This window comes from Chenopodium album, chromosome 13, assembly GCF_948465745.1.
Source record: "Chenopodium album chromosome 13, dcCheAlbu1.1, whole genome shotgun sequence".
NCBI classification, from domain to species: Eukaryota; Viridiplantae; Streptophyta; class Magnoliopsida; order Caryophyllales; family Amaranthaceae; genus Chenopodium; species Chenopodium album.
In genome coordinates, this window is record NC_137846.1 from 49,756,712 (window position 1) to 49,828,800 (window position 72,089).

Genomic DNA, 72,089 nt, shown 5'->3' on the forward strand with positions numbered 1-72,089 from the left:
AAAAAAAAAAAAAAAAAAACTCACTTCCATGGTTTGGTGAATTCAACCTCTCAGATGTACCCTTTGTTTCCAGGAGCGTTCAATCGGGTAGATAGAGCATGAATTCCCAGAGGGTTATGTCCATATGTAGAACACGTATGGGTTTCAGAAAAATGAGAAAAAATTCAATCAGGAAGTAGGATCGAGCAAACAATACGAAAAAACCGGTCGAAATTAGAACGCATATTTCTGGCTCGGTATTGGGGGAAATTGGCGCCAGCAAACAGAGACCGGCGCCAACTTTTAACTGTAGCGCCAGACGCCAGTTGGCGCTACGGCTAAAAGTTTGGCGCCAAGCTCTGGCCCCTGACGCTACTTCTCACATGCCTCAGCAGCTTTCTGTGCTCAATAAAATCATCCAGTTTCACGCGGTGTTATTTCAGTCCTAGTTGTGAAAGATATTTCTCAAATTTCCTACGTGTAAAATCCTATGTTTTTGACTCATTACGGATGGTCTTTCCAATGAGAACCTTTTTATGCATATGACACAATGTTAATCAAAATTACGCACATGAAATACTTAGAACTTTTTGAGTCTCATCCACTCATTCTAAATCATTGCCGAAACAAATTCAGGAATTAAAATAGAAATCCTCCCCAGTGGAGTCGCCAAAAACTGTAGGGAATAGTTTCAAGCCTTTAAAATCCCACTAGCTTGAACCCCACTGTGATCATACACTAAAGTACGGTGGCGTCCAAAAGGGAAGAAGGTAGAGCAAAAGAGTCGCCAACAAGTTTTTAAGGAACTTGTAAACCGTTCACGAGGTGAAGGTTACACCCTAAACCTGTTTATTCTGCTCGTATTCATGTGCGCTTTCTGATTAACATGCAATCAATAGGATTAACCCTAAACCTGTTTAATCTATGTTATCACTTGAATTTATAATCACAATTAACCTAACAAGATTATTAATTATCTTATTAAGCGTGATTGCAAATACCAATTCCCTTTAACATTCAATAAAAGGTGATCAAGCAATAACAATATAAAATAATGTATATCAAGCAACATAAATAATCAACATCATTAACAATAATAATCAATCATAATAAAATAATCATAAAATTATAATTATTATCATAATCATATTCATGTTAAAGCATAGCAAGATCCTAGGCATGATACTAACAAGATTAATAACAAACCCTAGCATGTCACTAAGCAATAAAAATCAAACCTTTAGCCCTAACATGATACTAACATGAATAAATATTAGGAAGAGCATAGGAAGCATCATACTTTTAATCATACTTGATATTAAATTTACCCTAGACATGATACTAGGAATCAAAATAACAATCTAAGCATGATTTCTACATCATAATCAATTAAACCATTAAAGTACTTACTTGGATGCCTCGTACCTCTTTCTAATAACAAAATACACACGTTAGTAACTTCAAGGAAAATAATAATCAAAACAATTAAATTAAATAATTGAAAGAAAGGTTTGGGACCAAACCCTCAGAAATTAAAACCTTTCACGTCTAGGACGAAGGCAACTTCGAATATGGCTAAGTGTATCAAGATCTTGTGAATGCGGAATTTTGTATTAAAAAGCAAGAAAGAATATTTATTCTAAAGAATGAATGAAAGAGATGAATGCTTTGATTGTAGATGAATATTGATAATTGGTGAATGAAAACGGAGTTTTTGATACGATATTTATAGAGAAAATCATCCAAGAAAGATAATTTAACAAAACAGAGTCTGAAGATCGCAAAAACACCTTGGCGCCAGCCCTGGCTAGTTGGCGCCAGGACCAGTGGCTAACGCCAGGCGCCAATGTCTAGCGCCTGGCGCCAATCCTGGTTCCAGGAGCCAAGGCTTGGGGTCGGACGCCAAACTGAATTTAAACGCGTTTTCGAAAATCTGATAAATTTCCCGTACTGGAAGATAAAATAATATAATTCCCAACGAAAATGCTATTTGATCTGATTAAAACTCTGAAGAGTCCTAATTGAATTAAGAATAATAAGACCTTCTAGAATGTTCTAGAAGACTAAAACCATTCCTAATTACATTAGGAATGATAAATTATATTAGGCCCTCCCCTAGATCATAGGGCCGTACTTAAAGCTCAAACCGGGCCCCAGTTTAGTAAATTGGCCATAACTTCCTCAATATTCATCAGAATTGGGCTTATAATATATCGTTGGAAAGGTCTTTGCAAGCCCCATCCAACTACACCATTATTAGACCCATATCATGGACCAACCAAACTGGATTGGCTGTTTTCTTAAAATCAAGTTTTCAAAAACAGGGAGAAGAGAAAAGAAATAAAACTTTCCACAACACTAGACCTTTCCACACTTCGTTTCATTCGATTATGATTCGACGTGAAAGGCACTCATCACCGGGTTTGGTTTTGGGGAGACACAAATGGGTGTCTACACTGATTAAAAAACCTTGCATCAAGAATACCAAGGCCTCCACTTTCTTTAGCAGCGGTAAGGTGCTTCCAGTTTTTCCAGTACACCCCCTTGCAGTCCTTATTACCGAGCCACCAGAACTTTGCAATGATACTATTTATTCTTTTAAGAATTCCCACCGGGCATTTGAACACTGAGAGAATGTAGGTCCCCAGGCTAGAAAGAACGGATTTGATGAGTGTAAGTCTTCTAGCCTGAGAAAGGAAAAGAGAGTTCCAAGCATTTAATCTTATCTTCACTCTATCTACCATGAAACTAAATATTTCCTTTTTTGTGGTGCCAAAATCAGAAGGGATCCCCAAATAAATCCCAAAATTACAGCTTCTGTCAATTCCCAGGATGTCACTAAATAACTTCACATCCTCCTCCTTCGAGCTGGGACTGGCCAAGAGAACAGATTTGCTCTGACTAATAACCTGACCCGAGGCCTTACAGTAAATGTCAAGGACCTTCTTGAGAGCCCTCACATTGCTCTCCGCGCCTTTTAGAAAAAAAACCGAATCATCTGCAAAAAAACAAATGGCTTATCTTTGGAGCTCTGTGTGCCACACTAAGACCAAAAAAGTTCCCTGCAGTCTCTTCTCTCTTGATTAACCCAGACAAACCTTCCATACAAAGGATGAAAAGGTAAGGAGACAAGGGATCACCTTGCCTTAAGCCGCATTATGGTTTAAAAGGTTTTTGTACAAAGCCATTAATAATTACGGAGAAAGAGACAGATCTCACACAATTCATAATTGTTTTAACCATTAAGCCAGGAAGCTCAAACTTGTGCAACACAGCCTCAAGAAAGTCCCATTGAATCCTATCGTAAGCTTTGCTCGTATCTGTTTTAATTGCAATTTTTCCTTTGATCCCTTTTTTCGATTTTCTGATGTTCTCGAGTAATTCATGGGCTATCAAAATATTATCCAAAATAACCCTTCCCGGGATGAAAGCATTTTGAAAATAGCTGACCAGACCATTGATTACCCTCCTTAGTCTATTGGTTATGCATTTGGAGATGATCTTATAAATTACATTACATAGCCCAATAGGTCTTAGTTTATCCATGGAATCAGGATTGTCACATTTTGGAATGAGAGCGATATTTGTAAAATTGAATTCCCTCAGAATGTTACCTGAAGATAATGCAGATTGGACCGCTCCGACAACATCATCCTGAATCCAGCTCCAATTTTTCTGATAAAAGCCCGCTGGAACACCATCCGGGCCCGGAGCTTTCCATGGCTACATTGCGAACAAAGCATTCTTAATTTCCCGTCTCGTATATGGTCTTGACAGCATGTCTTTCTGATCTTCATAGAGAGTAGCAGAAATGCCCCTAACCCCTTGATCAATTTCACCGTCTCTCGAGGGTGAGGCCTGCTCGGCCCTTTCACCATAGAGGCTTTTAAAATAGGCCTCTGCCACCCCTGCAATTCGCCCCTCTTCAGTGAACCAATCGCCATTTCCATCTTTAATTGCTTCCAAATTGTTCCTGGCTTTCCTTCCCTTGACAAAATTGAAAAAATATCTGGAACAAGTGTCTCCAGCGTAATTCCAATTGATTTTTGCCCGTTGCCTCCAATATGTCGCCATGTTTTTCGAGTACTCACTTAGATTTTTACTAATTCTCGCGAAATCCTCCGAGTTTCCTTCATTTTCCAGGGCTAGCTGGGCCTCAAGAATATCCCTTTCAAATTTATCCCACTCGGCATTCCATTCACACCGCTTGTCAAGAGCCCAACGTTTGATACCCAGTCTGGTATGTTGGATTTTCCTTGCTAGCTTGAACATTGGAGAGCCCCTTTGATTGTTGTTCCAGTGTTCACGCGCTACTTCCAAGCAGTTAGGGTAGTTGAGGCTCCATTTTTCGAGTTTGTAAACACTTCTTTTCTTTTTTGTGGAGTGTTGGGTTTGGAATATGATAGGGGCATGGTCCGAAATTTGAATTGGTTGGTGTTTAATTATTGATTGAGGGAAGAGATTTAACCATGCCATATTTGCATAGCCCTTGTCAAGTCTCTCAAGTACTAACTCATCTCCTTCCCTTCCATTTGACCAAGTGAATCTAGGTCCTTGGAAAGTCAAATCGTGGAAATCATTTTTTTCCTTCCACTCATTGAAGAAATTGGCGCCACTAATATGGTTAGAGTTCCGTCCTGTTTTATCCCGGTGGGAGTCGACTTGGTTAAAGTCACCCATAATCGCGGTTGGTAAGTTGAGAGCGGGGTTTGTCCATTGATTAAGGCAATCCCAAACCCCACTCCGTTGAGAAGTACAAGGTTCCCTGTAAACCAAAATCAATCTCCATGTTCCATTATAATCATCATTAACGTTTACAACAAGGAAATTGAGACAACTAAAGACAACATCAAAGAGGGATTTATTACAGCCAAAGACCACCACTTAGGCCCCTAGAGTCGACACCTTTAAAGAAGTTAAAACCTAAATTTCTTAAGCGATTGAAAACTAGGGTCGAACTACATTTAGTTTCATCTAGAAAGATAAAGTCCGGAACAAAAGACCCAACAAGCCTTTTAAGTTTGGGAATTGTCGGTGTTGTTGGGCTTTTAATACCCCGACAATTCCATATGAGTCCAATCACTGATGGAGAGGCGGTTGAATTGGGTCAACCACCGCAAGCCCATCCCCTGCGTACGTAAGAGAAATACAAGTATCAAATTCAAAAGAGAGATTAGGCCCAAACCCATTCTTAGAAGTTGATGGCCCATCGTTGGAGGAAACCCCAAAGTCAAGGCCCTTCCCTTTCTTCTTTTTCCTGGTCAAGAACGAGTCAGCATCATCCTCAGTATCGGCTATAAATTGAATGGATGCAAGATCCAGATCTGAAACAGCTTTCCGTTTGAGAGCGCAGTGTGCTGGCTTGAATCGCCTCTTCTCCTTTCCTTTCTTGAAACGCTTGTTTCTCATCTTCTTCCCTCTCCTATCTCTTCCTTCCCATCTTGTGAAGACCAAAGCACTGTCAGACATGGTTTCAATCGGTTCTGGGGAATCCGGTCCCCTACTGGCGATAATTTCGAATTCCATTTTTTCCACTCTTGGTCTCATATGCAGTTGGTGTTCAGGCTGGGCTTCAACGCTGTTTTCATCAAGTTGGTTTTGTTCATCGACCTCGATTTCGAATTCCCCTGCCCATGGATCTAGAAGATCCTCCGGGATCCCTCCCGGAGGGAAAGCGTCTTCTTCGTCATCGCCTTGAAAATCCATGGGTTCGTAAACCGGAGATTCCGGTTCTCTGATTTCAACTGCCCTTGGATTCTTCCGGGCATCGAATTCCACGAAAAAACGTTGATTGTAGCCGGAGTCGTCTACCCTCCTACTCGCGATTTCATCATTCGTTTCCACCCTAGATTGTATCGCCGATCCCACAAGAACATCGTACCTTATTCTTTCGATTTCCGGACCGTATCTGGGCACCAGATCCGCCGATTCCGCTTCTGCTCCTTGCTGTGGTGCCGCAAATCGGTCTTGAACCTCCGCCGCTGCAGCTTGGTAAGGGTTACTCCCAAGCACACCCTCTGTTCCTCGACCACCCAACTCGATCGAAGTGCCATTAAGATTTCCGCCTTCCTGTTCCACCTCCATAGCAGCTGGGGGGTGTTGGGGTATATTTTGCGGTGGCTGTGGTGGCTGGCCACCAGCTTCCTCCTGGATGTTCACCTGGCCCACCACCGGGCCTCTGAAGGGAGCCCCCATAGTGTTGAATTGTTGTCCTGGTTGGATAGTCCTCCCTCCATTTTGGATGCCAAGGTCGAAATCGACCATGATGTCCGACGCCCTGAAATTAGGCGACGGGGGGCTCTCTGGAGCCTCAACCAGCCTTACCCTGGTCGTGATCGTGCGCTCCGACGCAGGAGTAGCTCTTAGATCCAAAGTAAACATAGAGAAGCCATCCTCTGTTTCCATGGTTCGAATTCCCCTAGAGAGGTATTCCATCATTCTGTGATCTATATCAATTTTGATCAAATCTTCGTGCCTCGTGCACCTAGTGTACTTATGACCAATCCTGCCGCATCTAGTGCAGTACTTGAACAAATTCTCGTATTTCAACTGTATCCAAATTATGGCATCATCATCAAGCTTTAGGATGAACCCCGGAATGAGAGGTTCTCCTACATTGAGCAGGACACTAATCCTGAGGTAATCATTTCTCGGCACGAAATTTGGTTCCATGTCAACTTCGAAGGGTAGGCCGAGCATTTCACCAATAGTTTCAGCCATGTGAGAATTGAGGTACTCACATGGAAGTCCACAAATCCTGACCCAAAACTTTGCTCTTCTGAAACGAACCGTTTGTGGCACTTGGTTAGGCCACCATGGTGAAAATACCATCAGGGCTCCGTCGAAGCAAGCCTTTGTCATGTCAAGCATTTCCCTCCTATCCTCCTCATTTGAGCACTTGAAGACAAAGAGGTCGTTCATTTTGAAAACATCAATGCGCCCTCTCTTCCTCCATCTCGAGTTGATACAGCTTCTAATGGCTTGAACATTGAGACTTCGGTAATCCACCAAATATCCATACACACATTGTTGCCAAAAGGCTCGACTCCCCTGAACTCTGTAAGCTTCAATTTCGGCCAGGGGAGCAGCCCTATTAATGTTATTGTTAGTGTTTGCTTGGTTATTCATGGTTTAGTGACGAAAGACTGCAGATTAGGAAAGAAAAGAGGCAGGAAGGAAGAGAAGGATGAAGGTGTGGTTGTGGAGAGGTTGAGGAGGGAAGTTGTATTTATACAAGCCACCATGACAAGGAGGCGTTTCAGATTCTTGTCTTGGTGGAAGCGACCAAAGCATGCAAATTAGCTTTGGGGGAAACAAGGATTAGAGCCGTAATTTAATTTTCCCCGTAACCCGAAACGGTAAAACCGTTAGAAAGAACTTGAAAAAACACACATCGTTAATAACAGAAACAAGGGGGGTGACTAAGAATAAATTAACGGAGGATAACCGTGTTAAACGGAGGATAACCTAAATTAACTCTGTTAAAGAGGAAATGATTACACTGAGCAAAAGATATTGGCCTTTAAATGAGGCACCAAAGGGATACGCTAGATGGCAGCACAAGGTTAAGGCTAGCAAAAGGCAATCCGTAGGTACAACTTACCGCTAAAAACCACTTGATTGTGATTAACCAAAAGTTATTGGAGGCTACCACCGCAAGAGCAAAAAGGAAAAAAAAAAAAAGACTAACTAACTAACTCTATTGCTAGAGAGGGAAACTCTCTTCTAGAGAGAGAATGAATCTATCTAGTGCATGTGAGTGAAAAGAAGAATGTTCATCGCCATTATTGAAGCACCAACCATCCAACAAGATTTCTTCCTCAAGATTCTCCTTTTTTACTTGCAATATCTTAATCTTCTCTTCCATCAGCTTTTTCTCATATTCCATTTCAGCTATGGTAGTATCTTTCTCAAGTACCTGGTAACGAAGGTCCTCAATGTCATTGGTCCCAGCAACCCACTTGAAAAACTCGCATCCTCTCTCCTATAAATATTTCAAACTTGAATCAACAATTAAATTATACTGTAACAGAAACCCTAACTTTTAAAATTACAAAAAAAAATTAGGGGAAATCAAACCACATACAGGCCATAAAGGGCAGCCATGAAATCGCATCCCAACATTAGGCCCATTCCTAACAGTTCGAACAACAACATCTGTCCCACAATTACACTTCACCCTTTGATTCAAACCCCCCCTTGAATTGGATGAAGAACCAGATCCAAAAGACGCAGCATTCCCCCCAGGCATAATGTTGTTAGCACCCAGCAATTTAAAAGGAACTAGTGTTCCACTTCACAAAAAATAAGAGAGCAGAATTTTATTTGGAGAAAGAACAGAGAATAACGAGGAACAGAGGAGAATTTAAGAAAAAACGGGGGTGAAAATAATAAAAGGTTTTTTTTAAAATAAAAAAAATAACGATCATATGCCACGTAGGACATATAACCTGCTACATTCGGTAAACTTACCTGTTAGGACCAACAAAAGAAAAAAGTGTAAAAGGTGGGATTATTAAATAATAATCGAAAGGTGGGATTATTAATAGCGAACCGGGAAAAAGGTGGGATTATTAGAATCAATTTTTCCTATTTTGTATTCCAATCCATATTTCCATGTACATCGGGTTAGTTTATATTTTTTTTTATTATTTTTTGTAATATTATTATGATTACTATTATTATTTTGTATTATTATTTTTATTGTTAATTTGTTTGGATAATTTTTTTTTGGATGGAAACACTTGTATTGATTATTTTAATTAATTGGTTACCCTAATTTTAATTAAACGGTTACGGATCGGTTTTTCGGATTTTCGGGTTTTCGGGTAGATTTGAAAAGGCTACCCCTTTCTTCTTTAAAAAAATATACTACCTCCAACCTCTGTTTCGCATTATCTGCAACATATTACAAAAACGGATGCTAAACTTTAAGTGCAACAAACCAAAAATTTTCCTCTTGTAAATTTTTTTGTATGATATTATTATATTACCCTTTCTTAAAGTTTCAAATCAAAATTAAAAGACTAAATGAGACTTGATTAAATTACATGCACGATCATATATATATTCTCATAAGAAATTCAAGTTTTACGGCCTGAATTATAATATGGTCACTATATTTTCTTAAAATAATACTACTATCTACTTCGTAGCACTTAAGTGCTCTTTCAATAATAATAATACTAATAATAATAAAACACTAATAATTGATTTTCCTTTGGAAAAAGGTAGGATACGTTGAAGAACTTATGATCATGACTTAATTTGTTTTTCAAAAAATAAAGTAAGAAATAAAATTAAACATAGCCAAAAGAAGCAATGTAGTCCCCTGTAACATTTGCCACTTGGGTGTATATATTGTAAAGAGATTATAATTTTTAAGTAAATACATTGACAGACAAAAAAGGCCTTGCACAATATTGGCTCGACCACCCACACACAATATTGATATCAGTTAGATTATCCCCTTCAATATATGCGAGAGATATTATAGTCTTAAACTTATAGAATATCATTGCAAAATAAGGCATTCGAAATACAAGTAAATGTCTTATGTAGATTAAGTATTTGCAATAAAATTAATACTTGTTTTTAATGTAGTACTTGTATCATCAATAAGTAAAAATTATACTCGGAACTTCATAACAACTCGATATTTATAAGGAAAATCAATTCTAAAAAGTACCCAAGATGAGTAGTGTGAAAAGTGTGATTGTGAGGGCACTGAGGTTCGAACACTCGACCTTATTGCCATGTTGAGTTGGTGTCATGAGTGATGAGTCTTCCTCCTGTATCTTCATTTGGATCTTTTCACTCACTGTTACGCTGCTCCTCTCTCTCTCTTCTCCATTGAAGCATATTCCCAGTTATCCCTCCAAGCGGCTTCTGATATTTCTCTCCTCCATTGATTCATCTCAACTAAGATTCATTTTTAATCATCAATTTTCAATTGCAAAATCTAGGGTTTATCGTTGATTTATTTGTCAGTATAGTCAATTTGGGGTTTTATTATGTTGGATTATTGAATTATTGATTGTGATTGCTGAAATTATGAAAGTTTAGAAAGGGTCATTTTGTTGATATTCTTATGCTAGAAGTTTTTTATGTGATTTTTGGAGCTTAATTTGACAATTGAGTTCAATTTGGTTGCCATTTTGTAGCAGCCTTTTGTTTATGACCATTCAATGTTTGATTAGTAGCATGAAATTGACCTATGATTTGAAGAGTTTAACTCAATGTGTGTAGTTTAGTCGATTAGTTTGTGAATGTATTGAGTTTTGATTAGTTGGCTGTTAATTTTGGCTTCATGGGTGTATCTAGATGAAGAAATTGATTGAAATTTGTAATTTGTAATCGGTTTATTTGTTATTGTACTCACAAGAGTCACAGCCCCATTGCTAATTTCTAAATGCTAACAAAGAAACTTGTGATTTCCTTTGTAGTTCATCAATGGCAATTTCCTCCCCTCATTGTATACGAAATTCCATTGTTCCTCGCGTTGCATTACCCAGGGGTTTGAATTATAGATGTGTGAGTTTAAAGAAGACGCGGTTCCAAGTTTTGGCATGCTCTTCTGTGGCAGACAAAGGTCTTTCCTTTGACAAGAGAGTGAGTTCTCATTTCCAGCTTCTTGCTTGTTTTGGTACTGGTTTGCACTTGCTTTGGCTGCTTACATAGCCTTGTGGTATGCTTTTATAAAAATATTGTGTTTTGCTTATAATAAAAAATATTTGTAAAATTTGGGTTTTAAAAAAAGATATGACTATTCACAGAGGGTAAGTTTGAGAAAACTTCTTTGTAGACGATGTTCTTTGTGCTCCTTTTGTATGGACCAAAAAAAATTCAAGTCCTGGAAGCTACAATACATACCAAACATGATAACTTGCCACGATGTCCGAGGACTAAAACATTTATGCAGCGTTTATTTTTCCTTTCATTTGTCTCATGACTCTCATTTGTTTCAAACCTTGAGGAAAAAAATTTATTCAACTTCCTTTAATTTAAGGAACACAAACTATTAAAGCTTTTTAAAAAATTATTTTAAAAAATTAGGAAAATATAGAATTGCACCATAAAACCCTAGCTACTATATTATAGAATTATTTACCCACTGCATTATAGAATTGCACCATTGAACCCTACTCCCTCCGTCTCATTCATAATAAAGTGTTCGCATATACTACTCCCGTTTCTTTTTAGTTAACACGTATTCCTTTTTAGGAAGTTTTTTTAGTTGACACGTTTTCTTTTAGGGTAACTTTTTTACCTTGCATTTACAAGCTACCCCACTTGCCTTTTCATTTTCTCACTCTCTTTCCTCTCCTTAATATATGTGCCTAAATCAAACGCATCAACTAAATAGAAATGGAGGAATGAAGTATTATTTTAGAGAATTAAAGAAAGTGAAGGAAGTGTAAAAAATGCCTTAGAAGTTTCTCCATAGAATACTCCATTTAGTCTCAATTGATGTATTAATTGGCGCTTTTTACACCATATGCCCCTGAGTTTTTTGTCTATCCATCATATAAACCTCTGAAATTTTCTTGTTAGATGTTGACTGTTGATTGTTAACTTCGTCGGTCATTAGATTTAATTATGACCCGAAATCACCCTAAATACATTTTCCCCACCCCTAAAATCATTCACATTCCTTTTTCCCACTCCCGAAACTACCTTAAATTTCCTTTTCTCATCCTCAAAATCAATCATACGGATATGGTTAATTGGTTATAGAGGTTTAGAGTGGTTTCGGGGGTTAGAGAAAAGAGATGAGTGATTTCGGGGATGGTGGGAGAGATCTAAGGTATGATTTTGATGCATAATTAACCAAATTTCACTCATCTTGTCATTAGAGGTGTATGATGAATTTTTGTCAAAACACGGGATATAAGATGTGTACATTTTTTTAATAAGTAATAGGTTTTTTTTTTTTTTTTTTTTTTTTGGTGTGTATGTTTTTTGAAAACTTGATTAATGATTGCAAAAAACCCTAAAAACCCTATGGTTACTCTCTTCACGTTAATTAACCACTAAGTGTAATGCGGTATCTTCTTCTGTGTGGTGTAACAAAGACCCTTAATTAAACAAAATTAAAAAAACATAAGATTTTTTTTTTTTTTAAAACCAAATACATACATAAGATTATACACATTATATTAGAAGTATAATTAATTAATTAGTCGATGATGAAAAATTATACCGGATGAAATTGCAGTGTTTCCACTCGATCTAGATGATGATGGCCTTCCTCTCCCACCCTTCTTCCACACCATAATTCTGCAATTGCCTGACTACTCTTTAGGAAAATTTTGGCCTGCTACTGCAAAACTTGACCTAAACGTGTTATACAAGTTGTACTGCTGTATTTTTCTTTTTTACACATACTTAGCCCTTTTATTTTCTAAATAAATGCTATTAGCCTACTTCCCTTTTTTATTTTTATTTTTATTTTTATGAGGTGCTCCATTAAATTTGACACACATGTAGTCATGCAGATAATTTTTTTTTTATTTATAATAATAGTTTAAATTATCAATGACTATAAATTACAACCATTAAATTTTAATAATCTATTAAATTATTAATTGAGACAATTTCAACAAATACCGCATTTTTTTTTATTTTTTATTTTTATTTTTTTTATGAATAATTCACAAACATTGGTTAAAGTAAGTTAAGTAAATACTGCAAAAAGTCCCAATAAAGCACTTGAAAAAAAATGGAAGGATTACTTGACCAATGTTATATGGTTACTCGCTCAATATTATAACTTAAAAGATTATTTAGCCAATGTTATATGTGTTACTTCGTCGGTATTATGAGGGTCATTTTGTTCTTTCGTAAGCGGTCACACAACATGGTCAGCCACACAAAAAAATTATGCTACTAATATAAATTATAACTAGGTGATCATTAGTTAATTTAAAACTTTCAATATATGAAAGTGATGCAACTAAAAAGAAATAAAACCCTTAATATACAGAGATATTATTTTATTTAGGAAAAATTAGAAAAAATAATCCCAACTTTCATCAATTTTGGTACAATAATCCCAACTTTGGATTATTATGGAATAATCCGAACTTTGGGGGGTCTTCATTTTCTTCATTCCTAATGTCCGGTTACCTGCTGACAAGGTTAAATTTTTTTTTTATATGTTTTTTAAAAGCCACGTGTCAGCACATGATTTTTCCAAAATTAAAAAAAATAAATAAAAACTTTGAAAATTAAAAAAAAACATATAACCCACCCCTTCCTCCTTAACCGCCACCTAAACCACCCCCTCCCACCAGCCCCCACCTCGAAAACACCCCACCCCAGGAAAACCTCCCCCACCCTGAAAACACCCCCACCCCAACCGAAACACCTCCCCCTCCCTTCCCCCACCCACGAAACCCCTCCCCTCCCCCCCTCCCTTCCCCCACCCCGTAAAAACTCCCCCCTCCCCTTCCCCCACCCTCGAAAACGCCGAAAACGGCAAGGGGGTTTAATTTCCGGCCGTTTTCGGGTGGGGGAAGGGGGGGAGTTTTTACGGGGTGGGGGAAGGGAGGGGAGGGGTTTCAATTCGTGGGTGGGGGAAGGGAGGGGGAGGTGTTTCAGCTGGGGTGGGGGTGTTTTCGGGGTGGGGGAGGTTTTCCGGTTGGGGTGGGGGGTGTTTTCGGGGGTGGGGGCGGAGGAAAGGGTGGTGGAGGGGTGGTTTAGGTGGGGGAACTGGTGGTTTGGGGGGGGGGGAATTTATTTTATTTTAGGAAAAATTAGAAAAAATAATCCCAACTTTCTTTAATTTTCGTAGAATAATCCCAACTTTCATTTATTCTGGAATAATCCGAACTTTGGGGGGTCTTCTTTTTCTTCAATCCCAAACACCGGTTACCGGTTGAATGGGTTTCCTGGTTTTTTTTTAAAATTTAAAGTGACACGTGTCACGCGTTAATTGGTTAAAAAATATAAAAACAAAAAAATTAAAAAAAAAATCAGCAAAACCCCAAATCCGGCCACCCTGCGTTGGTGATTCGAGCCATCTCCGGCGGCTGCTGCTACTCCCCTCCCCTACCCAAACCCCGACGCTGGTTTCCCCCCTCCCCTGCGCCGGTTTCCTTCCCCCCTCCCCTGCGCGGTGATGCGACCCAATCTCCTCCTCTTCATTTCCGCCGCCACCACCAATCGCAACTCCTTTTCCAGCCACCACAAGCACTCGAAACCTCCTTTAAATGTCTCCCCAACTCCCGAAAACCTCTAAACACCCTTCCCCCACCATCGAAAATCCTAGCCACTAGGGTTTTCGACGGTGAGGAAGTGGTTGTTGGGGGTTTTCGGGAGGGGTTTCGAATGGAAAAGGAGGAGATTGGGGGTGGAGGTGGGTCGAAACGCCGGCACAGAGGGTTTGGGGGGAAAGGGGCGCACATTTTGGGCAGGGGAAGGGAGGGGTTGGCGCGGCTGGCGGTGGCAGTTGGTGGTGGTGGTGGGGGTTACGGTGGCAGGCAGGGTATTAAGGGTTTTTTGGTTTTTTTTTTTTTAAAAAAAAATTTTTTTTAAAAAAATTAAATTATTTGTTTTTGGACCAATTGCAGTTTGACACGTGGCACATAACCTATTACAGCAGGTCATTGACTTTCGTTGACCGGTTTGAGATTGAAGAAAAAGAAGACCCCCCAAAGTTCGGATTATTCCAGAATAAATGAAAGTTGGGATTATTCTACGAAAATTGAAGAAAGTTGGGATTATTTTTTCTAATTTTTCCTTTATTTTATTTTTTAATTTCTGATTTTTAATTTATTTTTTTGGACCAATGATAAGCTGACACGTATCATGGTGACCTCTTATTAAAGGTTGTTAACTCTCGTTGACCGGTTTGGGACTGAAGAAAATGAAGACCTCCTAAAGTTCGGATTATTCCAGAATAATCCAAAATTGGGATTATTATACCAAAATTGATGAAAGTTGGGATTATTTTTTCTAATTTTTCCTTTTATTTATTAATTAATTAAAAAATTGGTTAAAAGTTGATGATAATATTTTTATTTTTTTTTTTGAAACAAAACTTGATGATAATATGATATCATTGCAACCCTCTGTATGCTTCGAAAAATGTTGCCTTTTGTTGAGTTAAAGCAATATGGATTAAGAGTGATTTGGGAGGGAGTAATAAATTTTTTATTTATAGACTTGCTGATTAAAATTAATTCCTTGTAAAAGTAGGCGATGGAATTAACTTCCCCTTCCAAATTCTTATTGTACTGAAGCACATGGCAATGAGTAAAAGGACCAAACAAATGAACAGTGCCAGAAATTGATTACACATACAGGACACAGACCTTAACTGACAATGTGATAATTTCTTAAATTCAAGAAAAGATTAACTTGATATGCAATCAAACTCAAGAAAAATATACCCTTATCTTGATTTGATGTTGCTAAAATGCAAATGAATCTGGTTCACAAACTTATAGTCCAAAAACTTTAAAGTCAACAACTGCGTACTACTACTAATTCTACAATTCCTTATTTCATTGTTGCCAAAAGAACATTCTTACTTAGAAAAAAATGGCTAATCTAAGTGAATCTGACACTGCAAACCCACAAAGTTACTGGAAAATGAGTAAGACTGATTTTTTCCCAGGAGAGTCCTTTAAAAACTGGGGTGCCTACAGATCTGCAGTCTCGCAGACGTGCCACCGGTTCACAGACCGTCTTATGAGTTGTTCAAATGATGCGAATGAGCTTGGTGATATTCGACAGCAGAGTAAGAACGATATGAAGCGTTGCCTGAATTGGTGGGATTTAATCTGGTTCGGGTTTGGATCAGTGATCGGTGCAGGAATATTTGTTCTTACAGGCAAAGAAGCCCATGATGATGCTGGACCAGCTATTGTCATGTCTTATTTGGTTTCAGGTTTCTCAGCAATGCTTTCTGTGTTCTGCTATACAGAATTCGCGGTAGAGATTCCCGTCGCAGGTGGTTCATTTGCTTATCTGAGAATAGAATTGGGAGATTTTGCTGCATTCGTAGCAGCAGGTAACATTCTGTTAGAAGGAATTGTTGGGAGTGCAGCAGTTGCAAGAGGTTGGACCTCTTATTTCACAACTTTGTTGAATCTTCAGCCGAATTCTTTAAGGATTCATACTGATCTTTCTCAAGGGTTCAACATGTTGGATCCTATTGCAGTTGGAGTTCTTATAATTTCGTCTACAATCGCTATCATCAGTACTCGGAAAACTTCCATCTTTAACTGGATTGCATCAGCAATAAACACTGCTGTGATATTCTTTGTGATCATTGCAGGACTTTTACACGGAAAAACATCAAATATGACCCCATTTCTTCCCTATGGAGTAAAAGGGATCTTTCAGGCAGCTGCAATCATCTACTTTGCTTATGGTGGATTCGATACAATAGCCAACCTGGCCGAGGAAACAAGAAACCCAGCAGTAGATATACCAATAGGATTACTCGGGTCTATGTCCTGTATCATAGTGATATACTGCTTGATGGCTCTTTCACTGAGCATGATGCAGCCTTACTCAAGTATAGACCCTGATGCAGCATACTCACTGGCGTTCCAGAGTGTGGGATTGAAGTGGGCAAAGCCGCTGGTAGCTCTTGGTGCACTAAAGGGAATGACAACAGTACTACTGGTGGGATCACTAGGCCAAGCCCGATACATGACTCATATAGCACGAGCACACATGATCCCACCAGTATTTGCTTTTGTACACCCGAAAACAGGCACTCCTATAAATGCCACACTCTTAACAACCATATTAAGTGCCAGCTTTGCATTCTTCTCAAGCTTAGACACATTGTCAAGCTTGTTATCTATCAGCACTTTGTTTATCTTCATGATGATGGCGGTAGCACTCCTCGTGAGAAGGTACTACGTGAAAGGTGTCACCAGTCACAAAAATCTGAGGACACTAATTGGTTTATTGCTGATCATCATTGCTGCTTCGATAGGCAGTGCAGCTTATTGGAGTTCAAATCCTAAAGGTTGGTTAGCGTATACTATAACAGTCCCGTGTTGGTTATTGGCAACCATGGGTATAGCACTCAAGCTGCCTCAACAGCGTACATCAAAGGTCTGGGGTGTTCCTTTGGTCCCGTGGCTTCCATCCTTATCTATCGCCATCAATGTGTTTCTGATGGGTTCATTAAGGGCTGAAGCTTTCATTAGATTTGGCATTTGTACTGCTGTAATGTTGATCTACTATGTACTCTTTGGTCTCCATACAACTTACGACTTGGCACATCAGGAACACTTGGAAATTCAGAAGGTTCCTGACAGCAGCACAGTTTGATTAGGATAGCCTAAAAATTGTGAGGCCAGTCGATGATTTAGAAGAATTATGTAAATAATCCTTCTATCTGATTATCACAAAGATTGGAGTAGTTTAAATTACACTGTTATTGTGAGTTTGATGCAGGGAATATATACAAATCTAATAATAAGATTTTAATATACAAATAATATTTGCAATATTCTTATAAGTTTTTATGCCTCTTTATTTTCATTCGACTCAAAATAGGAGGGATGAGACCTTAAGAATAGGTAGTATGGATTGTCATGTGCGTTCTCTCAAGTCAAAACTGTAAGAAAATCCTTGTAAAATAGGCATTTTTGGAGAGCATTGGGAGCGCCACATAAGAATAGACATATTTTCGACCAATTAAAAATTAGATTTCTATTTTATTTTAGAATTAAAAAAATCACTCGCCACCTAAACAAAAGTGACGAATGAAATTTTAAAATTTTGCCACGTAGGTAAAAACGACGAATAGTAATTTATTAGGATTTTAATTATTTAAGAACACTAAATTTTATCATTTTTATTTGTTACAAAACTAAAAATTATCTTTAGATATTAGGATTATATTATTTAAAAAACTAAAAATTATATTTTGATATATAAAAAAATATAAATTATGATTTTATGTTAATGGTTTTATATAAATATCTGATGATATGATACTTTCATACAAAATTTTAAAACTTATAATGCAAGAAAAAAATTAAGAGATCGCCAAAAAAAATTTATATACAAAATGTATATAAAAATTCGTGCATCGCACGCCGCATAAGCAAAAGTTTTATTTTGACCAATGAAAAATTAGATTTATATATTAATTTAGAATTTTAATTTTCAGTCGCCATTTAACAAAAAATTAACAAATGAAATTTGAGAATTGAAAACAAAAAATAGTAATTTAAGATTTAAATTATGAATAAAAAAAATCTTTTATAAGGTATATTATCGACCAATTAAAAATTAGATTTTTATTTTATTTTAAAATTAAAAAAATCACTCGCCACCTAAACAAAAGTGACGAATGAAATTTTAAATTTTTGCCACGTAGGTAAAAATGACGAATAGTAATTTATTAGGATTTTAATTATTTAAGAACACTAAATTTTATCATTTTTATTTGTTACAAAACTAAAAATTATCTTTAGATATTAGGATTTATATTATTTAAAAAACTAAAAATTATATTTTGATATTTAAAAAATATAAATTATCATTTGATGTTAATGGTTTTATGTAAATATCTGATGATATGATACTTTCTTACAAAATTTTAAAACTTATAATGCAAGAAAAAAAATTAAGAGATCATCAAAAAAATATTTATATACAAAATGTATATAAAAATTCGTGCATCGCACACCACATAAGCAAAAGTAATATTTCGACCAATGAAAAATTAGATTATATATTAATTTAGAATTTTAATTTTCAGTCGCCATTTAAGAAAAAATTAACAAATGAAATTTGAGAATTGAAAACAAAAAATAGTAATTTAATATTTAAATTATGAAAAAAAAAACAAAAAATATCTTTTACATTAGGATTTATATTATTTTAACAAATAATTAGAAATTAAAAAATATATTTTGATTTAATAATTTTATCTAACTATCCGATGAATAAGATAATATTTATTTAAATTTATATATTCAAGTTCTATATACATAAAGTTTGAATAAGAATATATAATTTAAAACTTAACAAAATATTTTACCTTAAATTAATGTTAAAATAATAAAATAGAAAATAAAAACAAAAAATATTAAGAAATTACAAAAGAAAATATACAAAATGAAATATTTAAAAACCGTGCATCGCACAGGCTTACATCTAGTACTAGTATTATTATAGGACATACTCTTAAACAAGAGCTGATTATGGGCCGAACTTAAAATCAAATATTGGACCGTTTGAGGAATGAGAGTCAAGGCCCTCAAGGGAAAATCAATGCTTGGACCACAATCATTTCGGGCTAAAATGATTAACTTTATCTTAAACACCAAGTAATGCGTTACAAATGACAAACAATTTGTTTTCCGAAATTGATTGTACCAAATATACAACAAATTAAATGATTTACAATGATTACAAACAAATCAAAATTCCCTACACGAATTCACAAATTAAAAATATACAAACATTGACATATTGACAAAATTACATATAGAAAGAAAAGACTAAAAGAGTGAACAAGTTTCAAGCTTTAGCGGTAGAATCAAAGGATGACAACTTGGTAGTCTCAGCTTGAGGAGCAGTCTAACCCTTAAAGAGCAAAAAAGCTAAGCTTCCAATGCAAAAGTAAATGAAACATCCATGACAATGTGTTACAAATGAACCAAAATCTGTCCCTACTATGCATTGCCACCCACTTCCATACACATTATCAAATTCCTGCATGTCAATTACATACTGTTGAAATATTTAGAGTATTGGTGACAAAATTCATGTTGTTTAATTAGATTGCTTAGGCAAAGGTGTTGCAATTAATTAATCAAATAATAAGAGCAAACCAAGGGAGTTGAGAACTCCATTAAAGCCGCCAGATCGAGCTATGGCAGCCTGATCGAGCGCGAGCGTTAGGGTGAATCTCACTGAATCGCCGCCCGATCGGGCCACCACCATTCGATCGGGCGCGTGTGCGAGGTGAAGAATTGACGATCAGCTGCCAGATCGAGCCACAACCGCTCAATCGGGCCCGCACGCACATGTTTGTTGCTATAATTCTTCCGCCCGATCTGGTGGTTGTTAGCCCGATCGGGCCCGAACGTTTTTTGGGTTTGATGTTGTTTGCGTTTGACGGTTATTCACGTGGGTATGCTCTTGTATATATAATTCATCCGTTCTGTTAATATTGCAACAATGGACTTTTTGCACTATTCAACACTCTTGTTTGACCATATATTATGATTTATACGTTAAGCAAAATATAGTCGTGTGAGATCTTGTTGGATTCATCTCATAAAATACTTTCACAATATCAACTTTTTATAATTTTTACTCTTACACAATTATAGATATTTAGCATATAAAAGGTGCATTGGGATGCGTAATTTTCTCCTTGTTGCAATATTAATAGAACGGAGGAAGTATTATCTAATATGTGATGAAAGTTGGGGGTAATGAAAAAGTACGAATAGTAACTTCTTTCATTTTTCTCTTGTTTTGCAAAGATTCTCTAATGATCATCATCACAAATCACATACACTTATCTACATTGTATTGTAATCATCCTACTTGTGATTGCAATTATTCTTCATCATTGTATCTCCTAAGTAAATTTCCGTGATACCCGGTTGTATTATAGGGTCGGAATTATACTTTTGGGAAAGTGATCCCGTTCACGCCTCGAAGATTTTACAAGTTTATTTTACTTGCTTTCTTTGTGACCCTTGTTAAACACAAAATCCCCAACAATCCAAAAGTATAATCTCTACAAAGATGGCAAATGTGAAGGAAATGATGACAAATTTCCAGAAGTAGAGGGTGTAGATCTTGGTATGGAGATGGAAACGAATATGGTGATATTTCTTGTGGGATTACAAGAAAAAAGGTTTGATGGAAGGTTTTCTCTAGTCATTTGTATGATCAAAGTCACTCCATTCAAGTAAGAGGTTTCTTATTTGTGATTAATATATATTTATATGTCTGATTATTTATCTCTATGGTTAATTCTTGACATGTTTAATTAATCTAAGTTTATTGATTGTGTCTTGGTTATTATTAGAGATATGCTGTCATGTAATTTTTATGCCATTAAAGATGATTGGTAAAAATCATGATGGTTGGTTAAAACCATGTAATTTAACATTGTTAATGGATGAACTAAGTATTATTATAGTTCATGAAATGGGTGTGAATTACTGTTTATTTTTACATTGATAATAAGATACTTAAGATGTTTTTCTGGGTATTGTTAATACATTTGCTATATAGACGGTTAATGCTTGTTGTGTATGGACGGTTTAATAGCCATGATTTTTTATACAAAGTATGTATTATTTCATCTTGTTACATGGGTTGTCAGTTGATAGTTTGTACTTTGTATGGCCTAAATGATGTCATTTCATGTATGGCAGTTATTTATAGCGGTTACTCATGTATGATGAATTATGTGTGGTCTAATAATGTGTTACTCCATGGTACTTATTCGTGAAAGGTTGAATGACCTTGTTTTGGTTTATTTGTGATTGTAAGTTTACATGCATGAATTAAATCAAGTAGTAATTTAATTATTGACAAAGGTATATGTCACTTTGTGATGTGATGGTATTGTATATCATGGCAAGTATAATCTTGTGATTAATATGTTATAATTATTAGGTTTATTAATGCCTTGTTGTCTTGATATAAAAGTAATAATGACTTATGTTAAATTGATGATTAATTTGATGCAAGTTTTTATTCTATGGTATAATAGAATAATGAAACTGCAATGATAAATTACGTTGTAGTTATAGTGAATTAATCATGAATATATAATTCCTTGGTTTAGATGGTTATGAGTTATATGTCAAGCTAAGAATGGTTGATTAATAATAATGAATATTTTATGGTGAAATAGAATAAAGGTATGCAATGAGTGTCATGGTCTATGACATGGATTTTGTATTGAAATTATTGTAATTGATCAATGTTTAATTTAATTATTGATGATATTTTATGCCTCTATGGTGATAGCAGTATAATGAAGTGTTTGTTGATATTATTTGTGAAATTTATTCAAGTTATATGGATAATTATAATCTCTTTGTGATTATGAGTTTATACTCTTGGTTACAAAAGGGTATATATGCATATATCAGACAAAAGCTATGTAAGTAGGCGAATATCGCTTATGTGATTGGTCAATTGAGTAGGTTCACTAGTAATTCTAGAATGCTATGTTGGCAAACGGTTATTATTTGTTGAAGTACTTGTTGAAAATCGTGGATTATGGCTTGTGGTTTAGTGGGTATCCTTCCGTTATTGAAGGATATTCGGATGCAAGTTGGATCTCAAATAGCGATTGTTCATTCACAAGTGGATGGGTATTCCCATATGGAGGAGGTGTCATGTAATGGGAATCAAAGAAGCAAATTAACTTGCATTGTGCGTTCTATAAGACATTGGAGGTCATTGCATTACATTCCACTGGTAAAGAAGCATAATGGTTAAGGGTTTTAATGCATGACGAGATTTCTTTGTTGCAAAAGCCAATATCACTAATAGTGATGAATTATTGGGATAACAATGTAAATTTGGCTAAGGCATATAGCCAAGTGTAAAATTATAAAATTATAGTTACATCCAAGGACTTAACAAGGATAGTGTTAAAAACTATTGTTTATTTTCGTACGAAGTTTAGTCTCGCCGATTGTTTAAAAGGCATGGGTTAGAGATGTTAATAAAAGGATGACAATCATTTTAGATTGGAGCCCCATTGTAATCACAATTAGGAAAATCTCAACTTAACGCCCAATAAGACGTTGGGTCTTAAGTTCAATGAGATCAATTCTCTTATTTGATGATTGGGAACTTGTTTATTATCCAAGGTTAAGTTTCAGTTTTACTGTGATGAAAAGAGGTTGTTTTAACTTAATAGAATTCCTGATACTACTTGGTCATAGGAGCATATTTGGAAAGTCTACCTATATGAGTACGAAGTTTAGCCGCTTCAAGAAGCTATTGGGGCATAGCTTTGATGTACTTATGAATGGATATGGACACATGGCTTATAGTGTCAAATTAATATGTATTTAAGTAATTAATCTTGTGTGTGTAACATCTTCAAGTATCCAATATGTGTCGCTTTTGGTTCAAACGTTTTACGATACCAAATGGATACAGATTCTTGAATTGTATGTTGCACTAAGTGGTAGTTCAAGTCTTTGTACACTTTCATTTATGCATGAGATTGTTTTGTGATGATGATGTTATTTTGCAATGAGTCAATTTTAATACTCTAAATAGGGCAGGATTGTTGAAATATTTAGAGTATTGGTGACAAAATTCATGTTGTTTAATTAGATTAATTAGGCAAAGGTGTTGCAATTAATTAATCAAATAATAAGAGCAAACCAAGGGAGTTGAAAACACCATTAAAGCCGCCAGATCGAGCTATGGCAGCCCGATCGATCGCGAAAGTGAGGGTGAATCTCACTGAATCGCCGCCCGATCGGGCCACCACCATTCGATCTGGCGCATGTGCAAGGTGAAGAATTGACGATCAGCCGCCAGATCGAGCCACCCGATCGGGCCCGCACGCACATGTTTGTTGCTGGAATTCTTCTGCCCGATCGGGTGGTTGTTAGCCCGATCGGGCCCAAACGTTTTCTGGGTTTGATGTTGTGTGCGTTTGACGGTTATTCACGTGGGTATGCTCTTGTATATATATATATTATCTAATATGTGATGAAAGTTGGGGGTAATGAAAAAGTACGAACAATAACCTCTTTCATTTTTCTCTTGTTTTGCAAAGATTCTCTAATGATCATCATCACAAATCACATACACTTATCTACATTGTATTGTAACGTGTGATTGCAATTGTTCTTCATCATTGTATCTCCTAAGTAAATTTCCGTGATACCAGGTTGTATTATAGGGTCGGAATTATACTTTTGGGAAAGTGATCCCGTTCACACCTCGAAGATTTTACCAGTTTATTTTATTTGCTTTCTTTGTGACCCTTGTTAAACACAAAATCCCCAACACATACATCCCACTTTAATTGGTCATTATGTTTTGGTTCCAACATTATATATAATTGTTTGTTCACTTTGGTAGTTTGGTGACCAATGTTTTGTTGACACGTGTAGTTGTTATCTTCTAATAATATTGTTACATTATCTAATTTATTATATTTTTTCATTATGCTAGTTAAATCAATTTAACGTAAAAAAAACCTTATGAAAAAAGAACGGATTTTTCACCAAATGCCCTTAAGTTATTTTTTTACTCACTATATATCCATGTCAGTTTTCAAATTCACCAGATTTCCCTGAGTTTTACAAAAAAATACAAAATGCCCAAATAACTAAAGGATGTTAACTGCGTTAGTCGTCACGGCTAAATTTGCCACGTGGTAGCCTATGATTGATTGCCATTTATATTATTTAAATTTTAAAATAATAACTTAATTAATTATCAAAAAAAAAAAAAAAAAAACTAACCCACCCACCACAACCACAACCCAGCCCCAGCCACCACCCGTCGGCGTCGGCGCCATCCTAAACCCGACGTAAACCACCGCCACCCTGAATCCGTCACCGCACCAGCCGTCACCAATGAACCACCATTCCACAATCCTAAAAACCCCTCATCTTTCCCTCGAAATCCTTGCTCCCCCCACCGCTGGTGTCGAAATTCCCATCCCCATGCCGACAAACCTAAACCGCACCTCCCCCAACCACCCCCGAACCATCACGCCAAACCCCAAAATGAAAAAAAACCCAAAATCGAAACCTTCGATGTTAATGTTTGGGGTTTCGATTTTGGGTAGGGGTGAAAGTAATGCGGATTAAAACCAAACCGAACCGAAAACAAAACCGAATTAGTAATTTCGTTTGGATTTTTTGTTTAATTTGGATTGAATCGGTTTGGAAAAATTAAAATATATGGATTACGGATTGGATTCGATTTGAGGTTTTAAAAAATCGTAAACCGAATTTCGACCCATTACTTTAAGCCCAATTTTCTTTTTCAAAGTATCCAACCACTTTCCCCTTTCATATATAAACAAAAAAAAAAACCCCTAATTCTCAATTTTCCTCTCTCAATATCTTAATCTCTAACAAAGAATGTAGTTAACAAGAAAAGGTTGGTAATTGTAGGAATTTTCTGGGTGAAGTTCGGGTTTCGGGTTTGAATGTTGTAAAAGAAGAGAACAAATTCCACTTTGGATTGGATTCTAATTTGAAAAACCGAAATAAATCGGTTTGGTTTGAATTGGATTGAATCTTAATTCGATTTGGATTCGGACTGAGATTTCCAAAACCGAATTAATCGAATTGGATTCGGTTTTGGCTATAATCCAAACCGCAAACCGAACTTTCACTCCTAATTTTGGGGTTTAAGAATTTCGGGGGTGGTGGTCTTTGGCTAAGGTGAGCGGCGGCGAGCCGGTGACGTGGGGGATGGAACCTGGCTGCCGGCAAAGGTTTTCGGCTCAGTTAAGTTAATTGACAAAGTTAGCCTAGCACTGGGTTTTTTCGAGTGTGGGTTAGGGTTTTAGGGTAGAGGGAAGGTGTTTTTGGGAAGGATAGGGGCGGCAATGGAATGAAATAAGGGGAGGGAGGGTGGCTACCGGTGTTGGTGCCTTCAGTGGGGATAGGGGGCAAGGGAATAGGCTGCCGTGAGGGTGGTGGTGTGGTGAGGAGAGTGTCTGGGTTTGGTTTTTTTTTAATTTATTTTTTTTTAACTTTTTTTGTTAAATAAAATTATTATAAAAACGAACCAATTAGAAGTCGCCACATGACATAATTAGCCTTAACTCCTTCAGTCATTAAGGGCATTTGGTGACAATTTTGTGAAACTCAAGTGTATTTGGTGAACTTGAAAATTATTATAGGTATATGGTGATTGAATAAAAAAATAACTCAAGAGCATTTGGTGAAAAATCCGAAGAAAAAAAAAACATAGTATATCACAATACAACTATTTAATTCTAATTCAAATTGTAAAAATTAAGTTGTCCAAAATCTCATTAATGTTAGAAATTTATATACTACAATAAGTTAATTGATAAAAACCAAATATATATGATCCGAATTTGAACCACTCACATAGTCATAGACTCATAGTATTGTAACTCATTGTGTGACCAGATCAAAATGTTTAAAATTCCACTCAAATCAATAAAGTTCTCCAAAGTCTCATCAATTGAAATTTTCTTTGTGGAAGAATGAACCTATAGTTGTTTTTTTTAAGGAACATATAACTGTTTTGTAAAAAACATATATCTATTTTACAAATAACATCATGTTTTTATGTTTTTTTTTTTTTTGTATATCTAAAGAACATCCATAACATTAATAAAGAACATGATAATATTACGTAATGAACATCATTTATATTCATCCACCATAATATAAAGACAAAATTTAAAGAACATTTCACAGTACAATTAACAATGAATATTATGTCACAAATAAAAATACATTATACTTACAATCATAGAACACGGAGATAAAAAATATTATTTAATAGTGTTCTTTATAAATAGTGTCATGTACTATACATTGTTATTAATAGCCTTTTTTTTTTTTTTCTAAATAAATGTCTTATATGTTCTTTTATCAGGTTCATTACATTTTAACAATATGTTCTTTTCACTTTATATATATGTTCTTTACAATTCTATACCATGTTCCTTTTACTTTATCTTATATGTTCTATGCATGGTACATCCGCCTCCATGAACCACTGATTGCTCATCAATTCGCAATAAACTAATTGACAATAAATTCAGATCCGAAGCTGAACCCTATATCTCATTGTCACTACTACACTTATAGCATCGCCACATTAATTACCTCTAATTAATGTTTGATATGGTATGAGACATTTGCCACCTCCAATCTTTAGGCTTATATCTATAACTTTGCATGAAGTATAATGATTGAGCAACATTTCCAATCATTATTCAAATTATTATGCATGTACCTTCAACTTTAAGGATATAGTAAAGTCATGGTTTTACCTTTTTGATGAAGCGAGCTATGTCAGTTGCCTCAGTGACATCATAGCAATCAAGGGCTTTTGCTGCCAATTTGAGGGCATCTTGTTGCATTGTTTGTAGCATATCTGTCTCTCCTACAACTGCCTTTCCTTCTAACATATTTACCTTGGTTAGGTTTATTAAGTTGTTAAAAATATGCCTTAGAAAGCTAGAAAAGTAGTTAGAAAAATAACAAGAGGACTCTTTTTGAAGACCTTTTTAATGTCTAAAATTGAGTACTTTTTGGGTGATGAAAGAGAGGATTAAATTGCTTCTAAGTGGGTCAACCGAAGGAGGGAGTAGGGTGTTTGGGACCCTTTTATCTTGTGGCCATTAAACACACAGAATTATGTACTTTGTGTAGGACAAATTTGTTTTGGGCCCTTTTTCTTTTTTATCATACAATCCAAAGTCATATATGGTTATGGATTAATGAGATACAATTTATCTAGGGTATATATGGCCTATTTCGATCAATGTGATTGCTCCCGGTATTTTCCTGATATTGGTTATGACGACTGTCTTTTAATTGACACGTTTATATAGATAAAGTATAAAGCACGTAGTTAATTGCTATGGTATGTAATCAATAGTAATAACTTAAAATTGAAGTACATAGTATGTAGAAATGCATGTGCGCGATACCAAATGAAGATTTATATAAACATATTTTAGCATGATTTAGGTTAAGAATTAGCTAGAAAAATGACCTTACTCATACAATTACATTAAGGGTCTGTTCTCTTACGTTGAAATTCACTTCAGTTTAGTTAAGCTCAGTTCAGTTCAGTTCAGTTCAGCTCAGCTCAGCTCAGCTCAGCTCAGCTCCTAATTTCCTTCTCTTATAAAATATTCATTTCATTTCAGTTTAGTTCAGCTCAGCTCAATTCAGTTCAGTTCAATTCAGTTCAGTTCAGCTGAGTTCAATCAATGAAAACAGACCCTAATAATATGTCATGGTTCATTATGAAGTTACTTGTCACTCAATCGATTAGTAGAAAATTATTAATAAATAAATAAATAAAAATAAAAAATAAATAAAAACTCCTAGAATAAAAATATTTTTTTCTTGAGATTAGAATAATTAGGATAAATTTTTTATTTCAGCAGGTTAAGATTATAATCCACATCAATTTTTTGTTTCTTAGGCATATTTGGAATGGATTTTTAGCCATGCACTTTTTAAATTATTTAGTGTATATTCTTGTTGGACTAGTTTCGATATAATTACTTTCAAAATGTTATATATTTACAATTTGTTAGAATAACTAAAGAACGAAGAAAGTATTTTTCATCTTAGCTAGGAGGAATTTATTACAATTTGTTAGAATTACTAAAGAACGAAGAAAGTGTGTTCTTCAATTCTTAGCTAGAAGGACACCACTAAACATAATAGTTAGTCTAGAATATTCAGATTCTATGTCAGGGAATGATTCAAAAGTCTCTTTACATGCACAAAAGAGTAGGATATTAGGTTTGTCTTTTAATTTGTAATGAAAACGAATGAGAGTTGGATTATTATTATTGTTCTTTGGATTTGAGTGTTGCTTTCTTGTGGTTGCCAATTTACATAATGATGTTTCTACAATTTTCATTTTCAAGAACTTCAATCATATACATTTTTTTATTTTTATAAAAAAAAAAGAAGCCCTAATTTTAATAAGATATGTCATTTTCTAATTCATATGTAAATGGATATATTATCGCAATTTTCAATATATTACGCACTCTAACTAACATATTTATGTGTACGTTGTGTGAGACAGTGAGAATGTAATTATGTGATGAAGATAAGTGTGTAATGGGCAACCCTAATTAACTAACACATCATGATCATCGGACTTTTAGGCTGGGAATTCATGATCCATATGGATTACGGAGTAGCTATTAAGCTATATATGGTAATTGATATAGTGGTAGCTCAAGGTGGTGCAAATGTGCAATGATGTTGACCTGAATAAAGGTGGTTGTTTAGATCAGGTTGATATGGGTAAAAGTCATTTGATAAATGTTTATAATTATATTCTATACAAACGTCGATGATGTGGAGTAAAAGAATGAGTTTCCATTGAGATGTTTTAAACACCGATTGTAATTTTTTTTGACAAAAAAATTAGTTTTGATGATTATATTAAAATAAAAGGCTATCGAAGTTAAGTAAATTTAAGGAAAAATAAGAGAGCGAGATAATGTTCTAGGTAAAGTGAACAATTTTTTAATTAACAAAATTATCAATGTTAGGTGAATTTGATAAAAATTTCAAATTCAAGAGAATGAGAAAATGTTTTTTTTTAAAGGTCTAAATTAATTGAATAAAATGTTAAAAATATGATTCTGAAAAAAAAAATCAAGACATTGAGAAAATTTTAATAGGGTTTAAATGAATTGAATTAAATGTTTAAAATAATTTTTTTGGAAAAAAAAAAAAGATAGAAACAATTTGGGAAAAAATAAATGAAAAAAATGTCAGAAGTGGGATTTGAACCCACGCCCTCTTTCGAAGACCAGAACTTGAGTCTGGCGCCTTAGACCACTCGGCCATCCTGACTTTGCTGAACATTTTATCACAATTAAAGGGTTAACTAATAATTTAATCCATAATTTTAAAATACCCCAATCTCACCGTCTTCCATAATAAGAAAGTTGAAAAAACATAGAAAATAACGCAACTTCGATGGTGTTGTTGCACCTTCCACTGCTTGGAACGTGTCACCGACTCTGTCGTGTCCCCAACAAATCTCTTACCCAACTTCATTTTTTTAATTTAATTAATTATACTATACTATATTACTATTTTTTTTCATTTTTAATCAAGCTCAAACAAAATTACACGTACAAAAACAAGAATCTCCAAAACAGAGCATCTAAACTTTATCAATGGTACCTTGAGATCAAATCGCGTTTATATTATTAACCTTTCAACTTTTTTAAACATATGCGGCTCCAAAAAGTATATATTATCTCCGTTTCTTATTACGTACAACTAAGGAATATTTTATACGAAGAAACGGAGATAGTACATATAATTATAAATAAAGTATATATTTAAAAATAAGATTTAAAATATTTGAAGACCTTTATTCTCATATTCCATCTTTAAGCCCTCATTTCTCTCTTCTCCTCACAATTCATCCTCCACCCACATTTCACAGAATCCAAAACCCACTTTCTAAGAAAACCCAAGATTTTTTTTTTTTTTTATAAAAAATATCATTTCTTACATTCCCATTTTTTCATTTTATTAAAAGAAAAAAAAAAAAAAAAAACCATTGATTCTGATCAGATCATCATATTATAATCTTGCTCTCCTCTCTTTCACGAGCCAAAACGAGGTCGTTTTGAATTCGTGATGGCTCCTCGGCTAATCTCCTGCTTCGGAAAATCAGGGCGAGCATCAAAAGGAGGTAAAAACGACGTCGCAGCAACCGCGGACGAGGCGGCGGAGGAGCAAAGAAGAGGCGGAGACAGCCCTGTATTGGTGGAGCTATTTTCATCACAAGGATGTAAAACATCTCCTGAAGCTGAGCTAGTAATATCAAGATTGGGCCGAGGAGATTTTAGTTTGGGCCAGCCCATAATTATATTGGGCTTTCATGTGGATTATTGGGATTATATGGGCTGGAAAGATCCATTTGGGTCAAGTCAATGGACTGTTAGACAAAAGGCCTATGTTGAGTCTTTACAACTTGATACCATGTTTACCCCTCAAATTGTGGTACAAGGTGGGTCCCAATGTGTTGGTAATGAAGAGGATAAACTTCTCTCTAATATTGCTAATGCTCCTAGATTTCCTTCCCCTAATTTTCAGGTTAGTTGTTCATTTCATTTTTTTTTTTTTAATTTATGTCTTTAATTTGCTAATTCTATTTTTTCTTGCCTTTCAAATGATGGTTATAATCATGCTTTTATGTATAAACATGGCCTTGTTTGGTGAATAGTTTAAAGCTGAAGCTGATTATATTAGCTGATTTTGACTAGCTTATTTTATTAGCTGATTATATAAAACTATTTGGTAATAGCTAATAGCTTAAAGTTATTTAAGTATGTGAAATGACCAATAAACTAATTGTGGGGTAGGTAGTTTAGGCAGAATTTTAAATTGAATAGGGGTCTAAGTGTCATTTCACCATATATTTATGAATAAGTTAATAAAAGGAGCTTTTTCAAAGAGAGCTTATTTAGTGGAATAAGCTCTTTAAATAAGTTTCTCACCAAACACCTTAAATTAGCTTATTTAATAGTCAATAAGCTAGTATATATTGGTCAAATAAGCTAATTTTACTCAAATAAGTTGTTTTACATGATACTGCATTAAACGTGTTGCAAACAAGTTTTGATTTATCTGTCTGTATAGGTTCATGATTATTTATTCATATTTTTAAGTTAGGTGTGGATTTATATATACATGCCTTTTATTGATTGGTTTATGTTGTAATTTGGATGAGTTTAATATAATAGATATGTCAAATTGTGAACTTAGTTTACATGAATCATTGATTATAGCCTTATAGGAGGTTTGTGGTGAACTACTGCTAGGTTGGTAATTGTCCTCGAACGTAGAAACTAGAAACAAACAAATTAAATTACTTTCAACATAAATTACAAGTAATTAATTAAATGATTCTATTTTAGATAGAGGACATTCTCTTGTTTATGCTGTGCATGTTATGCTTAAAGGCAAATAGGCAATGTCAACTTTATGCTATAAGAATTTTGTTTTTTTCCTCTCTCTTTTAAAATTCGTATATAGCCAATATAGGCCAGTTAAGATTAAGTTGCATGCACGAATATTATTTGATTAGCTAGTTATAAACTTTTATTAATAATGCATACTTTAAATATAGAAGTTTACATGCAACTATGCAACTTGTACCTCTATGTATTCTTAAATCCGCCACTGTTGTTGAGTGTTACGACCCTTAAGTGAATACACGAGACAAACATCATACAAAGCTAGGAATCCAAAATTACCGGGATGAGGTTGCCTTAATGAGTGAAATTGGACCATGGGAGGCCAGGGCCCTTGTCGAAACCCCTGGCTTCCTTCGCCTCTGTTATAGATGAAGCTAACTAGCCTATCGCGTATCCACACTCCACACAAAGTACTTATCAAGACATTAAGTAAGATAACCAAAATCGAAATCATTAGATCAAACCGGTACATGTAGCTCTGAAAGAGGGTTAATTTGCTATGGAGTACATAACAATTAATGTTTTGAATGTAGTTGAGATGACGTGACTCTTAGTGCTTACCTTACAAGTACATTTGACAAATTAACCAATGATACTCATTTCGCGACCTTTCTAAAAGTGATATGTATTGTGAGTCTTATTATAACTGTGTCATGATCGATTAGGTCCTTCATGTATAAACCATCATCTATGTGTTTGGAATCAATATATCATAAAGTAATGTATAAACTATGAACTAAAATTGGTCTTCCAATGGTAAGTAACTTGATATTGTGCATAGATGCTTAGCTAAAGTATAATACGTTTCTGTGGAGCAGGCAATCATCAAAAGACCAACACCTGAAACCTTAGAAGTTACATTCACAGGACAAATTCGGATGAAGATAGACAATCAGGGTGCTAACGTTATGGTGGCATTGTACGAGAATGGATTGATGACTGATTGTCCAAAGGGGGAGAATAAAGGCAGACTCCTCTCCAATGATTTTGTCGTTAGGAGGCTCGAGAAGCTATGCTCCCTCAAAGACACCTCTGCCAAGAAGAATATCTCAGGGACTATTAACTTTGCTCTTTGGGAGCCATTCATCAGCCACAACTGTGGTATGGCTCTCTTTGTACAGCAGAACAGCTCCCATCATATCTTTGGCTCTCAGAAATTCGACGTTCCACCAGATCTGTGATTTCGGAAGAGAAGTTTAAGGGCATTTTTACTTCTAAAGAGATGGAACAAATTCACTGATAATGTGAATGAGAAATGGCTTCTTTTTTTTGTTTCGGATTTGAAACATGATCCTAAGCCACACTATATGGCTTTGTACAGAGTTTCATTTGGGTTAGATCGATGTATTTTTGTATCATTTATGTTGGTTTTGTATCTTTGATTTGAGCTAGGGTCTGGAAGAGAGGATTGGCATTTGATGATATGATGCTATGTTTAGTACACATACTGATTTGAATATTCATCTTTGTTTATTTTGCGATCTTCTAATAACTCGTGGACGGTTTGATGTTTAAATTATCGTGTTCGTGTTATGTTAAAGGTCGAAACCATTGCTTATTAGGATACCCTTTGCATGAGGGAAACTCCAAAGAATTTACTTAAGAGCGGAATATATACGAAGTATCATTTTCAGAATATATGGTATGTTACCTCGCAAAAATATGTATAGAATACCACGAATCATTGTATACTGAGGCTGTTGGAGATATTTAAGACTTATAACGTTATTCATATGAACATATTCAGCAGAGATGGCAAAGGAGATCCTATGAGTCAATTAGATCAGTCGACAGGCACGGGATGATGCTGAATTGATTATAGCTAGGCTGTGCTTGAGCAGATATTCCATATCAGATTCTGGTATAGTTTCTAACTTTCTAAGAGCTTGTTATGGAAATCGTCTGCTCAGTTCAATATGATGTTTTTCAAAATCCGTTCCATGAACTTGTTCGAATCAAATGCTCCAACTCCATCCCACCTTGTACATTACATCGCCTCTCTGACCCTAATCAAACTACTCTAATAGCTATCAACCATTAGCTGGGAACTATGGGACTGTAAAAGACCAACCTCAGAAAAGAAACTTCATCTGAACTAGAAACCGAGATACCCTTAATGGCCTTAAGCCCTTAAGTTAATGAAAATGGATAGAGTTTGATATCTACAATGAAGCCCCCACCAGGCCACCACAATATAGCAATTATATTTCATAAAGCAAAATTCAATATCTACAATGAGAAGAATAGGTGCCCTGATAACCATCGCAAGTGATGCTTTCAGTTTCAACTAAAAAAAGGAAATGAAGCTGCCAAATTATTGTCGACTTTACACAATGATGCTTTGCATACGTCGTAAAAGCCATAACACTATCCACAAGTATTTAATTGCAAAACATTGTCATACTAAAAGATGACACTTTACCCACAAAAGTACACACTTCACAGTTCACACTGATAGATCCACTGCGTCACCCTGCTGCTGAGCTAGATATTTCTCTCTGCGCTCTTTCTGGAGTTCAAAATAATAAAGCAACAATAATCCTTGTTAGATAACATAGAAAGGATAAGAATATATTTCATTCTTTGTACGGATGTGTGTGTGTGTGTGTGTGTGTGTGTGTGTGAGTAGCAGGGAAGGGAGCATCAAACAAATTTGAGGAGACATGAACGCACCCATTCATCTATGACAAGACCTTCACCAACCACCTTTGGACCATTATCTGTTGGAGGTTTCTTCCGTGTTTCAACAGCAGCATCAGCTTCAGCCAACTGGCGTTTCAGCTTATCAAGAGCCTAGCATGAGCATGAGCATGAGCATGAGATTCATTCCAAAAAAAACCTCTAAATATGTATGCGAAGATCATAAGAAGTGAGGGCAATGAACATATAAACTCACTGAGTTAGGACGATCAGGATCCAAGAAAATTGCGCGTAATACCCGTTCTACTGTAGCCTGCTCCCTTTGTTCATCAAACTGCAGGAATGGAGAAGTGGTGAGGAGTTGGGAAAATAATTCTGAAATTAACTTTGTTTCTCACATTTATCTAATACTTGTATTAAGAAGATCGATTGCAGATCTACCAATAACATTCTAAAATTCCCACTCAACTAATTCTATACTACCATATCTTCCTATGCAAACAATGGTAACAAAAAATAAAAATAAAAAATAAGTACTAATTTGTAATTCCTCTGCAAGTATGTTACATGGACTCTGCCCCATGTGTATAGATGAAGTGTACAGGGCTTGACTTGATGTACATGTGTATTAAAGTAACAGACTAATTTTCAATAATTCAGCACAGATCTTGCTTATATTCTAATAACCAAGGATCCATATGAATGAAAAAAGTAAAATCAAGAAAACTATGTAACATATATATAGCTGCTAAACACACACACACACACATTCTTCCATAAGAGATGCATGCACGCTTTCTGGAAGAGGGAATGGTGTAAGGTAATTCTTAAACAATATTCAGTACAAGAGTCACAGAACTGAAACCCCATCCAGAATAACTTGTTTATAAAAGAGATGCAAGTGTAAGGTATACAACTGCTACTTATAAGTATCCACCTCTTCAGCAAAAAACACATTTCATTACACATTGATTCCTTGATAAAATTGAGAGTTATTATACCCACTTCCTACCACTCATTGCAGTGCACAGTCAACAACAGCATTGTATAAGCTAAAGATTTCTTCAATAGATTATAATATCCCAGACAAGGAAACAACACTAAACTAATACTAGTCAAAGATCTTCACGAGATTTGATCGACGGGGTTATCATACAGGGGGAAATTTGCGACAGGATGTTCTTGTCCAAACGAGTATTCGGCTACATAAGACCTTGGGAGAATGGGAGGGCAATAGCATCTCCAAAAACCTCTGAACCCCACCCCCCCTCCCACAAAAAAAAAAAAAAAAAAAAAAAAAAAAAAAAAAAAAAAAAAAAAAACCTCCCATATAGGCTGTGGTAATAAAGAAGTCATATTGACAAAAAAGAAATGGCACATGATTATCATAGGCAATGAAGTTCCAAGGTATGAACTACTTATGGCAACTAATGGATTCAGACATCCATTTCCTGAAGGCAAATACTTACAGCAATACCGTGGAACATGAACAGGTCCATAATATGAGTTGCTGGACCCAATGAGCAACATTGCATTGCGGCAACCATTTCAAACCTTTTGAACCCCAAATCTTCTAGAATTGCATCACCCACCAATATAGATTATAAATGGCATCCTAAGTTCCAAACTCAGATCCGTTAAATATCTATTCTACATACCCTACATCAAAAGTCTACAACACTTTTCCCTTATAGTTAGCATTCTAACTCAAATCAGTCAGGTATCCACCCTAAATGGATAATGTCAATTGGAATTAAGCTTCAGAAATCCCAACTTTGTAACTTTAGTTTGATTGTTGCCTCTTATTTGCTGACAAAATCAAAGAAAGTCCAATTCAAGAACTTCTACTCCACAAGGTGAGAGGCTTTAAAATGTTTTATTAAGCCATAAGCTATAGCCAGAACAACTAGTCTATAAGTACTCAATTAATCAGGAGAGTAAAATTCAAGCAATAAGAGAAGCAATTTAAAGGCCAGGTAAAAGTCCACCGCTAATGGAAGAGCAATATCCTCACCAGCTCAGGTGCATATTCTGTTTCTTCTTTCACCTTTAAACTCATAATCTTAAATTTAACCTTCTTCTTGAGGTCTTGCATTTTCTCGTTATTCTCTGGTTGCTCCATGAACTTAAAGACTGCCAAATTCAAAACAAAAAATTAGGGTTTTCTTATATGCACTGTCCCAATGTTATGTGAAATTAAACATCATGATCTTGCTTTTAGACAATTCTATACAATGCCCTTATGGTTTGACAACTACATAAGCTTATTGCTGCCAACTTTGTAATAAATTGTATTTCTAATGAAACATTAAAAGCAATATGCATATAAATAAGCTCATATGATCACTTTAATTTGACTGTTGTGAGGTGATGGAAATTTTCCTTCCATAACTGCAAGGGTAATTAATATGTAGTACGGAGTACATGGTAAGAAAATCCCATCACCTCAAAATAATCCTGAAAAGGTAAGTAGATAGGCTTACTTATGTTTAAAAAGCTTCGAATTTTTTACTAACGGAACTTGTCAATGGAGAGTTGACCTCAAGGATAAAGCTTATGCAAATCTAAAACCATAGTGGTATAGTCTAGAATAGTCTAAAAGCAAGGGGAAAATGTTGAATTTAATACATACACAAGATCATTACGAAGAAAATCCCCATCAAAAAAGGGCCACAAAGTATGAAAAGACGCCATGGAAAAAAATTGTTGTCAATGAATCTAAGGAGAAGATCATGACAATATTACCAGTTGCTATAATACTTTCTCCAGGGGCAAGAATACCACCAGGTGGGCGCATGTAGCAACTTTTTGGTGCAGTTGTTTGAAACTGAGACAGAATGGCAATGCAAAAAAAAAACCATTTTAGTGGTAGTTAAAATAGTTAGAGATAAAAATTGCCAACGAAAAGGCTGTTCGGGTGTTCATCCAACTTAATACTTGCTTAAAAAAAAACCAATTAGAAATTGCAATTACATAGATTTGTAACCGCCATGATCCATGGAAACTGAAAAGAAGTGATACCTTGAAAGCTGCATGGGATTTGCTAGTGTTCTTGATTCTCACTGCACTCTTAACTTGTTTTCCTGGTTCATCTTCAAACATTCACAAAACAAGCATCACATTAGACGAAAGAGAACACAAGGAGAAAAAACCCTAAATTGCATAAACATCACTACATCAGTGTTTTTTTAACTTTCCAAATTCCAACCTAGCACTAAATAAGCTTCTTCCTAGCACAAGTATACTAATAGAAACCACTTTCAATCCATTACAGTAATGTAAGCTGAAAATATTCTCTCCAATTTTAAACGCAACCATTTCCTGTTACTAATAAAACGTAAATTTTATGCAACAAAGTTAATTAGGAACAACATAACAACCAGCTCCTCCTGTATTAAAAAGGTTAATCATGATTATAGATGTAAATTCAGTTAAGAAGAGTAATCAAGATGAACAAATTCATCTTCTAAACAAAGAAACCGAAATGACAAGCTTCATCATGAAAATCACAACTAATCCAAGGCTACAACTAAATCACCAACCTAATACAATACGTCAATACATCAAACCTACAACCAAATCTTATCCGCGAAACTCCAGCATAAAATTCTCTCCAAAGTACATTATAAAGAAAGGTCTAAACAGCTTTAAATTAAAGCAACCAAATAATCAAATCCCCGAATTGTTCTTTGATACCTCCTAAACACCAGTCTACAATCATTCAAGCATAGCACAAGCTCTTTTTATAACTATGTCATTCCTTTATTCAGCAACTTTTAACACAACACTTAAATTCAAAGTAACATTCATTCTTAAATACCTACCATATAAAACTAAACATTAATTTAACTTCAATTAATTTAACAAACCAAATATCACAAATTCACAAATAATATTCAAAATAGATATCATCCTTAAATACCTACCATATAAAACTGAAAAAAGTAACTTCAATTAAGCTCAAATTCTCATTCAACATTACACTAACAAACCAAACATCACAAATTCACAAATAAAATTCCAAAATTACAAACAACAAACACAAAATCAACCTCAACAAATTCAAATCAACTTCAAAAAACAAAGAAACTCACAAGGAAAATACAAATTATTCGGAGGATCAAGGCGAAGCCGACGTTTCGCCGGAAGTAAAGAACGAGCAACAGAAGAAACCGTCGGTTTCGGCCTCGCACCAGCAGCACCGCCACTACCACCGCCGCCAATTCCGTGATGATTACCGTCATAATTATTGCGATAATTATGACTACTCTGATGAAGTTGTTGAGTAGAAGAAGACGAAGAAGATGTATGATTAGTAGCAGAAGTACTACTAGTAGACTGCCAGAAATTACAGAGCTTCCATAGCTTAACTTCTGAGGTATGGTTACTTCCGCCGGAAGTTGCCGACGCCATTTTCGCCGCCGATTGGAGGAATTAGGGTTCCGGTGATCAGAGAATCCGGTGAAATTGGGTTGATTTTTTTGGTTTTTGAGATTTTCTCTCTCCTCTGAATAATAATTTGGCCGTGTAGAAAGGATTGACAAGTTGAAGAGAGAGAAAGAGACGGAAATGGAACAGTTCAGACTTCAGAGTTGGTTACTTCCTTTTTCTTATTTTTTTTTTTGTTTTATTTATTTAATTAATTGTAATCGCGTTGGAAAAGGGGGTTGAAGTTAATATTGACTTTTAATCTAGTCCAAAAATAAAGGAAATAAATAAATAATGGCTTTTGGTAAAGTTCGTGTGAAATTCAAGCACTAGAGAAGTAGACAAGTCACAAATCCTTTTAATTACATGATTGCTAAACGCAACCTCTAGTTACTACTATACACCCCTCCTAAATACCATAAATACCCTTCTAAGCTAAAATCATCTTCACGACATTTCTGCCTGCTTTTCTTTCCACCTTCTTCCACACCTAATTTCCAGAAATTTATACCTTTGTTTATTTGAATTACTCACATAATCAATTAGCGAACAATATTCCGAGATCTAATGAATATGAACACGAATCGGATGAAGTTGGGTGACACACGAAATAGGCTCAATCATTTCATACAATTTGAACGAAATATTAAAAAGTGGTTTTATTTTTTTTTTATTTTTTTTAAGGATGAAAAGTGGTTTTATTGATTCTACACATAATAGATTCGTATGATTCTTATCAAATTTGAAGAGGCTAATGTAAAAATCATTACCCATTGCAAATTCAATGTATTTTAAGTTAAATTAATGCACTCTTGTTATTAGAGATTACTTGAGAGGAAAAAAAATATAAAATGGTTATTTTCTCCCTACATCTAATAAATGAGTGGAATAGAGGCTGCGCTAAGTAAAGTCAAGTTGCGTTTAGCACTCCCCTTTAATTATTCCATCATGATAGTCCCTTATGGCTTTATGGGTAATTTTCACGAGAATTAATAACACAATAAAAATTACTCCTTCCATCTCTTATTAGATGTCTACTTTTATTTATTATGTGAGTAATAAATGATAGAAATAAGCACATAATAAAGGGACGGAGGGAGTATTAAAAATACATTGGAAAAATAAATTTACATTGAGTATGCAAAAAATGAGAGAGAGAAAGTAATAAAAGTAAATTGAAAAGCAAAATTTACATGAAAAAGTTAAATTTGCACAAATATTGTTGTAAATTGTAAAGAATTTTGATAAAAAAAAAATTAATATTAATGTTATTTGAAAAAAAACAAATGAGATTATTATTTTGAAATTTAAAATTAGTCGGACTATCAATAAGAGACGGAGGGAGTATCTTGAATGAATAATGAATTGTATCAATATACTCCCATTTATTCATTTGTATTATGCTTTTGATTAAGTTAAATTATGTTGAAACACTCGTGAGAGGTGCTGAGGTAGTAATTGTTGGTAAAACAACTGTTGAAATCAATAACAAACAATAAAAGATTAGAACTTTCCTGGATTGAAGATCTCAAACTCACAGTCGCACCGTGGAACAATAATCCACTGCCTTAGAAGCGAAATACGCCACCACCGGTACAAGTTTCCTAGTGACGCACGCCCCCCAAGTTTAACGCAACTCTCTCCGTAATCCGTGCACCTGAACTCGAAGAGTGGAATTGCTCAAGAACTGTTCAGATCTCAAAAGGTAGGTTTGTGTTTTCGGCTAGATTAGTGAATAATGTCACGAAAAGGTAAGACTCGTATTTATATGAGTCCTAGAAAAGGAAACACGTAATCAAACCGACCTAGGAAAAAAGGCGGGCCCGATCGGGCGCGAGATCAGGTTTTTCCAGACGTAGTGTCGCGCCCGGTCGGGCGGACACCGCCTGGTCGGGCGATCTGAAATCCCCATTCCGAGCGAGCCATCTGGCGAAGCCGCCTGATCGAGCTCGTCAAAAACTTGAGTCCGCCGCCCGGTCGGGCGAAGCCCGCCCGATCGGGCGCGAGAGATCTCGTAGAAAAACTCTTGTCCGCCGCCCGATCGGGCGCGAGAGTTCCCGATTTTTCCTTGACCACCTTCGCCCGATCGGGCGAGAGCCGCCCGATCAGGCGCGAGTCATCCGATTGCATTACTATTTCCAACAGTAATCCAGTCAATGATTTTCAGCGTGGCTTAGTCAATTTTAGACATGTAGTTATGAAGTATGTACGCCACTAGATTCAAGTTGGGTTTGGTTTAATGTTAGAAACTACGAGTATATTTTTACAAGACAAAATCTTTTTCACAAATTTAAATTTTTGGCTTGGGGTAATTAGTATTTCTTTCTCAAATATCTATTCCTATTTTGCCCCATATGACTTTTTACGTTTTTCGAAATGCGTGCTAAAACTTATATATCTTCGTTTCCATAAGCGTAAAAATTATAAAAACTTAATATTAATAAAATATTCAATTAAACGAGTTCAATAAGATCTCACATGCCTATATTTTCTCTTATTAATTAATAAGAACTTATGGTCAAAGTTATTAAAAGTTGACCCATATATATTGAGTTATGGGGCAAAAAAAAAAGTGACAAAGGGAGTACAAGCTTCTTTTTATTACACCTTTTTTTTTTTTTTTTTTTTTTATTAAAGAAGTTTCGAATTGATTAAACATTCTCTTATTTGTTAGGCTATTAGTTACCTCTAGCTCCAAGTTTGATTTGATAAGGAAATCCACCTCTTTAACTACACCTAGTTAATCTTTAATCTTTAGTCAAGGTGTGGAAAATATACCTAAAGAATCTCTCTTCACGAGAAAATCTTAATGAGGAAGAACTATTTTCATTATAAAATATTGTACAAGTATTCGATTACACTTGTACAACTTGCTATTGGCTCGTTTAGTATCACTGTGTTTTCAGTTACTCCTAGTTTTTTTTTTAGGTCGTGCGTTATATATTCATTTAAAAAAATAATACAAAGTAATTAGTTAAACTCAGTTAAACCTATTAATACAATCATGATTTTATAAAGTGACAAGTGCACTATATTTTTTTTTCAAAGAAAAACAGCTAACAAAAATCAAAAAGTACTCCATAAATGAACGAGCTGGTTCAAGACTACAAACCAAAGGCCCAAAGCACTGTGGCCCAGTTCCTCAAAACAAAAATTAGCACTACTTCCTTACATGTGGTATATTTGGAACTTTGACAACATTCACTATTTCACTACATAATTTCTTCCATATCATAACATATACTCCGTAATCCGTAATGCAATTCCCGAAAAAAATAAAATAAAATCCGTAATGCAATACTTTATACATGTAGATCAAGACTAACACTACATTATTCGTGTAATTTAAACGAGTAATGCGACAACTAAATTTCATATTAAGAATATATAACGACGGTAACACACACAGCTAGAGTACTCCTTAGTCGTCCTCAATCAGGACCCCAAAAAATCAATTGGAGAAGAGCGTAGGCCTTCTCTTCTTCCTTCAATCGCCATCCGTTTCTCAAATTACCCGAGCTTGTAACATTAGTAGCATGATCATCACCAACATGACAATCTTTACTACCAATATTAGCAGTATTTTTCAATTCACTATTAGGGTTGGCAATATTCTTCTGCATAGCCTTAAACGCTGCCTCAAATTTGCACTTTCTTCCATTATTCAAATCACCCATCTCCAAATAATTAAAAGAGTAAATTAAATTTCTCTAAAAATGACCCAAAATTTTGTTATATGAGTTGGTAATATATATGGGTCCAAAGTGGTATATATATAATAAATTAAGGTAGGGTACATTATGAAATTAATAAAAGTAACGATGTTCCAGTTGGTTCTTATTAAAAAAAAAAAGGGTGAGACATGGTTTGACGATAATTCTGTGGTCATTGTTAAATTATTAAGGTGTGTTTTTTGACTTTTAAGTTGCTTAATTATTGCATTGGGTCCTAGCTTAGTCTCAAACCCCCGGATTTATGGATAATGGTTTTCGATTGCAGCTGAATTTCGTTGGTTTTGTTATAGAAGTGTCAAAAAAAGATATAAATGACTCAAATACTTTTTGTCTCTACTCTGATGTTTTTGTCTCTTTCGGAGTCCAAATAATTCACGTAAAATGAACAATATATAATTCTCCGTGATAAAATAAAGGGAATTTCCAAAGTATATACGAGTACACAATAAGATTTATATGACCATTTTAAAATCATTTTGCACTTTGAGAAAAAAATTTGATGATTTTTAAATTTGTGGAGTTTGAAAATTTTTCTTTAGGGTTCAATGTTTCCCTATTTATATTTTTTGATGGGGGTTTTTAATAAATTTGGTAGCAAATGGGTTGAATAATATGTATGATTGTAGTTTAACTTGTGTTCATGAACATGCGTTTGATGAATTCAATTTTAAAATATACGAGTATTTGTGTTTTATAGATCCTTATTATTGTAGATGTCGTATGATCTGATTATTATTTAATGATATTATTATTTTTCGTTCAAAAAAAAAAATATTTGTTATTTGGGACAAGGGGAAACGCAAGGCCTGTTCTGTTCAGGTTAATTTCAATTCAGTTCAATTCATCTCCAATCAGTTCAGTTTAGTTTAGCTCCAATTAGTTCAGCTCAGTTAGATCAGTTCCTAATTTTCTTCTCTCTTAAACAATTCATTTCACCTCTATCCAGTTCAGTTCAACCCCAATTAGTTTTAGTCTAGTCCCAATCTGTTTAGTTCAATTGTTTTTAGTAAATCGGAACAGACTCTCAAATAGTTGGTTATATGGTAAAACATTTGTAAAAATATTTCATATTAACCATTTGGGCCTTGTTTTCTTGATTGGGCTTTAATTGTTTGCCACTTACAAATTGAACATTGTCCATTCGAACATATCAGTAGATCACTTTGTTCAATACCAACAACTACTCTTCAACATGGACGTTTGTAATTTTTAATTAGTGCATTAATAGTTTTGTCACATAAACTACACCAGTATTATCATTTTTCTAAATCTGTAGTTAATAAGATTGTTTATTAGGATTAATCCATAAAGTTTCAAGTTTCTCAGTAATTAGCTCCTTGAATCCCTTAAACTCGGTTTACAACATATTCCACGCCTCACTGGCCGTTGTTGCAGCCATAATAATCCTAGCAAAGATTGTCATGTTAACTCCTTGGTGGATCAAAGTTAAGGCAGTAACAACTTAACGTATGGTTTTGTTGTACACTTTTCTCATCAAGAATTGGGATTGATGTTGATGGATTAAGAGTGGCCGGGTAGCTAGAAAGGAGTGAATAAGGCATATTTGATTCCATGTCTAGTACAATCTTGTGTTAGCGAATTTTTTTTGAGGTTTATTGATGAAATAAAGGTTTTAAAAGAACAAAGTAACCATCATAAGTAGGCAATCAAGCGCGCACACATGAGTCAGTGCAAGGAGATGCACTCTCTAGAATTATCTAGACCTCTTCCTTTAATTCCTTTAATCTCTTATTGACAAGTTCACGTGTTCGTGTCAATTTCAGTATTTTCATGTCTTAGCTAAATTTTTTGGGTTTTTGTTATGTAAACTTGTGTTAATCATCCTGTTTAATTTTTATTTTTTTTTTTATTTATTTATTTATTTTTTTTTTTGACGGGTGAATGTTTATGTTTACAAATAAGACCGGATTGATAAAAAAATTATTCTAACCGATCAAATCAAATCTAGCCAAATCCAATTTAGTCTGATTGTCCAATTATCAGGAATTTAATTTTTTCCTTTGTATCAATCTTTTGTTATTCATCTAATTCGGTCCAGTCCAATCTGGTTTTGGACTTGGACTGATATACATCCTATCTATGATATTAATCGGTACAAATCGTACAATTTGTACAAAATAAATATTTGGACAATATTCTTTACAAATTTAACACAGTCAGTCAATCAATTATTACATTATACTAAAGGCGAAACATAGAGAACACTTGACAAAATATTGTAAAATATTTTCCCTCCAAAACCACTTACTAAAAAAAACTTATATTCTAATAAAATTATAACTTTTAGTTTGTATAAAATCTAAAATAAATGTCCTTAAATATCAAATTGCCCATTATAACTATTATATAGTTAATTAATTTCTTTCACAATATTTCATACTTTTTTACTACTAAGTCTATTTATAATATTTATATCCATTATTTTTGGTAAAATTTATTGTCATTAGAATTATTTAACAGCCGTGCACGGGGTTTAATCTAATAGTTGCATAAAACATAACAAGTGTTGTTATGTTGGTGCATAAATGAGGAGACTATCGCATAAATTTAGATTCTTGAATCCCAATTTATAAAAAGTGGCATTAAAAAAGTTGCCAACATAATAAGAAACAGAGAATAAAAATAAAAACAGTGGAAATGCAACACGTAAAGCTTCAAGAACAGAAATTTATTGATGAACTATTTTTCATACAGTATACATAAATTTATAAAACCAAACATAACTCGGACTTTATTTCAAAAGCCGAGTATGACTTGGGTATTAACATTTCTTTTCCGGGAGAATGACTTTATCAGACCTCAACCATTACGGTTTCTTAAACCACTATTTGCAAGCGAAGCACTTTGAGACTGATTAAAACATAAGGGGATACCACCCCCAGACACCCTCATTTGGTAAGATTCGAACTTCATAAGAAATGTACCAAGTGAGTCAAGCCATGCTTTGTATGACTCGATGTAGTATATACAAAAATACTACAACAACAACAACAACAACAACAAAAAGAAAGAAAAAGAAGAAACTAATTAGGACCCCAACAACTCAAGTACATAACAGTCCTAAGAGACTCTTCAGATTGTTTCAACTTTTCATCTTTCATCTTCTTAGAAACCATTGCAGAAGAATTAGAAGATAACTTCTTAGCTTGAGAATAAGATCTAATATTACTCTTCAAATGTTGATGAATACATCTAATTGGGTAATTCCATCTTGCAATTCCTTGATCTTTCAATGCTTCTACTGCTGCAATACTTGCTGCTACTGCCCATTTCATTCCTGGTGATGAACTCATCTTTTTGTTTTGAGAATTTGATGAAATAAAAACAGAGATTTTTGTGTATGAGTTTGCTTGTAACTTTGTATGATGTTTTTGTTTGTGATTTGGTTGAATGATTTGAGAAATGAAGACTGAAGAGTGGTATTTATATAGTTGAGAGAAAATAAGGCGGTTGGAAATTCAGTGGGAAAAAGTTGATGGTTTTTTGTGAAATACCAGAGGAATTTTCACATGGTTTGTGGGAGTTAAAGTTTATTGCAGAAAAAGCCTAAAAAATGGGGAAAATGACAAAAAATGCCGCAAATTTTTGTGTGGTTTGTTGCAAAAGGATAAATTAGCTTATATTATACAGTACTGTACATATTTATACGAGTTGTACTATTATAGTAGTACTTGGACTGACTAATAAAACTCGTAGTTTAAAGTACGAGTAGTTGATGCAGTTCCTTCCTGGAAATTGCGTGTAATAAAGTACGAGTATTAGTAGATTTTCTTCAAATTGCGTGTAATAAAAGTGCTAGTGTATCATGATCTAAGATTTTATGATTGGCCACTGCCCACTAGGCATGTGTATAGTTTATAATGTATAGTTTATTGTGTAATTAAGCAATGAGATAAACTTCTAAGAGTTAAATATATATTAAGGGGAAAAATAAGTAAAAATGCATCTTATAATACCTTGTACCTGGTGTATTTTTTTGTTCTTGTAATCTTGATGATCAACTCTCGATTTTATTTAGAGGGGTCTGAGCATAACTATCCAAACATCTGAATAGTCGAAGATCTATTCACAATTAATTAGATATTAATTTTGGATATTAGATAGCTATTCTGATATTAATTTTCGGATTTTTGAAATCTCCAATTCAGATATCTGATTATATTCGGATATCCAAATATTGTGTCGCAGTTCATGTGTTTAAACCCCTTGATAGGGTGACCCTTAAAGTTGTGTACATTAAAAAAAAAAAAAAAAAAAAGAAAGAAAGAAAGAAAAGAAAAAATTAATCTAAAAATTTCTCATTTATTGTAGAATTGTTGACAATTACATGTAAATGATTTCCTCAATATCATTTAGCTTTTAATACATTCAAGCTCTCTTTGCTACTACAACTTATTTTGTATAAATCAATTTCACTAATAATTGGAATAATATTGAATTAACCGATGGTCAAATACACCTAAAAAAATTAACTCGAACTTATCAAATAAATTAATTCAACATCTTGTAAAAAAAATAAAATTAATTCAACATGAATCAAGTCGATCTTATATGAATGACCAATTTGTGAAATGCTCTATTGAACTTATAATTAAGATGAATCATGATATGATTCAAGACATATTTTATTTACCTTATTTTCACTTATTTCAGGTCTAGTAAGTTTAAATAAGTAAAAATCAGGTGAATTGAACACACCCTTCAGAGAATCGTGATTCAATCCAAAGTTAATATTCACCAAAATACATTTAACAATAATAAAATAATAACTACAACTATATTTAGTTTATCTAATTTTAACTTATTTTAGATCAGATCTGAAAAAATAAATTCCTATTAGATTAAAAAAAATAAATTAGATACATTTCTCATTTTATGTTTGGGTTTTTTTTTTTTATCGCTAAATATCTTTAATTTAGTAAAAAAATAAAATTGTTTATTCATCAAATACATATTATTATTACAAATCTAACAAAATCAAACTTGATACATATTTTGTTGTCGACTTACTTATTAAGTCAAAGTTTAGTCAAATCTGACAAATTACTTTAGAAAGTCAAAGTTTAGTCAAATCTGACAAATTACTTTAGAAAAAATAATTTCAAATAAAAAAAAATATAAGTTTAGATCAAATTATATAAGCAAAAATAAGGTGAATTAAACATGCCCTATGTCATAATGATTTCAAGGGTAGATTATGTACTACCTTCGTTTTGACTTGATACATATTAGTTGACACGTTATGAAATGTTAGTTGACACGTTATGACATGTTAGTTGACATGTTTTGACTTTAGCACTATTCACACACTCCCCTTCGACCGTATTTTGTGCTTTATACGTAATGAAAAATATAGTCATATGACTCATATGGGTTTTTGTTAGATTCATCACAATATATATTTATAAAATATCAACTTTTTATAATTTTTGCTTATTGGTAATTAAAGATATTAATGGTTGAATTTGTGCATTGATAAACGTAACAAAGGAAACGTGTCAACTAAAAAGAAACGGAGGAAATGCAAGTTAAACCCACTAATCCACTATCATTGTCAAGGTGCAAAAGGATGATACTAGTAGAATTTTTATTGTGTAATGACAACATATTAGTGTTAACACAAATTATTAAAAAGGTGGACTTTCTAACAAGTAACAATAAGCTTGTTATACCATTGCTTAATTCTATATGCAACCTTTGTACGTAGTATTATTGAATAGGACCTACTATTGAATTACTTTATTCATTTAACCCTATTTGCTTTATAATTTCTCTAATAAAACTTAATAAAGTTAATATATCATTGTGACAAATTGGTAATAGGAGCTAAGATGATTAAAACCAAATTTTCATCTCATCTTTGAATTATAAATCAATGTAGAATAACAAATTCATTCAAAAATTGAATTAGCATTACTCCATGATATAAATCGACTACATTTACATACTCTCTACGAGGCTAAATTGTGGTAAAGAACAATACTATAAATTTCTTGTATAAATATTCCCCAAATTGAAGTCCAACATTTTTGATTTTTTTTACTTCAAACATAATCCAAACCAAAAAAAACAGGGGAAATAATCCAACAAATGCATTGATTATATATCCGTCTTAAAATCTAACAGTAGAAGGACCAAAACAATCAATCTCCATAACTTTCTTGATCTTCATTTCTGTCTGCATCATCTTCGCTTTCTTACTAATCTCCGAAGCGGCCGACGAAGACACGGCCGCTTTGGAGGAATGCGGGATCGAAGATCGGAGATTGGTTTTAAGACGATTATGAAGTAATCGTAAAGGGTAATTCCATCGCGCAAAGCCTTGATCTTTGAGTGCTTCTACTGTTGCAATGCTTGCTGCTACGACATATGTTCTGCACGCGCTAGTTGCACTCATATTTGATCGTTTTTATTTTGGGGTTTGAAAATTTGATTAAAATGAGTAGTGAATTGAAGAATATGGTGTTTAAATGGTGGAAAATATATGAGTTGTGTTTGATGATTGTTGGTTGGAAAAAATTGGTTTGATTTATATAAGTACATAAAGTAAGAAAAATGTGAGGAAAGAGAACGGAAATATTGGGGAAAACAGGGGATGTAACTATGTATGAAGTAAAACTATGGGCTAAAGTGGCGAGTAGCAAAAGTAGTACCAACGGTTTCGGATGTCACGTTCTAGTTAAGTCTACCGCCTACCGGTTTAGTAGGGTCGTTTAATTTAAGAAAATGATATTTGTGGTTGTTAGGGTGGCGTGTAAGGATTAAAAATGACGATATTGAGTTAAAGTGGAGATTAATGACTTTTTTTAACGTGTGATTTTGATATTCATTCTTAAATATTTTTAATTCAAGGAGAATAGATTTAATGATATTTCCAACTAATTTAATTATACAAAGCATGATTCAATTAGTCTCAATATATACTTTTATATAATTTGTATAGATTTTTTTGGTAAATTATTATAAATCAATATTATGGAGTATGAGTATTAGTTAGAGTAATACTTTGTAAATACGACAATTAAACACAATGCATTTATCTAAAAATAATGAAGTATAAATTCAAGTTGAGTTTTGAGTGATGACTTATGTTAAAGATACCAAATAAGTATAGACATACATTTTTTATGGAATAACATTTATCTTATTCAAATTTTAATCAATTCATTTCATTCTCATTTCAACTTACTCATATATATTACAGAGTCCCGTTTAAATGAATTCAACAACAATCTACTTTGATAGTTTTTTTTTTTTTTTTTTTTTTTAAATTTTTTATTAGTGCATGTGTATAGAATATACTATAGAGATGCAATCAAAGAAGCAGATCTCAATAGACTAGCCTGTAAACCAAGCTAAGCTTGATCTAGTGGTAAGTATTGTACCTTCCAATTAACCTTGAGGTTCCCCTATTAGAGACACTTTAAGGGTGGAGATCTCTTACTCTTCTCCTTCACTCTCAAAGTGTCTGACCCACAAATACCGAACCAAAATAACCGTGAGGGTTACAAAGTAATTAAACTAGAACACGTCCTTGATATACATCTTTTAAAAAATAAAATAAAAAATAATAAAAAAACCATTGTGTGTATATATTACATTATTTCTATTTAATATATACACTCAATGGTTTTTACGTCCTTGATATACATCTTTAAAAAAATAAAATAAAAAAATAATAAAAAGTAATTAAACTAGAACACGTCCTTGATATATATATATATATATTACATTATTTCTATTTAATTTAAGAATAAACACTATTTAAATTAAAGATGATTCATATAAAAATTAAGAATAAAATAAGTTTGGTCTAATTTATACTACGTAAAAATCAGTGAAAAAAAATTACTACCTCCGGTCCAATTTACTCGCAACAAAGAAGTATTATTTGTGAGACATAAAATATTCCTTTGTTGCGAGTAAATTGGACCGGAGGTAGTATATTAAATTATTTAAATAAACGAGAAATTAAAATATTTCAAATTATTCTTTACACATTAATAAAAACTACCTATTACAATCATTTATTCATTAAGTTGACAATATTTATAGACACTTTGATTGTGGCCTGTAATTTTTTAATTTATTCACAAAAACTAATGTTCTTTGGTCTACAATTGAAATTGGAAAGATAAAAAAATATCAACTTATTAATTACTTAATCTTGTATGAGACAAAGTCGCACTTAATTTATAATGAAATCAAGTGAACGCTAACTTTTATTTTTTTGAATAGCAAAAATATTTCATTAATTAAAAGTCATACGACATCTACAATAGAGATTCGACGTTAACAAATACATAAGATATTGAATCAAATAGAATTTTCCTTCATAAAAACTACGATCGTCGAGTAGATCTTGCACTGCGGAGCATCTCCCGCTTATATCGCTGAAAATTACAGCCTTGTTGGAGAGACAATCTAACGATCCGTTGTAGCCGTGAGGATGTTTTCCTTTTGATTCATCTGTTCGTATTCGAAAACTTGATAACTTTTTCACCAACGAAATAATTTCACGACAATCCATTAGATCTGCTACCATAGATTCAAAACTAAGAAATTTCTCCCTCGAAAAGAGGAGATAAACCTTGTCTTTCGAAGGAGGTCGAAAAACCCTTGTCTTTCGAAGGAGATCGGAAACCCTTTCTTTCGAGGGAGAAAAGTTCCTCCCAAAAGGAGGAAGCATTATTATAAACCTAAAAAACAATAAAGAAACAAGGATTGGGGCTTTCCACCGATTAAAATCGATGGAAACCCCTTCAAAATTCAACAATGGAGGCTAGGGTTTTGGAGAGAGAAAGGAGGAGAGAGAAAGGAGTAAGTGAACGCTAACTTATTTGAAAGGAATATTTGTGTCAGCTATCCGGTTTTTTTTTTTTTTTTTTTTTTTTTTTGGCTCTTTTGTGAATATCCATTTTTAAGAAATTTGTTTACAATTACCCATTTTTTTCAAAAGTTTTTGAATCACTACCCACAAACGAATTCTGTCTAATTTCACAGTTATTGGGCCCACATTTTTGTTTTTCATCCGTTAACCCCTTTCCCACCCTAATCAACCATCCCAACCTATTTAACCCTCTTCCCACCCTCATTAACCCCTTTCTAGCCTAATTAAACCCCTTCTCAACTACCTCTTCTTCCCTAAATGCAGCCAACAAATCAAGGGAAATCATTTAGGGTTTAGGCTGGAAAAGGGGTTAATTAGGTTGGGAAGGGGTTAATTGGGGTGGGAATGGGGTTAGTTAGGGTAGGAATGGGTTAATCAGTTTGGGAATTGAAGCTGGTTAATTAGGTTGGGAAGGGGGTTAGAGCAACTCGCCAACTCCAATGGTTGCTTTTAGGGACTAGCTTGCAATTTTAATAATTTTAAGTTAATAGCCAAACCATTGGAGGATAGTTTAATAATTAGCTTGGCCAAGCTAATGCCAAGCAAATTAGCTAATTATTTAAAAAATAAAGCTGAAAAATCTAAATGTTAATTAGCTTAACCATTGTGGCATAAATTAGCTAGAAGGAAGAATAGTTTTGCAATTCTAGGTGGCATGGCAAGCTAATTTGGCAATTAGCTTGCCGTTAGAGTTGCTGGGTAAGAAATGAAAAAGTGGGCCCCTCAAACGGTGAAATTAGACGGAATCAGTTTGTGAGTAGTAGTTCACAAACTTTTGCAAAATATGGTTAGTTGTTATTTGTTAACAAATTTCTTAAAAACGGGTATTTGTTTACAAAAGAGGCAAAAAAAAAATGATAGTTGTATACAAATTTTCCTATATAAATCTGGTTTTTAATCTTATCAATAAAGGTAACTTTTAAAAAGTGTTTGGTTTAACTTACTGAAATCAATACTTCGTACTAAATAAATTTTTAGTACACACGCAAGGTTGAAGATTGTGATAATTGGTATGAAAACTGACGTTGTTTGTATGTCTCATATTGGTTTAAATGGTTTTTTCATCAATTTTAAAAAAATTAATCACTAAAACACGAAAACTAAAATAATTGATGAACAATGAGCTTTAATACCATTGTAAATATCATCAACAATATATACAATTTTTTAATTAGGTCCCCAACAACTCAAGAACATGACTTTTCTAAGAGATTCCTCAGATTGCTTCAATTTCTCATCTCTAATTTTCTGAGAAATTAAAGAAGAAGAAGACCCAGAAATCTTTTTAGCTTGAGAATAAGATCTAACATTATTTTTAGCATGATTTTGAAGAGATCTTATAGTATAATTCCACCTTGCATAACCTTGATCTTTCATCCCTTCTACTGCTGCTACTATTATCCATGCTCTGCTTTTTACTGAACTCATTTTTACAAGTAGTAATTTTATGAGTAATTTTAAGAGGAAATTGGGTGTTTTTATTTCGTTGGATTTATGATTTAAATTGTTGAAAGTTTGATGATTTAGAATGGTAGATGAAATTGGGTTTTATTAAGGGGCATAAAAGAGGGAAGAGATAGTAAAGGTAGAGCCAAGACGAGGTAGTTGTTTTGGGGAATACCGAAGGAAGAGATACCCCTGGTTTATGGGACATACCATTGTCCTCATTAGTTTACTCCATCCGGAGTATAAATAAACTATAAAGTATGGAGTATGGTTTCCCATGATGTTCAAAATTAGAGGCGTCAAAAGTACATTTGATCCGACTCGATCCAAAATCGACCCGAAAAATATTCGATGCGGATGTAGACTCGCATGGATATAATAATTTAGCATGATTCAAGTTTAAAATTGACCCGACCGACTCGACCCGACCTAACCTCATCAGACCTGATCGATCATTTGATTTGACACCTCTATTCAAAAACGTCTTTGAATTATGTCTCCACCAAACAATCCGATCGTACACACCCATATGGCCATTATATGCTCGTATGAAATTTTTTACTCCAATCGCTGTTAGAGTAAAGGGAGTAAAAGACGTGTTGTTTGGTCGAATTATTGCTTTTCTAGATTGGTTAATTTACTTCATGGATAGGTTGTGGTTTATGCTTATCATATTTGTTCACGGGTTGGTGTAGAGTAGACTTTTTACATATAAGAGAAAAAACTTACCCAAAAAGAAATCGTGTCAACTTAAAATAAGCTTCTAAAAAAAAAAATTCATGTGATCTTTTTTACTTGACCTTTTATTTTATTATTTTTTTTCATTTTTTAGCAAGCTTGTCAATCCAAAACTTTATCTATCAATAACTATAACTTTCCACAAGTAAAAATTATAAAAGTTGTATATTATGATAGTACTCCCTCCGTTTTTAAATACTTCCTCCACTTTTCTTTTTTGGCCGTTTTAAAATACATACTCCATTTCCTTATTTGGAAAGCTTTTACAATACAATATTTAATTCATTTCTTTTACATAGTGGACCCAACATAATATGTTATTAATTTCATATTCGATTTCTCTTCTCTAATTCTCAACTACTTTGATTTTTACATTTTTTGTATTCCTCCCTCTACTCCACTACCTCCATATTTTATTACTTTTTTCAATTTCTCCTGAAACTCCGCACATGAAGAAATAGAGCAAATATTTAAAAACGGAGGAAGTATTTAACTATTTATAAAGACGAATTTAAAAATATCCAACATGAATATATTTTTCCTTACATATTATTCACAAAAAATGGACAAAAGGGGGGCATTGAATAGTCTAAATTCAAAGCGAGTCAAGTAAAAAAGAACGGAAGAAGTACGTGTCAACTAAAAAAATGGAGGCAAATATTATTTTTGTTAAATTACTCCATACGGATAGATAGGTAACAATCCTTTTGGTCAACAACGTCCAAAATATGATCATTAGCATTTAGCTCATACTTCCTTTGTCCCTTATTAATACTCTCTCTGTTTTTAAATACTTGTTCCATTTCTTTATGCGTTGTTCTATTTCTCCATGTACGAAATTTTAGGAGAAATGGAAGAAAATCATAAAATAAGGAGATAGTGGGGGTAGGTGGAAGAATAAAAGTTAGTAAAAAGTAAAACTAGTTGAGAGAATTGGAAGAGGGATGAAATTATTAAAATATCATTTGTGTTGGGTTAATTAGTTGATAAAATGAATTAAATATAGTAAAAACTTTTCAAATTAGGAAATGGAGCAAGTATTTAAAACGACTGGAAAAGAAAAGTGGAGCGAGTATTTAAAAACGGAGGGAGTAGTTCCTTTGGCTAAATTTTAGTTCCAAAATGTTCACCCCATTTACATTTTTCAAAAACCATTAATATTAATTTTTTTACCAAAATTCCCTCCAATTTGCAATAATATTTGTCCAAATTTAACTCTTCATGTAAGTTTTGTTTTTCTATATATTTATATTACTTTCTCTCTCTACTCTTTTTGCACACGCAATGTAAATTTATCTTTCCAATATACTTTTACTAATTCTTATTTATGTTTATTAATTCTTGTGAAAATTGCCAATAAAGCACCATCAACAAGGGATAGATGGAGTATTGCATCAGTAGAAATATTAAAACAATCTTATTAAATTGAGCAAAAATGATACTCCCTCCGTTCCTGATTGATAGTCACTTTTGGCTTTTTTCGTGATTCAAAATGTTAGTCACATTTTTTTTTCAAGTACCATTAATATTATTTTTTTACCAAAATTCTCTAACATTTGCAAAAATATTTGTGCAAATTTAACTTTCCCATGTAGTTTAATTACTTTCTCTCTCTACTTTTTTGCATACCCAATGTAAATTTACTTTTTCAATGTACTTTCTTTAATTCTCCTTAATTCCCGTGAATTTTTTTTAGCAAAAATGACTATCAATAGGGGACGGAGGGAGTATTAAAGGAGAATAAGGGTCTGTTCATATTTACTGAACTGAACTGAACTGAACTGATTGGAGCTGAACTAAACTGAACTGAACTGAACTGATTGGAGCTGAACTAAACTGAACTGAACTGAACTGAAAAATTAAAATGCATAAAAATATATGAAAATGTTTATGAAAATTAATGATAATATATATAGTGGATTGTGAAAAATATAAAAGTGTTTTAAAAATAACTCTGTATTTTAAATTATTATATTTTAAATTATTAAATTATTAAATTTTTGTGTATTATATTTTAAATATATATATATAAATATATATTTTAAATTAGTATAATTATTATTTTTATTTTTATTTTTATTTTTATCATTATTATTTTATTATTATTATTATTATTGTTATTATTATTATTGTTATTATTTATATTATTATTGTCGTTGTTGTAATATGCTAAAACATCTAAAACAAAAAAATTAAGAACTGAGCTGAACTGAGCTGAACTGAACTGATTAGAGCTGAACTGAACTGAAAATAAGTAAATATGAACAGGCCCTAAAAGTACTTTTAAGTGTCTTTCCAAAAAAAAAAAAAAAAAAACCTCTTATGAGTGAATTTAAAATGAATGTATTTGTGTAGGATGCGTATCCTCTTCCGTCTCACAACAACAACAACAACAACAAAAGACGAGTATCCTCTATCTATCATCGATCAACGACCTAATGTTATAATCAAAACGTCAAGCTTCAATAGATACCATATAATTATACATTAACTTTTACCATGTTTTTCCATTACAAATCATAAAGATCCAAATTACCAATAGCAGTGCCATACTATCAACACTTAGGGCGTGTTCGGCGCTAGCTTTTGAGTAGCTTTTAGTGGTTAAACCACTACCTAACAAAAAATGTGAGTGTTTGACAAAGTAGTGGTTAAGGTAGCTTTTAGTGGTGAAGGTAGCTTTTATGAAAAGCTAGAAAAATTAGCTTTTGAAATTTGAGGTAGCTTTTGAGATAGCCGTTGGAAATTTAATCTATAGTTTTAAAAATAAAATATTGATTTTTATATGTAACAGTTAGTCAACCACTACTTTACCGAATACTTATATCTAAATTATTTATCTTCACAGCTAACAACTTGGTGACAGCTAACAGCCACCTACACAGCTAACAGCTACCTCCACAGCTACAACTACCTTCACAGCTATAATTTGCCGAACACACCCTTAATCTGCTCATATTAAGTGATTAAATTAATTGCACAAAAGTTTAGTACTTAAAAGATTATCAATTTAAGATTCATTTTTTTTTTTTTTTAAAGAATTTAAGATTCATTTCTTTAGTACACTACAATCATATTTATAACTAAAAATGTTAATATCCTAGCTGGTGCTTGTATCATTTTGATTGATTAAGTTTAATCATCTACTTCTATTTTGGAAAATTTGTTAGAAACTATTTTTTTTGGGGCTAATAGTTAAATAGCGCCTGAATAATAATAATAATAATAATAATAATAATAATAATAATAATAATAAATCCCTATAGTATGGTTCATCTTCATAAGTTAGACTTAATAAATTATCAAAGGTGCGAATTTTGGCTAATTAAAACAATGATCAAACAACCAAATATGAGACCAAAAAAACTTGATTAAACACTATTTATATAACAAATATACAATCAAGATTATACAAATACAAGATTAAGAAGGACCCCAGCAATTCAAGTACATAACTTTCTTAAGAGATTCCTCAGATTCTCTCAATTTCTCATCCCTAAAATTCTGAGAAATTACAGAAGAAGAAGACCCAGAAAGCTTTTTAGCTTGAGAATAAGATCTAATATTATTCTTAACATGTTGATTAACTGACTTTACTCCATAATTCCACTTTGCATAACCTTGATTTTTCATCCCTTCTACTGCTGCTACTATTATCCATGCTCTGCTTTTGACTGAACTCATTTTTTTATTATTATTTTTTTAATAAGAAATTTTAATTTTAGAAATTTGGGAATTTTTTTTTTAATTTTTTGGAGGAAGTTTGATTAATTTGATTGAAATTATGGTGAAGGTGTATTTATAGAAGAAGAGTGAATTGAATAGTGGGGTTGTTTTGGTAAAAACAAGAGGAATGGAACCCCTGGTTTTTTGGATGGAAAGTGGGGTCCATTATTAATAATAATGGCAATTAAAGTGGGTGTTAAAAAAAGATAAGATGGGGTCCACAAAAGGCAAGAACAATGAAAGGGCAGTTTGATGAAATGTCCCAAAATTGGTAGGACTGATTTAGGTGAGATTTGGATAAGGTGAGACTTTACTTACGTGTGAGAATCTTGGTTTATATAATTGTATTTTTTAATTGTACTTAGATCTAATTGTCCCCCTAAGCATACTCTTAATTTAGTCATTAACATTGGGGAAGTAGTGTAAGGCTGTTGCACGTGCGCGCATATGTACATAGTAATAAAAAAAAAAGTTGTGGCTAAGATTTTATCATGGAGATTTCGGAGATAAAAACTCGTACAAATGATCAATGATAATTACCTTGGATTTGGTAGATAATGCACTAGCCAATCTTTACCTTCTTTATGCTGGTGTGTAGTTTGAGTATTAATGATTTATCACGTATAATTAGTATTGGGTTGTCCTTTTATGGTTGATATAATATGATCGTATGAGCATGAATGCAAGATGGTGGGATTATTTTGCCCAATCAAGCCACGATATGAAAATTTTGTACCAAATGAGTCACGATGGGAGGCATATTCAGTTTTTAACCAAATTATACAACTACAAAATGTTTAATGAAGCTTATCATGCCAATTGTGAAAGAGTTCATAGAACAGCTAAAATGACCCTTCCTGAATTCCAACAGTTAGGTTCTGTTCTCATATGATTATTTTCAGTTTAGTTCAGCTCTAATAAGTTCAGTTCAGTTTAGATCAGCTCCTAATTTCCTTCTCTTTATAAATTATTCAGTTCAGTTTAGTTCAGCTCTAATAAGTTCAGTTTAGTTCAGCTGATTTCAGTCAATGAAAACAGGCCCCTTTGCAAATGCTTACCAGTCACCACCTCTTTCTTTTCCCTCCCTCTAAAAAGATGTTGTACTAGTTGTTGGGTGTTAGAGGTTATATGTCAATAATTAGGGTTTTGATTAAAATTAAATGAACTTTAATACTATTGTTTTTTTTTTTTTTTTAAATAAATAAAAATTAGTGTTGTTCTTACTTCAAAAAGTACATATAGCTGTCCAAGAATACTACTTCACCCAATACCATTTATCTTTAGTGAATATTTAACTTTAATCAAAACTATTAGAAGACATAATTACAAACAAAGGGCCAGTCCCTATCAAACTTTATTTAATTTATTTATTTTAATTATAGTTTCACAAATTATTTATACCACTTATTTTCTTTTTCATTTCTATAATACTAGTACTCGCCTAAAGTGATAGACAAAATAGATGCAACTTGCTACCAGCCCCACAATTCCAAATTACAATTATTACAGATGAAATAGAAAACAATAGAAAATTTTGTATAAAATGCATTTTTCCCAAACTAATGATTACCTAGCACTTGCCTTTAACATAGTGCTTTCATAATTTCATTAAAAATATATTTAAATAACTTAAAAATACCTTTTTATATGAAAGGAGCCCAATTAATCATCATGATAAATAAAAATTATTTATCTAATATCATTTTTAAATAAATCAACAAAAAAAAAGTCTCAATCAACTTTTTATTTTCGTGTATATATATATATATATATATATATATATATATATATATATATATATATATATATATATATATATATATATATATATATATCATGAAGATCAACTTATACATTCTTCTTTCATATGCTCTTATAAATTTATAATACAATTCTTTCAATGTTAATCTAATATTATTGTACATATAACTATATAAGTTGTCATTTTGAAATTCATGCACACATCTAGGCATGGAGCATATAGGATGTAATAGCTCTAAATTAATTTAATGTGATTATTATTCGTTGCTAATCATAATATAAGTCAGAAAAACTAATGAAATAAACCATCTATTAATATATAACAAAAGATGTAACATACATTATGTACATATATTTCATAAATCATAATAATAAAGTTTATGATACAATTAATTGGTACCCCAACAATTGAAATACATAACATTCTTAAGAGATTCATCCGAATGTTTCAACTTATCATCCCTAATAATCTTATTGGATAAAACACTCGAGGCTGAAGAATTTACACTTTTACCCTCAGAATATGACCGAATATTGCTCTTAACTTGTTGATGAAGAGACCTAATTTGGTAATTCCACTTTGAGAATCCTTCATCTTTTAAACTTTCTACCGAGGCAATGCTTCCTGCTGCAATCAAGCATCTTGTAGTCATCTTTATTAACTTCAAAAATGTGAATGAAAACTATATGATAAAATTTTAGAATATGATGGTGATGATGATAAAAATTTGCTAGTTATTTCTGTTTTTGTTGAATGATATTAATTGCTTGTATATATAGGAAATTAGGGTGAAATACTTGAATGCTATTGGTTGTTAAAGAGATAAGAGGTGTGGGATGTCACGTGGGTTTGGTTGTACGGATAGAGTGATTAATAGCATAGGATTAGGACTTTAGGAGGATGAGTCATACAATGAAATTAAGATTTATATGGACGTGTCTTGGTTACAAATTGCCACTGTCTATTACGGTATTACCCATATAATTGAGCCGTTTTTTATGGGTTTTTCGTGAGGTATTATTATAGGGGAGGCCTTCCAAAGGGAGGTTAGTTATGTATGAGTAAATGCATAACAAGGGGCATGGGGTCATTTCACGTAAATGCATTTATGAATTTAGAGTAGTACCACTGGGTGATCAATTGTATCACTAGATGATTAAATGGTATCATTGAATATTACAGTGGTACTATTTATGTATGTAGTGGTACTATATATTCATTCAATGGTACTCACTACGTGTAGAAATAGTATCACTACGGTAGAAGTAGTATCACTACATAGTCAATGGTACTATCTAAAAGCTTTCAAAGGTACATTTAAAAAATGGCCCCACTTACCCATCTCTCTCCTCTTTTCTCTCACCCCATGTGCTTTTTAATATTTTAATATTTATTATGCATTTGCAAATGCATAACTAACCTTCCTCACTACTTCCACATTATAGGGCTCACGATTGTCTCCCTTCAACCCCCATACGCCAAACCCATGTGACGAAGGATATTCTAGGTGGTATACAGGTAGTTTGAATTGACTTTAATTCTCTAATTTTAGTCGGATTGAGTTGTTTATACAATGATTATGTTTTAAGTTGTTTTTTTTTGTTGTTTTTCTTGAATTATTATTATTGAATGGTTTTTTTTTTCCTGTATTGATGATATGTGGAGTTCTATAAATGTTAATTGTTACAGTTATAAAAAATCGAGAAAATACTGACTTGATTAAAGCGTTTTTCCTTAGCTCGGATAAGTTTTTCAAATAAAAATATAAGTGAATTTAGCATTTTTACATGGAGAAGATTTTAAAGTGATTTAGATGTAAAATACGTTGTAAATGCTAGGAGTTAAAGTACATACAAAGTTTTAACAACTGTAGTAAGGACTAAGGAAGAACCAAATAAATAAGTCTTACATATCTTTTACTTGGGTTATATACATACATTATCAATATATGACACATATACAATGTTTTTAATTGTAATTGATGACATATAATTTGTTACACAAATTCATCAATTTATAATAGCCCTAGCTAGCCTAATATTACAATCAAATTTAGTTTATTATAACTTAAGCTCCACCACAGCCTGTTGAACTTTTTCAAGCAGTGAAAGTTTTTCTTTAAGCTCTTCTACTTCCTTATTAGTGATTTCCATACTAGCCATATCGGATAATGCTTCAGCTTCATAGGATGAAATTTCATTTTTGAGTTCCAATATCTGTTGTAATTTCATTCCCATGTCTTGTTGAGATCTTTCGGATTCAAAGAGTTGTTTCTTAAGCCTCTCTTCTTGCTTTCTCGATCCTTCTAAGCTAGTTTTGACAAACAAACCCTCTGCCCTAATGAACTGAAGTTGCTTCTCAAGATCCAAAACCTTTTGTAATTTTGTATTCATATCTTTATGCAAATTTTCACAACTTTGTAGGTGTTCTTTAAGCATATTTTCCTCCTTTTTTGACACTTCAAATTCACCCTTTGTTGTTAATCCCTTATTCTTAGTATCCTCAAGTTCTTTCTCAAGCTTCATTACCATATTCAATTTCATATCCATTTCTTCTAAGATCTTTTCTAGACCTAAAAGTTGTTCATTGAGCATATCTTCCTCCTTTTTCGACGCTTCTAAATCAACTTTGGTAGACAACACTTCCTCATTGACACATACAACTTGTTTTTCTAACTCGATTACCTTTCGCAACTTCATTTCTACATCCTCTTCAATTTTTCGTCGATTTAAAAGTTGTTCTTTTAGTTCTTCTTCCTCTTTTTTCGATGCTTCTAAGTTACACTTATTTGTTAATGCCTCAACCTTAGTTGAAGCAAATTGTTCTTGGAGTTCCCCTAACTTTAACAATTTGTCTATCATAAGTTCACGACCCAAATTATCTTCTGTAAGCTTTTCTACCCTTTGGTTCAACCTTTCCAAACGAGCCCTAGTAGATGATAAATCATTCTGAGTTGATGAAAGTTGTGCTTCAAGCTGGCTATTCCTATTTTCAGCTTCTTTTACTTTTTTATTACCGCCGGTAAAAAAATCAAAAAAACCCATATTTTTTCTGAGTTTGAAAAAAAAAAAAAATTTGAAAACACCAAAAGGGTGTAAAATGTGTAACTTTTGGCTTAAATCAACAAAATCTAGCTAAGAAATTATCATACTAAAAGTTGTAACAAAGATTTCGCTTAAGAAGGAGTTAAATTACATTTGATTATACGTAATTATGTAAGGCAAAATAATTAATGTATGTATTCTTTTCTTGTGCATAAGTTAATTCCTAGATTATATTGAATGGTGAAACATATATTCTTTTCCAAACTACTTGCCACCAGAATGGAATAAATTCTGAAATATGAATAATTAAATAGTAAGAAAACTCAATTAAGAAGGCCAAATTATGTAATATAATAACAAATATACAATTGATACAATACAGTCAAAACCCCAAGGCGAGTGACCCAACTAGCTACATGCGAATTAATTTAGTTAGTAAAGTCTTAGAAATAATCGTAAAACTTTATAACAAGTCTCGTCCACATCATTAATTAACGAAACTCTAATTAGGACCCCAACAGCTTAAGTACATGACTTTCCTAAGAGATTCTTCAGATTGATTCAATTTTTCATCTCTAATTTTTTGGGGAATTAGGGAAGAAGATCTAACATTATTCTTAGCATGTTGATGAAGAGATCTTATTGCATGATTCCACCTTGCATAACCTTGATCTTTCATTCCTTCTATTGCTGCTAGTACTATCCATGCTCTGCTTTTTACTGAACTCATTCTTTTTTAATTAGAAACTTAAAATGTAAATTTTTTAGATTTGGGAATTATTTTGGAAATTTGTTGATTAATTTGATTGAAAGTTTGAAGCTTGAGAAATGGTTGATTAATGGGGTTTAGGTTGGATTTATAAAGGAGGAAAAAGATGGTGATTATTTATTTTTCTTTTTTTGTTGACACAAAAGATGGTGATTTGTTGATTGTATTGGCAAATACAGAAGAAAGGGTGCCCCTGGTTTTTTGGGACAGTTAATGTGAAAGTGAGCACTAAAATACAGCCAAAAAAAGGTTCATTGAATTAAGAGAAATTCAGAAATAGCATAATTTTTGTAATTTAGCCATATTATAATATGGATAAGGTGGGATTACGTGTGAGAATCTTTTGTAATTTTGGAAGTATTGTCTTACACTAAATGAATTACATAAAGGGTCGTAAACATCAATTGAAACATTTGTCTTCTTCTATTGGGAGAATTAAGTGAATTGCAATTTAATCAATACTTATGTTTAGAGCACCAACATTGATTAAACCAATGTTTATGAATAGTGAGTTCAAATGTTATATAGAGACGCTTCAAAAAGAGGAAAAAAAACAAGAGAGTAATATAAAGCGCAATCCAAGACATAATAACATCAATTTGATATATCTATTGTAAATTTTAGTCTTGTTACTTAATACATGTCGATTAATAAATGATCATATTATAATGATAGAGAGCGAGTATGAGAAAAGTTGAAGAAAATAGATATCCAACAAAATGAGTATTACGCTCAATTTCAATATATACTTTTAGTGATAAAATAGTCTATCATTTGCCTTTTTTTGTACCAAAATCAAATGTCATAATTTTTACTTGTTTATTTATTGGAAAACTTGCAAATAGCAGCCATTTAAAAAAAAATTGCAAATTGCAACCCAAAAGTTCATATAAATTGTAAATTGCAGCCCGATTTAACTTTTTCATCGGTTTACTAGTTGAAAAATCTTCGATTAAGGTTTTAGGAGCCATTTTAGACCTTAGGGGATCGAATTGAGCTCGTAATTAGCAAAAAAATAACGTAAGTATCTCGTTTTGCGTAACAAAAATATATCGATTTGTGGAAACTGTAAATATGAGACACTTTCGTTATTTTTTTTTGCTAATTTCGAGCTCAATTCGGGTCCCTAAGGGTTAAAATGACCCTTAAAACCTTAACCGAAGATTTTTCAACATGTAACCGATGAAAAAATTAAACCGGACTGCAATTTACAATTTATACGAACTTTTGGGCTGCAATTTGCAAAAAATTTTTTAAATGGCTACAATTTGCAAAATACGAACTTTAAATGGCTGCAATTTGCAAATTTTCCTTATTTATTTATATAACTTTATTTTTTCATACCAAATTGTCTAGGATATGTCTACTCTTAAATCAAAATGGCTGATTGGCCGAGTTTGGAGTTGATAAAAAAAAAAAAAAAGGGTTTCCTTCCTTTAAATATTACTACTCCCTCTGCCTAATTGTTTGCTCCACTTTCCTTTTTAAGGTGTCCCAAAAAAATTACCCCATACTACTTTTGGCATGTTTTCCCACTTGCACTCTCTCTATCTCTCTCCTCATTGATATTTGTGTCAAACCATGTGCATCATATTTTGCCCAAAACCTTAATAAAGTGGATTTATGGTTTGGGGCAAACAATTGGGGACAGAGGGAGTACCAAGTATGAATTTTTGTTGTTTATGGGTACACCACCTGGTAGATCAGTATCGAAGCTTGACCTTGCTCAACTGTAATCAATCCCCTATAAAATGTTTACAAGTGAATCGGGTTCAAAGTCAATTTTTGTGATAAAGGGATTTTTTTTTTTTCTTTTTTTGAAGCATAGTGATAAATTACTAGTTATTAAGTGATAATATAGATTGGGCCAAGTCATTTTGTCATTTTCAATTATTATTATCATTATTATTATTATTATTTTACAAGAAATTGGTAGAGAGCCGAGATACAATCTGGCCCCCCTACTCCTCTAGTTATAGACTTATACCGAACATGTTGAAGCTATTATTATTATTATTATTATTATTATTATTATTTAAAAAAAACCTACAAAGTCAATCAATTTATAAGAAATTGGTGGGGAGCCGAGATACAATCTGGGCCCCCACCCCTCTAGCTATTGCGAACCCGATCCTGCTGAAGATGTGAGCAGCCGCACGAGCACCAATATCCCGAGTCTTAGAGAACGCCTGAACCCGCTTCAGCAACGCAATAGCATCCTTCTCTAATTCCCTCAACGAAGAAAAGGAGAAAGGAAGAAAACCATAGTCAATAGCCATGCAACGCGCCCCATACTTATCCCGCTTCCACTGAGCCACCGCCGACACAACACGACCAGGAATGAAGTCAGACAACCCCGATTGCGTTAAAGGTGAAGACCCCGTCTAGTCAACACATACATCAAGGCCTCTATCCCAAGAATAAAGCAACACATCTGCTGGTCGCCGAATACATCCCCAGTAAAAACCTGAGAGCAAGCAGAGCACGGTGTTGAGACAAAGAACAATGGAACACCCATCCGATAACACAACACAGATTGATATGTCTTAGCGTTTATTGTCTGACCTAATCCAGAAATAGGGATTGCCCGAAGCCAAGCAGAGGTGTGATCACCCTGCTGCGACTTCCACAATGCCGACTGCATAGGAGACAAAGAAAAGGTGGATTCCGTAGAAGCAGTAATCTTTGTGAAATATATATCTGCCAATTTCTTTATAAGTTTAGGGGCAGCGACCTCACAAGGATTACCTAAAATGTCAGACTCAACCGTTCCATTAAACAGACTCAAGGCATCCTCAAAAGCTTGACCAAGACCCACAATACCAGTACGATGCAGAAGCTACGTCTGCAACCTAGCAGACTGCAATCGAGAAGCAAGAAAAGCATAATGACGTACATCACCTGCGGAATAAACACCAAGCCGTCCAAATGCAAATGGTAAGGCGGCAAGCCGCCACTGCCATCACCAAACCCGGGCCTCGAAGCAGTAACAATACGCTCCAAGGAAGATCGAAGAGCCTCGTCAAAAACGCGCTGAGCCGCCTCGAAAGCATCTGGAGGACAAGTACGCAAGGCAAAGTAGAGTTTAGAAACTCCAGTACATGCCCTAAGTAATAACAGCTCACATTGAGGATCATCCAGCATAGCAACCTTATCCATAAGCGCAATGGTCTTGGTCACCTTCTGCATCACAAGATCGCCACTAAACCTGGAATCAGAATTAACGGGACCACTAAGCAGCTTAACACCATGCAATGGTCGAGCAATAGAAGGGGAAAAAAACACCCACAAGTCAGCTTTGAGGGTCTTATTTACTAAAAAAAAAGTGTATGCTTTCCATTCTAGTGTATTAGTCCATTTTATTTTGGTTATTTGTTGAATGAATGATGGTAATAATTAATATTGGGTTAAACTTATACATAAAAAAAAATTAAAAAAAAATAATAAAAAAAAGGATAGAAAATTTTATTATTGGATAATTCAAGAGATAAGGTGGGTGGGACATTACATGGCTTTTGGTTAAAAAAAGAAAATATAAAAATAGGGTGTGATTTTGGAACCATTATTGGGAAACATTACAAAAAAAAACCGGATTTCAATAAAAAATTATACGTTTATTATAAAGGTACTTTAAAATAATCTAAAGTTACCTTTTAACGATTGAAAGTTACTCTGTAAATTTAAGTTATGTTGATGTAAATAAATGTTTTATTACAAATTTTTATATATGGCTGGTTACATGATGAGTCATATTTATATAGAGTTTATAGGCACGTTTATGCTAAGTTTATAGTAGCTTTTAGGTCTTTTGTTGCTTTTTAGGTCGTAAATACATAAGTTGTTTATTTTTTTACTCTATTACGCTCCGTTTGTGTTTTTCTTAATGTTTCAGGTGATTTGATAGACATTTGGACGCTTTCGTAGTGTTTGGAGTTGAATAGGACAATGAAAGGATGAAAAGTTGATGAATCGAGGTTGTTCAATGAAGGATATATATTTGTTCAATATTATTTTGAGATTTATATGCATAAGGAATGAATATAATATCCACAAGGGTTGCTATGCATCTTTCGGAAATGAATTTGAGCTAGAAACGAAGTAAAACGATGTTTTACAAAGTGGCAAAACTGACCTTTGCTCACTCTTTTGATCATAACTTGAGTTATACAAATTGGATTGAAGTGATTCAAGTTGCGTTGGAAACTAGACTTGAAGAGCTTTCCAACAGTAGGTCACACGCCTATATACAACGTATAAATCAGAAGTTACAAGCCTGTGAAGTTGACACATTGCCCAGTAGCCCCGAGCGAAAGCTCGCAAGGTAGCTCGCATAGGCCTCGAGCAATAGCATCCCCGAGCGAGAGCTCACTCGACTAGGGAGCTATAGCTCCAGTTTACCCACGAAAGCAGCAAGCAAGGGGCATCGTAGCACGTCTTTTGCTCGGCCCTCGATTCCATCGAGTTCTATCGTCCAATCGTTTGACAACTTGTGTAATTTATATTTTACTTTTCTTTAATTATTTTTAGATTAGTTTTAGGATAATATAAATACTCCAAGGGATATTATTTTTTCCCTTATGCCTTTTTATACTTTTTATTTTACGTTCGTTTTAGCTTTCTCTTTAGCCCTAGTTTTTTCATGGACAGCTCCATAGATTCCTCCATGGATTTGTCCTTTAATTTGTTACTTTAATTTATAGAGGTTATATTATTTCTTTACTTTAGATTATGCTTTCTTTATTAGTTTTAGTTTTAATTATTTATTTCATGCTAGAGTAGTTTATTTCTAGGGTTTGGGAATCCATGTTTATACTATGAATCTTGATTGATGTTATTGATATTTTAATTATTGATTTCTCTAATTGATAGTGTTTTGTTGTTAATCTTGCAACCTGATCAATTGTATGATTAATTCATGTTAATAAGAGTTTGAATCGAAAGATCTTACTTTTAGAGGCTTACCTACAATTAGCAATTCTGATTATGTTAGCGACCGAACTACATATGTTGAATTGAGAGCGTTAAGACCCGACCGTAGGCTTAGCAATTGCTCTAGATAATTGATTGATTGAATTGTTATTGATATTTGATAGATTTAGAACTATAAGCATGGTGAACCGCAACCCTAGGTCTTTTTATCAATTGTTTTATTCCTATTTTAATTTAGACTACTTCCCTATCCCAATTTCATGACATAGTTTAGTTTCTCCAATTTCTTAGAGGTTAGATTGAATACCATCTCCCTGTGGATTCGACCCTACTTACCCTACTACATTGTTAGTTGGTTTTGTTAGGAATTTATTTTTGACAGGTGTACGACAACCTATCATTACACCGTGTGGTCGTAGTTACTTGTAGGGGGTTACTTTTTTGGTCAGGGGTTACCTTTTTTTTTTTGGTCCGGGTAGGGGTTACTTATATTGGGGTTACTCATTTGATCAGGGGTTATCTACAGGGGTTACTCGTTTGGTCAGGAGTTACTTGTAATTTATTTTTTTCTAATGGGTGGTTACTTATTTTGGGGCTACTCGTTTGTTCAGGGGTAAATTATAGGGGTTATCTATAGGGGGTTACTCGTTTGGTCAGGGGTTACTTGTATTTTTTTTTAACGGGTAGGGGTTACTTATTTTGGGCTACTAGTTTGGTAAGGGTTACTTTTTTGATGAGGTGTTATTTGTAAGGTTTTATTTTTATTTATTTATTTATTTTTTAAAACGGGTAGGGGTTACTTATTCTGGGAATACTCGTTTGGTTGAGGGTTACTTATAGGGGGTTACTCGTTTTAGTTAGGAATTACTTGTAAGGGTTATTATTTTTTTTTTCTAACGGTTAGGAGTTATTTATTTTGGGGCTACTCGTTTGGTCAAGAGTAAATTATAGGGGTTACTTATTTAGGGGCTACTTATTCAAGGGTTAGTTACTCGGTCAGTCAGGTGTTAATCTCACACTAAAAACGAGTTAACCGACTGAGTAAGTAACCCCTACCACGGCTACCAGTAACCCCTGAATAATTAACCCCTGAGTAAGTAGCCCATATAAATATTCTTGAATAAATAACCAATATAAGTAACTCCTGAATGTAACCCCTACAAGTAACTCTACCCCACCTGAAAACAAGCTAACCGACTGAGTAAGAAACCCTTACAAGTAACTCTATAGGTCATAAGTAACCCCTAAAAGTATCTTCTAAATACGTTATCCATACAAGTAACCGTTGACTAGCTAACCCCTACAAGTAGTGTGGCCAGACACAGAAAAATGACCGAAATTTTATATTAATATTATTGATAAAATTTATACAAAAAAGGTCTACGCGTTACCCTAATTTATTAAAATTTACCGTGTTTCAAAAAAAAAATAAATAAATAAATTTATTAAAAGTTACCTCTATGAATGTGACAAAAGTTGTTGTCATTATTGATAGAGTCATTCAACGTTAATTAAAGCGTATTGGACGTGCATCCTCCCATCTCTATATCACGAGGGGCAACGCCCATTTTCCTGTGAGGAGGTATGGTGCCACCGTGCCATGGTCATGTATCTTTCAAGGTCCACCTTTAGGTACAACCTAGTTTTCATGTCCTTTACATCCATCTATCATTCAGTTCGATTTAGATTATGTCGGTTTAAATCATGTCTATGTTATATTCGGATAATATAATCATTTTACACATTAAGTATTTGATAATAATTTATAAACATATCGGAGTATTTCAAAATTTATTTTTAAGCACTTGGATTGAAAATTGAATAGTCTAATATTAAGATTAGTATGGATTTCGATGAAGTTACTTATGGTATGATACGTCGTACTAATGGTTCTTAGTTATTCCACCCTTGTGAAGAACTACATAACCGGTTCGTTATACATTTTTTGTGCAAAAGTCAATTCCAATACTTGATATCAACTTGGTTTTATCATAAATAAATAAATCTGTAGATAAGCAAATAATTATAAAAGGATTACTACGAAATAAAGTATAGAATGAAAAAAAGTTTCTTCATTATAATGTAACTCAATTCGAATAGAAGCAACATACTATCTCCATTACAAGTTATGTGCAACGATTTGACATAAAGCAGACAGGAAAATTGTGTAATCGTTGCACATAACCGTAACGGAGGTAGTATATAAATAAATTAAAACCCATTACCTATTGGACATTATCCCTTCATGAAACATAGAACACATCCTAATATAAATTATAAGTACGTGTTTTTTTACAAAACTTGTACCGGCTAATCGATTAATTAGGATCCCAACAATTTAAATACATAATCTTAAGGGTGATCAACTTCTCATTCTTACTACTCATAACAACGCTATTGGAATCAACAATTGAGGTTGAAGCTCTCAAATGCTGCAATGCTGCTTGATGCAACTACTCAGGTAATTGTGTTGTACTGTTCATCTTCTTTGAAATCCTAGAGGAAAAATAACACAACCACGTCCAAAAATTGTCCTTTGCTTCTCAAAAATACTATGATAAAAAACTTGAAGGTAAAAAAGAAGTAAGATTTCAAGGTTTTAATTAAGGGGGGATCGAGCTAGATAGCTAGTATTTTTGTTGTTTGGTACTTTGGTTGAATGATAAATGTTGATTGATGAAAATATATGTTACACTTTGTTTGTGTATTTATAGATTTGGGATTTTATTATGTTTTCTATAATTGGGTGCACATGGAAATGAAGATGAGTCATGTTGACAAAAATTTGGAGTAAAATTGTAGATCAACGTGTCCTTCTCCCAACGGTAGTGGCATTTTGAGTAATGATGTTGAACCCACGTAACAAACCCATGTTCAATACAAGTTAGACCCTTTTTTTTTGAGTTTATAGACAAGTAAAGCAAAGTAGAATCCATTTCAACAGAGTTGAATAGACGTTAGTAGAACAGAGCTCAACAGAGCAGAAATAAACGGCCTTACTCAATTTTTGAGTCCATTTTTAGAAATGGAGTAAAACACTAGTACTTTGTATTTTATCATGTGAAACTTTGTTTTAGTAAATTAGAATCCTTCCGTTTTTAGTAGTACTAATTTGTATTGTTTTGGTTTTGCACAACATGAATAATTCGTTTTAGGTTGTTCTATTTTATATTTTCTCCTGTTTATTCAAAATCGCACTATGTCACTTAAATTAAACAATCATATAAATTTCAGGAAGAGATTTGAGTAGGTAAGCTTTCAAAAGACTTAACTACTAATTAACATAAACACCAATTTCTTGCGTGCAGTTTATCTTTTAATTTGTATGCTAATCGAAGGATTTATGTCTTCGTCAAGTGCAATTACTACATATATAAATGGATTAAATTATAGAGATAATTAAGTTCGTACTTTTGGATTGTCGTTATATCATAGCTAGAGGTAGTAACGATCTTAGGCAAGTAAATTAGCATAAAGTCCAATTGGATGGATCCTATAAGGTCACACAAAGCGCAATTTTTAAGATGCATCATGGTGCACCTAGAAATAGGTGCACCACGCCTATACTTTTGAACATTTAGTAAAAAAAATCTGAACAATTGCAACTTTTGAACATGTAGTAAAAATATCTGAACATCGCAAATTTTGAACATTTAGTTAAAAAATCTGAACAATCGCAATGCATCACACCTATACTTTTGAACATTTAGTAAAAAAATCTGAACAATCGCGAATTTTGAACATTTAGTGAAAAAATCTTAACATCGCAAATTTTGAACATTTAGTAAAAAAAATCTGAACAATCGCAATGAACCACAAATATACTTTTGAACATTTAGTAAATAAATATGAATAATAACAAATTTTGAACATTTAGCAAAAAAAATATGAACAATCACAAATTTTGAATTATTGCAAATCAAACAAATTTTGAAAGAAGTTTGTCTAACTCGTAATAATTCAATAGTTTTGTAATATAAACTGAACATTTACTGTTTACAAAATGAACATTTTTTTATAAAATATGAACATAAAAATTGCATGTTTATGTTCATTTTTTGTGACGTGTTCATATTTTTTTTATTAGATGTTCATATTTTTGTAAAATGTTCAAATTTTTTTCACTAAATGTTCAAAAGTATAGGAACGGTGCACCATGGTGCACATAATACTAATTGCACACAAAGGACCTATATCGAACATTAGAGAACGAGGCCCATGATGGGCCTCATCCCCTAAGTGGCCGGTCATGATGAGGAGTTTGGAGGGTTTTGGGCTTCGTAACTT

General features: G+C 33.5%; 2 protein-coding genes, 1 long non-coding RNA gene, 1 other non-coding gene and 1 pseudogene across 4 annotated transcripts; 2 read left to right on the plus strand and 3 right to left on the minus strand.

Moving 5' to 3' along the window:
• Window positions 1–15,464: 15,464 nt before the first annotated feature.
• Window positions 15,465–17,423, plus strand: LOC145576809 (cationic amino acid transporter 5 pseudogene; annotated as a pseudogene).
• Window positions 17,424–19,344: 1,921 nt separating this feature from the next.
• Window positions 19,345–27,103, minus strand: LOC145574892 (uncharacterized). Its single transcript, XR_014098213.1, has 2 exons — window positions 26,966–27,103; window positions 19,345–19,695 (listed from the first exon to the last, which is right to left on the minus strand). It is a non-coding gene; the product is annotated as an uncharacterized LOC145574892 (long non-coding RNA).
• A 2,344-nt stretch (window positions 27,104–29,447) lies between these two features.
• Window positions 29,448–29,531, minus strand: TRNAL-CAA (transfer RNA leucine (anticodon CAA)). The gene has a single exon. It is a non-coding gene; the product is annotated as a tRNA-Leu (tRNA).
• A 506-nt stretch (window positions 29,532–30,037) lies between these two features.
• Window positions 30,038–33,148, plus strand: LOC145576811 (uncharacterized). The gene is made up of 2 exons (XM_081634516.1): window positions 30,038–30,791; window positions 32,494–33,148. Exons 1-2 carry the CDS (start codon window positions 30,333–30,335, stop codon window positions 32,854–32,856), a joined length of 822 nt encoding a protein of 273 aa, XP_081490642.1. The 5' UTR covers window positions 30,038–30,332; the 3' UTR covers window positions 32,857–33,148.
• Window positions 33,149–33,859: 711 nt separating this feature from the next.
• Window positions 33,860–38,879, minus strand: LOC145574893 (vesicle-associated protein 4-1-like). The gene is made up of 7 exons (XM_081632772.1): window positions 38,410–38,879; window positions 37,337–37,407; window positions 37,061–37,142; window positions 36,330–36,448; window positions 34,572–34,649; window positions 34,349–34,468; window positions 33,860–34,184 (listed from the first exon to the last, which is right to left on the minus strand). The coding sequence occupies exons 1-7, from the start codon at window positions 38,726–38,728 to the stop codon at window positions 34,122–34,124; spliced, it is 852 nt and encodes a 283-aa protein (XP_081488898.1). The 5' UTR covers window positions 38,729–38,879; the 3' UTR covers window positions 33,860–34,121.
• Window positions 38,880–72,089: the final 33,210 nt, after the last annotated feature.

Excerpts from the sequence above, each read along its gene's own strand:
- LOC145576811 (XM_081634516.1), top strand. The coding sequence starts at position 30,333 with ATGGCTCCTCGGCTAATCTCCTGCTTCGGAAAATCAGGGCGAGCATCA. Across the intron at positions 30,792-32,493 it reads TTCCTTCCCCTAATTTTCAG|GCAATCATCAAAAGACCAAC; the intron begins GTTAGTTGTTCA and ends TCTGTGGAGCAG.
- LOC145574893 (XM_081632772.1), bottom strand. The coding sequence starts at position 38,728 with ATGGCGTCGGCAACTTCCGGCGGAAGTAACCATACCTCAGAAGTTAAG. Across the intron at positions 34,469-34,571 it reads ATCCTGATCGTCCTAACTCA|GCTCTTGATAAGCTGAAACG; the intron begins GTGAGTTTATAT and ends TGCTCATGCTAG. Across the intron at positions 34,185-34,348 it reads GTCTTGTCATAGATGAATGG|AAAGAGCGCAGAGAGAAATA; the intron begins GTGCGTTCATGT and ends TTTGAACTCCAG.